The 72,089-nt window shown below is 38.1% G+C and overlaps 3 protein-coding genes across 3 annotated transcripts; all 3 read left to right on the top strand.

The window, feature by feature from the left end:
• The first annotated feature begins 15,004 nt into the window (after window positions 1–15,004).
• Window positions 15,005–36,042, top strand: LOC121369743 (gamma-aminobutyric acid type B receptor subunit 1-like). The gene is made up of 14 exons (XM_041494801.1): window positions 15,005–15,016; window positions 15,383–15,520; window positions 17,212–17,382; window positions 17,886–17,987; window positions 21,011–21,076; window positions 23,827–24,169; window positions 28,479–28,640; window positions 29,281–29,376; window positions 30,082–30,232; window positions 32,117–32,234; window positions 32,927–33,034; window positions 33,619–33,741; window positions 34,148–34,291; window positions 35,811–36,042. The coding sequence occupies exons 1-14, from the start codon at window positions 15,005–15,007 to the stop codon at window positions 36,033–36,035; spliced, it is 1,959 nt and encodes a 652-aa protein (XP_041350735.1). The 3' UTR covers window positions 36,036–36,042.
• Window positions 36,043–40,840: 4,798 nt separating this feature from the next.
• LOC121369674 lies at window positions 40,841–45,623 on the top strand. Its single transcript, XM_041494725.1, has 4 exons — window positions 40,841–40,967; window positions 42,630–42,703; window positions 43,743–43,912; window positions 45,338–45,623. Exons 3-4 carry the CDS (start codon window positions 43,842–43,844, stop codon window positions 45,585–45,587), a joined length of 321 nt encoding a protein of 106 aa, XP_041350659.1. The 5' UTR covers window positions 40,841–40,967; window positions 42,630–42,703; window positions 43,743–43,841; the 3' UTR covers window positions 45,588–45,623.
• A 3,803-nt stretch (window positions 45,624–49,426) lies between these two features.
• LOC121369673 lies at window positions 49,427–67,988 on the top strand. The gene is made up of 4 exons (XM_041494724.1): window positions 49,427–49,507; window positions 59,976–60,046; window positions 60,439–60,620; window positions 67,714–67,988. Exons 1-4 carry the CDS (start codon window positions 49,496–49,498, stop codon window positions 67,869–67,871), a joined length of 423 nt encoding a protein of 140 aa, XP_041350658.1. The 5' UTR covers window positions 49,427–49,495; the 3' UTR covers window positions 67,872–67,988.
• Window positions 67,989–72,089: the final 4,101 nt, after the last annotated feature.

Genomic DNA, 72,089 nt, shown 5'->3' with positions numbered 1-72,089 from the left:
CTAGTAGTTACGTAATATCTCCGGTAGTGCTGTTTATGGCCAGGGGATTGCTCGCGGTATGGCGACAGCCAGTCTGACGATCAGAGAAAAATATGACGGCATGGTGGCTGTGGAAAATCCACATGATACGTGAGGTACCGCCTTGTACCCCCAGGCGATATTCGCTGTCTCTGAGAGTTTTGAATAAATAGCTAGGATTTGAGATATATCGACGAGAAACATTTGGAGGTATCCAGGGGCACGGATGTCGTCCACTGAACGATCTATATTAGTTCAGACGGGACTTTGGTAAATATATATTTTCTGCTCTGTGTATAACTTTGATGTGATTGATGTGACTTTAAATATTTTAATACTGCATTATACCAATATTATTTAGACGGTGCTGCCAGTAATCTGAAGCAGTATTCTGTAGGCTCACCGTTCTGATATATATATATATATAGCTTAGCCAGTCACCCTAGAGGACCTAGGTAAACTGTAGGTTATTGTCTTTATTGTGATAGGTACCAGTATTAATTCTGTATTACAAGGTTATTGAATGAGTAGTTAGGGTGAATTAAAAATTAACCAGTTAGGAATAGTGTTGTAATTCCTTTATTAATTAAGTTCCCCTGGAAGCGTTTCTCCATTATCGCACGTGTGTGTGTTAGCGTTTCTCAATTATAACACGTGTGGGTGTTGTGTCACGGTGAAGTGATTTGCATATTGTGTAAACTAGACACCTAGAGATTAACTAATTAAGTGATCAGTTCTGGGTTGTTATTATTGTTGTTATTAATTAACTACTGCGGCAGTACATTTGTCAGCGTAGGTTAATACAGATTCCAAAGTGTATTGTGTTTTTCTTGTGTTTTCTAGTGAACTATACGTGCTACAATAATATATACTGTATATAAGATCGTATCTCTGATCATACCTAGACAAGCCACATTAGGGTATAACCGCCCGTTACAGAGAGATCTAATAGATATACAGTTAGGAGAGATATTTGGACAATCGTGTTTTATTCAGTTACGGGTATTATAGAATCCCCGTGACAATGTGTATAGTTAATGCGACATTTTCCCAGAAGCAAATGAATTGTCCACGGGAATAACCTGTGATAAACACATTTTAGTAAGGTGATATATATATTTTTTTAGGTTTACAACTGCAATAGTGGAATATTTATACCTAAGAAATCATAATTTACCAACTACTTTCAATGGCCTACCATAATTATAGGTTCTTAATTTAGTGTGTCACTGTGATCTTCACATATACAACCGTTATAATACTGACTATCTGTTTGGACATATAGATTATTCCCGTGGACCCTTCAAATAATCTGTCACATTAACAAGTGTATCACCTTTGGGCGCAATACCTATTAACACCATTTCTGGACTATACCAGACTACAACAATATTTAATGTAGAATATTAAAAAAAAAAACCATACAAAGTGTCAGTTGGCAAAATTTGAACTTACTGCACCGACTCGCATGTTATTTAACAGCAGATAATTAATAAATGAATGCATCCTAGCGGTGTCATTAAACAAAACATGTTTTGACTGTCCTTTACCGTAACCACTCGGTCACAAGGACTCGCACGAAATAAAAACATAAAAGGCTAATTAACACACGTTCTTAGCTTTGATTAATTTCACGTGCAAGAAATATAATGCACTATGCCTCTTATATACATGCTATTTTAATTTAATGAGTTCTGGAGCTGATGGAGTCTTTAATATAATGTAGTCGCGATGACAACAAATGGTGATGACGCAGACCTTAATAAAATTGAACATATTTTAATGGCTAAAGGGCCATTTATTTTGGCTACTTCCGTGTTCAAGACGCTAGGGGCCAGGCAAGGTGGAATAAACTCTCAGACACGTCGGTGACATACTGAGAGAAACAAATAGCGGTACAGTTGTGTTTTTGTAGACCAAGGGCGGTGTTCAAGCTCAGTCGGTTGAGCGCTCGGCTGATGTGCCTGCGTCGGAGGTTCGAACCACCTCAATGGATCCGTTCAACTAATTGGGTTTTTCTAGTTCCAACCAGTGCACCACAATCGGTCAAATGCTTTCCTGTATGTGTTTTCCTGTTTGTGGTAAAGTGCATATAAAAGATCCCTTGCTGCATTAGGAAAAATGTAGCGGATTTTCTCTGTTGACTACGAGTCACAATTACCAAATGTCTCACATCCAGTGGCCGATGATTAATTAATCGATGTGCTCTAGTGGTGTCGTGAAACACAACTAACTTTGTAGATCGAATTTCAGTCATTATTAGCGTCTAAATATATATGTAAAGTACCAATATGTGATGTGGGATTGAATGTCAGTAATTATGAGATTGAATGTCAGTAATTATGAGATTGAATGTCAGTAAGCCAGTTAACTTCCTGACACTAAGGGTGAGGGTTTTGGCTGCAAGCACTGTTTCCTGTTAGTGTTGGTGTAGATTGATCTCTTATTTCTTTCCATCAGTATATAGTAAGCAAACTTATACTTTATTAGCCGTAAACATACAGCTCAAAGGCGTACCAGTTATTTGTATAATAGTACACATGTACAATACACATTTCGTTAAAATTAAAGGGGGAAATGAAAGTTTCCATTGTATAGATAATGGTTAAAAGTATAATATATTGATGTATAATAACTCTACTTACATATCATAACGTATATGCGTGGTTCCTCCTAATACGTTTACAAAATTTTAATGGCTGCTTCACCTTATTAATGGTCAGTAGCTGTAGTAGTTTAGACGATAATGGACTGGGGTAATAATATGGTTTAACGCACCTACATCTGATAGTAGAAAGGTTTCGATCACACACGATTAACGTCACGACTATATTTAGTTAAACATATGATGACGTATCCGTAACTGTTTACACGGTTAGTGTAAGAGGTTTCGATGACATTAACAGTTACGTATAGTAGAGGGCGCAAATTAAAATGGCGGCGTCCAGCGAGCTGCTTCGTTTCGCAATTGAAAATGAAGACATTGACATGATATACATTACTTTCCCTAATGAACCCATTCCAAGGCAAGTTACTTATGATGTATTGTGGCCCAGGTTTGACATAACAAAACTTACAAACGACTAGTGTTTGAATAAGTTTAGATTTTTTAAAGAAGACATATATCGACTGTACAGTCTCCTTGAAATACCAGAAAAGTTGGTAATTGAGAAAAATGGGTCTGTCACCAATGGTTTTGATGCAATGTGTCTGGTTCTGCGTCGCTTTGCCTATCCAACCCGGCTTTCGACATTAATCAACGCTTACACTATTTATTAACCAGACATTGGAGTTGATCTATAGCACCCATCACCATTGCATTAAACACCCTTGCATGTTTAGACTTTCGCAAAAACCTAAAAGTCCTCCTTTCTCTAGTAGCGAAGTACTACTTAGTTGGTTGGATACTTAACAACTACCATACATGTATCTATGGAAATCAAACCAGCACATTTTTTTAAAACTAAACCCTCCCTCTTTGGAGACCTAGCTGGGTTAATTAAATTATGTGAAGTAAGACCTGAGAAAAATATGTAATGCCTCTAAATAAATGCATTATACTGGACAATCCTTTATTGAAAAACAACTTGGCTTCATTTCAAAGTGAGAACTGGCAATAATTGAGGAAGATGACTTTGTGATTTTATTAAGGAATTCGTGAACAAATAGGACATTTAATTCACTAGTATTCAAGTCTTAAATAAAAATTCGGAAATCGCTATATATGATTTCATAATGAAATGTCATAATGTTAAAATGAAGTTCCCTTTTCTTGAATTAAAAAAACAAACAAAAATAATTTCAGTTTTTCTTTTCAATGACCGCAAAACATCATTTCTCTGTCGTGCTCCATTTTGAGTTCTCGTTCTTTTGTTTCTACATCAAATTTCTGTTTATCAAAAGTTTTTCTTGTAGATATTTCACGTAAGCTTCGGAACTGTTTGATCTTCTTTTTTTAGACTTGTTCACCTCATTTAAAAAGAAACTTAATATTGGTTACTTATTAGAAGTGATGTCCATGCATTTTCTAGATAAAATTACTTTACGTGTTTTACACGCACACGCATACATACGCGCGCGCACGCACGCACATCATACGTACATGTTCTAAACTGGACATAAGTGTGTGTGCACGCGCGCGCACGCGTGTCAGTGAATAACTAGCACCTTCAAGTTCATTACTGGTGGGAATTTTCTTTGGCACTAAGGTTGCCATAGCTGCATTTCGGATATCCTTTCTTTGTTCTCCTTTAATTTCGTTCTGTTTCTGTTTTTCATTTTCCTCGGGCACTTTCTCTTCATCTTCATTGGCAAGGTCTGTTAGTAGCTTCATTATCTCGTCATTATCTTCGTCTGTGTCTGAACTGAAATAACATATTTATGAAGTAATGAGGCAACAGTCAGAACATATTTAAGGAGTCATTTACCATCAAACTTTTCACACGTTTTGCTTTTACAAATCTATACTTCCACAAGCACAGTTGATATAAATATTCTTCAAAACGTTTCTATCATTATGCAGATTTGTTACAGCATTGTTCACAATACTTACGCTCTCAGCCGATGATGATGATCATAACTAGTTTAACGTGCCCATATACCACTAGGGTTTCGAACACGCCCATCCCGAGTCCGACCTCCGATAAGATCGGTGCCCTGACTCGGGATGCGTGTGGGGGGGGGGGAGGGAGGAGGGGGTAGTGTCGAACATGGGCAGAATTTTGAAAATAACAATTAGTAAAAAGGTTAATAGAATAATTTTTAAAAAAGAAAACAATTACAAGCCAAAAATTAAAAAAATTGACTGCTCGGCCGAATATTTATATAATTTGGATCATTTTAGAAGGACAGTTCAAAAATAAATAAGAGAAAGAAGAGAGGATCGGACTATTTAATAATATTAAAAAAGAAGTAATTTCGACATAAAATTTTGAACGAAGGTCTAAATGTTTAAAGTCCGATCTATATGTCCACGTGAGTGGCCTCGTTAAGGCCGTTAGGGTGTGGAGGTTGGCCTACGGCGAACTGATGAGCGGAGAACCGGCAAAGGCGGGGATGAAGTGCTTCCATCTCTGGTCAGCGAGGATGGTTATGACACTCCGATAGTCGTTGCCGAAAAGGGCCTTGACGATCCTGTGGATGGTGTGGCTATCCATCTCTCCAACTAGGAACGCTTGTCGGTAGACTCCTTCTCGGCGCTGAGTTAGTACCAACCCCGTCTTGCCGGCTGTAGACTTGATGGTGTGTAGCTCGTAAGCGCTTCCATCAGGCAGTTGTTTCAGCTCTGGTTCCACTAGTCAACCCATCAGTGATGCCAGATCCGAGGTGTCCCCCTGCACGAACTTCAGGAAGCCGGACCTGATTTTCCCGATCTGAACTTTCCAGACGGCTTCCGAGTCGGAGGGGGGCGGTGCCTGTGAAGGTGAAGGCCTTGCCTTGTCAGGCTAGTCGCTCAGCTGAGCGACGGCCTTCCTCTTCGCAACGGCTCCTGACCGGACCGCCGCCTACCGAACTGGCAAGACTGGTGACAGTGGCCAGTTACGTGTAGGCTGTGGCGTAGAGGGAGATGGAGGTCCGTCTGCGGGCGTCTCGCACATCGGCGCGTTGAGAGCATCCCTCGGTGTTGACGGCGGGTCCGGATGAGCTGGTGCTTTCGTCTTGGGCCGAGTCGGGGGCGGCGACGCAGAAGGGACCGCCGCTGGCGGTTGAGCCGCCAGTTTTGTTCCCCCTGAGCCGCCCCTGGCGCACGTTTCTTCTTCCTCCGTCCTCTTCCCTTCCTCTTCTGCGAGTCCGAGTCGCCGTACACCAAAGTCACGGTTGCCCGTGACCCGGAGTACGCGACGCGAAACTCCAGCACCGATCCAAAGCTTGCAATCAAGTCCTCCTCCCCCACGGGGGCAAGTCGAGAGCACAGGCAACAGCATCCAGCTTCATCGAGAGTTAGCTTGGAAGTGTACGCTCTCAGAGAGGCCATTTCGTTTCTTCGGTGAGCTTCTTGTAAAGATTTAACAAACCCTGGTCGCATACTTTTTAATGCTGTGTTGACATTCCTGTGCACAATGTCCCAAGTGGCTTTAGTTGACGGTTTCACTGCTATTACTTCCCTCAGTAACAAATGTCTAGACCAGGGAAACATCCAACAGGTTTAACAGACTCCATCCTGAAAGTTAACGAAATACTACATATACATTATATTATAATTATGTTTAGTTATTGTTACTGTTTTTCTTTAGAGTTTAGTCATACCTTGTACCTAAAATATGATAGCCAAGCAAAATCTATAGCGACACACACACACTAAACTTAATACAGGAGCGTAGGCTGGGGGGTTCGAACGACCCCCTCCCCCTAAAGCTAATGGTCCGCTTGACACAACTGAACCAAATATATATATGAGAGAGAGAGAGAGAGAGAGAGAGAGAGAGAGAGAGAGAGAGAGAGAGAGAGGGAGACGGGGGGGGGGCCGTTCGGTTCATATGCGAAACTACCCCACCCCAGTTCGCTACGCCCCTGTAACAATGATGGTATTTACAAAATACATATTTTGTTTGTTCACTAGGCCTTTAAATATACAGAAGGGTATTTTAAAGTGCTGGATTTTATTGATGGAAACGAAAACACACACACACACACACACACACACACACACACACACACACACACACACACACACAAACGTCCCCCTCCCCATACACACACAACACAGGAACGAAGAATGGGGAATGAAACATTTCAAGCATGGTAACACAAAATTAAATAAAACTAAATTAAGTAATAAATTTATAAATAAATAAATAAATAAATAAATTTTTATTTATTTCTAAAGTAACAAGAACAGCTCCTTCACACCATCAAGTTGACACAAGAACACATTTAGTGTTCCAAGTTGAACGGCAAGTTTGGCTATCAAAACAATCAAACATATTAAATATTCACACCAAGAGAATAAACAGACCTTAAATTAACAAACGGAGCGGGATGTAGCTCAAGCGGTGGCGTGTCCGCCTGTGAAGTGGTCGGTCATCGGATCGATCCTTCTCAGTAGACAAATTTGCCGTTTGGGCTATTTTCCGTTCCAACCAGTGGTCCACAACTGGTTCATCAAAGGCCGTGGTATGTGCTGTCCTATCTGTGGGAAAGTGTATATAAAAGACCCCTTGTTGCTAATCGAAAAGAGTAGCCTATGTGCTCTAGTGGCTTCGTTAAATAAAACAAACTTTACTTTTTATATTAACAAGTTTCATGATCTGAGGTTTTCGAAATATTAAATACTTAACGTAATTATGTTGTTTTTTTAGGGACTGTCCATCCGTTTTTTACCTACGTTTAGCAAGCTCGATATCCGTGAAAATGACACGTGTACAGTTAGCGTTTGAGAGGAAAATGTCACAAAAGCGCAGAAAATAATGACGTCGTAGCTCCATTTCGTAGTCGTCAAACTAACCGTGTGCGATCGAAACCTCTCTAGTATTGTAGAATGAGCAGACAGAAATAAAATGATACTCATCTTCAACAATATAATAAGTCTATATAGTCTATCATTTCCGTCTGCATTGTTATATTTTTAAGTTGTTCACTTTAAGACTATTTGCAGATAGTCTGTACTACATATTATCTGTTGATATTTTTATGGATATTGCTTGTTGTAAGTAATTTTGTAGACACAAATCATCCAGTTATCGAATATACATATACATGTATAATATATGTAATAAATTTCGTAGATGTATGAATATATAGTGTACATGGATTGGGTAAACTGTCCATCATTCTTTGTTTACGTAAGATCAAAATATATTACTGTTTTATGGTGATATTTTGTTCCAGCCAGATGTAAATGTACCCAAACCACACTTAGATTTCGAACCTGGCTAACCGTTTGCATTGAGGGTAATATACAGTTGTCCGTATTTAATAGTTTTAGACAATACGTAATGGCGTATCGTCAAGCGTTTGGTAAACTATTTTAACATCACGGTTTGACGTATTTCAAACTATTTCATACCTCTGTTCTCCAAATCGTCATTATTTAATCTGATTAATTCATCGTCACCATAATTCAATTATTTTTTTATTAAATATCAATAATAGTAATACTAGGATATGGTGGTTATGCAGATGGTTGAATAAAAGTACTTTTAGGGACAAATCAAATGTATATATTTTCAGTTAATCTTTGATAGGGCATTAAATAATTCAAAAGTCTGTGACAGTGTTACTTTAATCCCAGAACGCGGTAGCATCCGCAGAGTTTGGAAGGTAGATGAGGAATCCCGCATGGTTCCTCCAAACATATCCTTGTCGGTTCCATTGATCCGCAGCGTCTAAGGAATGTGTGTTTGGCCTGCACTTTTACAAATAATGCCCTTGAAGGTTATTCATATTACAGTAAAACTTCGCCCAAGATCGCTTGAGCCTTGTTTCCATAAAATCTCTGAGACCAAAGAAACCATTTATGGGAAAACAGTGGCTGCATATCTTTGTTGGTTGACGTCATTCCCTACCCGATGTAGATCCTTTGTGAGATTGTTCCCATATTTTTTCCTTTGTACTCCTTACTTCTACGGTATTATGCCACAGGTCATGGTGTATTTGCAGATTTAGTGTATATGTTAACCATAATGAAATGTGTAAAATCTTGAACATCATTTTTATTATTTTGTGAACAAATTAACCAAGGCACCCCAACCATGGCATTTCAAATGATTTGGGGAGAATACAATTATTTAAAGAAGAAGACGAAGTCGTCGTCGTAGTAGTAATAGTAGTAGTACTTGTTGTAGTAGTAGTAGTAGTAGTGGTGTTGCTGGTGGTAGTAATAGTAATAGCGTTAGTAATAGTAGAGTAGTAGTGGCAGTAGTAGTAGTAGTATCCAAACAACAACATATCTATTCCATTATTATATTTGTCAATGTTGTTATCTTTGCGGATTAAGTAAGCTAAAAACACAATTATAAACACGACGGGTTGGATAGGGGCAAATTATCTTTCTGAAACAGGGCTGCATTTTTAGCCCGAAGCGAGGAACGGAAATATGTGTTTATCCCATCAGCGGCTATTAGCGTCCGTGTTGCTGCCTAAGACAGTCACTATGACACGACGTGGATGTTTACAGCCTGTTTGAAGATCTATCCCTACATGTTACAACTGACATTTTACTAAATATGGCGACGAGACGTAGCCCACTGGTTCAAAGCGCTCGCGTGATGGGCGATCGGCTTGGGATCGATCTCCGTCGATTGGCCCAAGGGGCCGTCCATAGTTTTCAAAATTTTCACAAGTGTACAAAGAGTACGCTTTTGACAACCCCCCTCCCCCCCCCCTAAAAGTGTACATCCCCAAAATGACAAATCTTGATCGACATTTTTCACTTTCAAAAGAAGTGTACCCCCCCCCCCCCCCCCCCCCCCCCCCGGTTTTGTACGCTCCGCGCCGTATTTCAGACAGTGGGACATATAAATTCTTGCTTAATGTAAAAATGTGGCGTGAGTATTTCATTTAAAATAATTAAGTGAGACGCCATTACTGGAATAAATCTGACAAGTGAATTGTTGCTCGTTTCAGACATTACATAATACTTCACCCCCTACTTCACCCCCTTCTCCTTTTTCTTCTTCTTCTTCTTCCTCTTCTTTTTCTGCTTATCACTTTCATGCGTGCAGAACTGACATTAATCGGAAAGAACCCTATTTTCCACTCATACCTTATAGCATCTCTGTTTTCACGGTGATTCACGGGTGCATACCATCACAACAATTGAGCTCTGACGTGTGTAGGTTTAGATTTGCCAAACCAGTCTTGGGAGTGACAGTCCTCCTACAGGCGAAGTAGGAAAAGTATAAAGTTATGGGGAGAGGTGCCTAACACTGGTTCATAGGGCCAGTCAATATTGTCAACATATCTAGTAGACTGTTTTGTGCAGTGATACGATATACTTTTTTAACAGAATGTTTTGGAATCATTTAAATAGCACCCAGAATTAATTTAGAATGCGATGTTGTTAAACATTCATTCATTCATACGAATTTGAACATGTTGATGGTCTTATCGGTCAAATTGTAGATTCTCATGGAGGCTAGATTTACAATAAACAACATGATCTACATACACGATACAGCACACACAATGCCTGAGCGGGACGTTTTGTGGAAATATTTGTTTTCTTATTTTTTTCCAATGTTTAAAAATATATTTACAGACATGACATTATATTATAAGACACTCCTTATAGACGGAATACGTTTAGTGTTCACAGACATTAACTCTCTGAACTTCAGTGTAATGGGTTGGGCTCAATTAGATGGTGCTACCGGTGTTTAAGGCGGTCTGTAAAGAGCAAACCTGGGAAATGCTAATGACCCTACTGATGTTGATGGTACCTAAAAGCTCCTTGGGCGGATTATTTGCCACTGAAGTCAATCCGGTCACTCCTCGGAGATAACCTGTCGCCGCGAGGCTGACAACGAAAGGATGAAGTCGACTTAAATTATCGACATAATAATTGCATCTGCTTCACTCACAGAATATTTCGTTTTAAGAACTCCTTGTATGTCGCAGTACGATTCACAGTTTTAATGTCAAGTTTGGGCTGTTCCAGAAATGATATTGGGGGAGGGGGTGCGGACCCAGGGGGAGGCTTCTGTGTGCGCACTTCACCCCCACCCCACCCCCACCCCCATATCGAAGTGCTCCCTCCAAAAATCCAATGTTTAGCAAATGCATACAATGCATATTTTTGTGTTTAGTGGTGGACGTAACATCCTCGTCTGTTTTGGTGCTTTTTGGGGAGTATTGCGCACTTTTTTTAAATAGTGTACCCCACCTTGAAAACAAATCCTGCGTCTGCCCCTGGTAGAAGAGGACATCTCGTTTTATTCAGCCAGGTTTGTCCACTATTTCATGCACGTAAGCGGGATCGACCGCGTGGCATGTAGGCCCCATGCATATGGATGGGTTAACGAGCATTCTTTTCGGAGGTGACTAGCATGGGCATACGACCCGGGGGGTGGGGGGGTGGGGGGGGGCCAATTGTCCCTCCGCCCCCCCCCCCCAAATTCGGGGGAAATTCGGGCAGTTTTTATCTGGGTAAAATTTCGGGCAAATCAACCCCTCCAGCCCCCCTAAATCAAAGAGTCCCCATACGCCCATGGTGACTCGGTAGTCCACAACGTATCGTGGCAAGTTGCAGCCGATTCGGTGCCATAGGTTTAGGTCCCATCAACCTCATGAGACAATATTTGAGGCTAGATAGGATTTAATTATCCCCTGCGTCAGTGCGTTAATATCTATGTATGTAATAGTCAACATCGACATACATACAATATATAGGTATTCATATATCAATACCAATCTAATTAAAATTAGCTCCACTATTATATGTGGATCTAACACCAGCCAGTTGGAGCTCATGTCCACCAATCAAAACCTTACTTGCAGAATCCTGCCAGTGATTTAAAACTAACAACACTGCGTAGTCCCCAATGTCCAGGTAACATTTCGTCTGTAAATAATAATTTAAATATTGACCAGTCACACTTCGCCTTTTATAACGTTATTTGGGAGCATAAAATTCTAAAAATATCGGGCGAGTCTATTTTAGTGGCCGCAGTACAGCGAACCATACCAATACGTACGGGGTGGGTTATTAGTCTTCAGTTTTACATTAAAAATTATTTATTTTATAAAATAAAACATGTTTTAAGGCATTCGTAATTCACACGAAACATGTCATATACCCTCAGGATAATTCGGAATGTTTTCAAATTATTTTTAAATCACTGGCAGGATTCTGCAAGTAAGGTTTTGATTGGTGGACATGAGCTCCAACTGGCTGGTGTTAGATCCACATGTAATAGTGGAGCTAATTTTAATTAGATTGATATCAATACATACTAGCCAGTGCCAGGTCTGCCTACTGTGTCATGCACATAAGCGGGATCGACCGCGTGTCAAGTAGGCCCCATGTATACTGGTGGCTTAACGAGCATTCTTTTTAAAGAATGACTCGGTAGCCTAAGATGTATTTTGGCAAGTCTGCATATTGCGGGCGAGACGGTGCCATAGGTTCGAGACCCAGCAATGGCATGAGACAATTTGTGGGGCCAAATAGCATTTAATTATCCCCATGCGCCAGTGCCTTAAAGGGACATTCCTGAGTTTGCTGCATTGTAAGATGTTTCCGACTAATAAAATATTTCTACAATTAAACTTACATATTAAATATATTTTCTCGTTTAGAATATTTTTAGTGTCTGTATATTCAATGTGTTTCTGGTCGTCTTAATATTTGTCAAAAGCTCAGACTGGATTTTGTCTTTAATAATTTCGTACGTAAGAAAAAAAAATATTTTAGGAAATAAAATGAAATTTAAGCTAATACAAATATTAGAACGATCAGAAACACGTTTAATATACAGCCACTAATATTTTATGCAGAAAAATATATTTGATATGTAATTACAATCGTAAAAAAGTCTTTGTTAGTCGATAACATCTTAAAAATTGCAGCAAACTCAGGAATGTCCCTTTAATATCTAGGTATGTAATAGTCAAATCCGACATACATACAATATATAGGTATTCATACATCAATAGGGGGCGGGATGTAGCAAAGTGGTAAAGTGCTCGCTCGATGCGCGGTCGGTCTGGGATCGATCCCTGTCGGTGGGCCCATAGGGCTATTTCTCGTTCCAGCCAGTGCACCACGACTGGCATATCAAAGGCCGTGGTATGTACTAACCTGTCTGTGGGATAGTACATAAAAAAGATCCCTTGCTGCTAATGGAAAACAGTAACCCATGAAGTGACTACAGCGGGTTTCCTCACTCAATATCTGTGTGGTCCGACGTCATATAACCGTAAATAAAATGTGTGTTGTTAAATAAAACATTTTCTTCCTTCATACATCAATAGATACTAGCCAGTGCCAGGTTTGTCCACTGTTTCATGCGTCGTTAAATAAAACATTTCCTTCCTTCATACATCAATAGATACTAGCCAGTGCCAGGTTTGTCCACTGTTTCATGCGTCGTTAAATAAAACATTTCCTTCCTTCATACATCAATAGATACTAGCCAGTGCCAGGTTTGTCCACTGTTTCATGCGTCGTTAAATAAAACATTTCCTTCCTTCATACATCAATAGCCCCTGCGTGTGCTGTAACCTCACCGTGGTGCAGGGGTGTAACATTCTCTTTGAGAATGGCCAATACAGCACAAAATTGAAGTTTTGAGTAAAATTCAGTATCCGTAAAATTCTGTGATATTTGTGTTTTTGCACAGTTCTTTACACTGTTCTTTACACTGTTTTTGTTTAAACCTTGAATTTTTATATTGATGTTGATCATCACTTTATTTATTTGCATTACTATAGTTTGACACCCAATAGCCGATGTATTTTTCGTGCTGGGGTGTCGTTAAGCATTCATTCATTCATTCATTCATTCATTCATACATCAATAGATACTAGCCAGTGCCAGGTTTGTCCACTGTTTCATGCACATAAGCGGAATAATATCTATGTATGTAATAGACGGTGTCATAGGTTCGAGACCCAGCAACGGCATGAGACAATTTGTGGGGCCAAATAGCATTTAATTATCCCCATGCGCCGGTGCGTTAATATATATGTATGTAATAGTCAACTGCGACATACATACAATATATAGATATTCATACATCAATACATACATACAGTCATGTATTTACATACCACATTTTATTCTACATTTTAATTTGTAATTTTGGCACGGCTCTTTACACTGTTTTTCGCAAACTCGTTATTTTTTATATTTATACCGGCGTGTTTGTGCTAGTGTGTCATTAAATATTCATTCTTTCATTTACATACATTTTACATACATGTAATTACACTTCACACACGCACGCACGTACACACATACATGAAATACGTGATGTTCAGTTTCTATTTCTGCTTAATACAAAAATAGAAACAGAATCAGATATGACATAAACGAGATAGATGGCGGAAAGTCGTAGCTAACTGATGACCGTGAAACTGGAGAAATATAAAAGCCAATAATTATAGGTGATAAGTACACGAACGTTTCTCCACGCGTAACCATGGCAACTCTTTGTACATAATCAATATATTTCCGGACATAGCTTAATCATGCTTTGAGAGTACATAAAAGTTAGTTAGTTCCAAACTTTTACTGAAAAGTATAGATTTATGTGAGGTTTTTTGTAAAATAGCATCGCTACCAATTACAAACATGCGAGATTTATCAAACTGAGTCATGTATGTGTGTATGTTTTCTAAGACAAAATGTTTAGCAAGTTGGTAAATGTGCTTAAATAAATGAACTCGCAAAAAATGTAATCAGACAGGATTTAATTCATACATCATTTATCAGTATAAGTAACGGAATTTTCAATACAAAATCAAAAGGGTAATTATCAAATCATTGAATATAAGTTGTAAACAGGATTAATATTGCGACGTGTTTTATTTTCGCGAATACGCATCTTAGCGTATGTTCACGACGTTTACATTTCGCGAATGACCATTGGCATCTGTAAAAACATAATGCGTGTGAAAATAATGCGAGCGTATAAATTTCGCACTTTGAGGTTGGGCGCGAACGACCCGAAATTAATACACATGTGATATTTCCCGAGTTTACAGTACTTGTATTTCAAAGTACAATATAGTAGTGCCAGTCTTATACACTTTTTTGTATTAATGTGTGCATGCATGCGTGCGCGCGTATGTGTGTGTATGAATAGATACGTTACGTCTAATATATGTACTTAAGATATATTCGATTGGCCTACCTGTACTTAAGATATAATCGATTGGCCTACCATTGTCTTCTACCACAGTCCGGCCTTTCTTTTTCTCACGGCTCAAGAGAAAGAGAGAGAGAGAGAGAGAGAGAGAGAGAGAGAGAGAGAGAGAGAGAGAGAGAGAGAGAGAGAGAGAGAGAGAGAGAAAGAACATATTTTTATTTACTACAAACATAACAATGACGTATGACGTAGGTCAGTGGTACAATACTCGCGTGATGCGCGATCGATCCTGGATCGATCCCCGTCGGTGGGTCCAATGCACTATTGCTCGTTCCATCCAGTGTTCCACAACTGGTGTAACAAAGGCCGTGGTATGTACTATCCTGTCTGTGGAATGGTGCATATAAAATATCCTTTGCTGCCAATCGAAAAGAGTACCCGGTAGTCCATAAAGTCGGGACAGTAGTTTCCTCTCTCAATGTCTGTGTGGTCCTTAACCATATATCTGACGTCATATAACCGTAAATACAATGTGTTGAGTGCGTTGTTACATAAACCATTTCCTTCCTTCCTATTTTACTGTAACTCTGACAACTGTATATTGCTCCCTTCAGTGCGATCCTGGGACGAGTCTTGATGCGTTGTATCACCACATCTACACTCCTCCCACCAAAATCATGGTCATAGGGGGATCCTGCTCGCCAGTGTCAGAGGCAACCGCACAGGTGTCTCACAGGTGGAATCTAGTTCAGGTAAGACGCCAGTTTGTCTGTGTGGGGCTTCTGTGCTTATATTGCGGGACAGTACGAAAAGGTGTCTAGCTGAAAATATCCCTCCCACCAAGATCATGGTCATAGGGGGATCCTGCTTGCCAGTGTCAAAGGCAACCGCACAGGTGTCTCACAGGTGGAATCTAGTTCAGGTAAGGGTTTGTCTGTGTGGGACTTCTGTGCTCGTATTGCGGGACAGTACGAAAACGTGTCTAGCTGAAAATATCCCACATTATTGTATCTTTATTATTTTTCACTTGCTCCTTGTTATTTTAGACAAAGTACGACACTAGTATGTTTGATTTTCAGTACTGATACCCGTTTGTCCGCTTCCATCCGTCCGTGGGGGTTGGGGGGTTATGGTGGTGTAAACATGCATAAACGTACGTATAGAGAGGCAGATAAATACACACACATGCGTACGTACATGCATAGATTTATAGATACATCAATACATACATACATACATACACACATACATACATGCATGTATGCATACATGCATAGATACTTATAGGCCCCATGCCCCACGCCCATGCCCATGGTTTGCTTAAAGGGACATTCCCGAGTTTGCTGCTTTGTAAGATATTTCCGACTAATAAAATATTTCTACGATTAAACTTACATATTAAATTTATTCACGTGTTTAGAATATCAGTGTCTGTATATTCAATGTGTTTCTGGTCGTCTTAATATTTGTAATATTTCTGGGTGCAGAAGCTAGGAGTATGTTCATGGGAAGTCGAACCTTAGCTATGTTTGTTAAACTCATTACTTCCTAGCATCTGTCGCGTAATATTATACAAGGCAATTAACTGCTAAGCCCTTCCTCTGAAACTGATGTTTAACTGAATAAAGATGATTGCACGTAACTGTTTTACTTTGTTGTATTTTTAAAGCGACATTCCTGAGTTTGCTGCATTATAAGATATTTCCGACTAATAAAATATTTCTACGATTAAACTTACATATTAAATATATTTTCTTGTTTTGAATATCAGTGTCTGTATATACAATGTGTTTCTGTTCTTAATATTTGTAAGAAGCCCAAACTGGATTTTGTCTTCAAATAATTTCGAACGTACGAAAAAATATATTTTAGGAAATAAAATGAAATTTAACGTAGTACAACTATCAGAACGACCAGAAACACGTTTAATATACAGCCACTAATATTTTATATGATATGTAATTACAATCGTTAAAAAGTCTCTGTTAGTTGATAACATCTTAAAAAATTGCAGCAAACTCAGGAATGTCCCTTTAAAGAACATTCTTTTTAAGAATAACTCAATAGCCGAGAGCGTATCGTGGTAAGTCTGCTAGGTTCGAGTTTCAGCAACGACATGAGACACTTTGTGAGGCCAGAAAGGATTTAATTATCCCCTGCGCCAGTGCATTAATATCTATATATGTAATAGTCAAACCTGACACATATATAATATATATAGATAGTCATACATCAATACATACATATATAGACACACGCACGAACGTACGCATGCATACACGCATCCATTCATCCATCTATCCATACATACATGCATACAATATAGAGATAGATAGATAGATAGATATATAGATAGATAGATAGAAACAGTCGGATAATATATAGCATTTAAAACAACTTAAGACAAATTAATCATAATTTGTAATACACATTTCTGTCACAGATTTCCCCCGTGTCGGTGTCGCCCGCCCTGTCAAACAGGTTCCGATTCAAGCGCTTCTTTCGCCTCAACTCGCCTGATAACGACGTCAATCCGGCGAGGATTGAGATCTTCAAGCAGTTCGGCTGGACGAAAATCGCAACGCTTCACCAAGCCTTAGAGCTCTTCTCAGAGGTATATTTACCTTTGGTACCCACGCTGAGTTCCTTGTGTGTGCGTGCGTGAGTGTGTGTTTTGGAGTATTTTACAACACTGAATGGTCTCTGTACGACTACCAGTATTTTATGGATTAAAGGCGCAGACCCTAGTTTCAGTTCGTAAAAATGGACACTAAGTTTAGGTAATCTACAAACCTGCAACACATATTTGGATATGATTATAACAGAGATGTTTAATCAGGGAAATACCGTCAAAAATAACTAAAGCTTGTCTCATTAATTATTACTTCTTAGACGAACGTGCGTATTTAAAAACTAGGGTATGTCGCTTTAAATATTTTGGCTTTATGGGGTGGAGGGTTGTTTGTTTTATTTGTTTTTGTTAGTTTTATTTGTTTCTTTCTGGGTTTTTTGCTGTTGTATTCTTGTTTATTATTATTATTATTATTATTATTATTATTATTGTTGTTATTATTGTATTTTTTATGTGTCGAATATTTCTTCTCTTTTTTTCCATAGCCGACCTACAACTTATTTAGCATAATGAAGAACGCTTCAATGACAGTCTTTAGGTCAGAAATCATAACAAATGGATTGTCTCATCAGGTTCAGCAGCTGAAGGTACGATGATATCGAAGCTAACTTAGTCGAGTAAAACAATGGGGTCCTCGTGCATGTTCCCATCACGACATATTGTCTCAATAGGTCCGTTTGGCAGCCATCCTGGAAGCGATGTTGGATTTCGGACTTGTGTACCCCCTCCACACACACACACACACACACACACACACACACACACACACCGGACCTCGTGAAGGTCTGAAATTTCGTCATCCCTGGTGATATAGACGTGGAAGAAGTGGCCGTTATCCTCGTGGACAAATATTTATATGAAAATAGAAACTGTACGCTTTGTAATAGCAATATTGTTGGAGATGAATTTCATTATCTATTTATATGCAAAACATTTAGACAAGAAAGATTAATATATCTTAACAAATACTATGTAAATAGACCAAATATATACAAATTCCAGCAACTCTTCAGCTCAAAACGTATTAGTGTTCTTAAAAAATTGTGTAAGTTTATATCAATTATTAACAAACAATTTTGTGCTTCTTGACTTAGTGTAATTTTAACTGTTTTTAATATTTAGCTGCTCATCTGTTTGTATCGTGGTATATATGTTTCTGAAATCATCTTGACAATTTGTATGTTTATTATTATTTATGTTCCTCTGATGCCACCGAATGGGGGCCATGAGAGTGAATAAAGTTCTGTTCTGTTCTATAATCGGTTGGGCCCAGATTTCCTGAGCGAGCTGTGTTCACTTCCCCCACTATAACCTATACTTGAAGTGCTTCCAGCAGTATAATGTTTGCTAACTTGAACCTGTGTTGGGAAGCAGCGGAGAGGAAAAAACTTGCCCCAGAGTTGTGGAACCTTCAACTCAGCTACTGGCGTTAAGCCCTCCTAAAAATCATCCATCAACTATGTGGCCCCTATCGATGGTCCTCTCACCGAGTATTCGGTCATCAAAAAAAGAAAGAAATGGTTTATTTAACGATGCACTCAACACATTTTATTTACGGTTATATGGTGTCAGACATATGGTGAAAGACCATAGATATATTGAGAGGAAACCCGCTGTCGCCACTTCATGGGCTACTCTTTTCGATTAGCAGCAAGGGATCTTTTATATGCACCATGCCACAGACAGGGTAGTACATGCCACGGCCTTTTATATACCAGTCGTGGTGCACTGGCTGGAACGAGAAATAGCGCAATGGGGCCACCGACGGGGATCGATCTCACACCGACCGCGCATCGAGCGAGCGCTGTACCACTGGGCTACGTCCCGCCCCTAAAACATAACATTTCGGTCATCAAAGAGCTGCTGAAGAGATCCGATGATGCCACCATGGAGACGACTAGTATGTCTTTGACACCGTGTTTGGTGCCTGCATAAAAGATATCCGTGTTACAGCACGCGCAGGGGATACCCGTCTCACTTGGAAAGCCCCTGCGCGTGCTGTAACCTCACCGTGGTGCAGGGGCGTAACATTCTCTTTGAGAATGGCCAATACAGCACAAAATTGAAATTTTGAGTAAAAGTCAGTATCTATCTGTGATATTTGTGTTTTTTAACGGTTCTTTACACTGTGTTTTTGTTTAAATCTTGAATTTTTATATTGATGTTGATCATCACTTTATTTGTTTGCATTACCATAGTTTGACACCCAATAGCCGATGTATTTTTCGTGCTTGGGTGTCGTTAAACATTCATTCATTCATTCATTCATTCATTCACTTGGAAATACCCAGACGTGTATATGGTCACCCCATGGCTATTCCACACCGTATTGTGACAGGCCACAAATGCAGAGTAATCTAAAATCCGCATTGAAGCTGAACACGTACTCAGTTGTTGCCTTGGTACTGTGTTGAGAGTTACGGCACATGGTAATGGCCAGCACTATTTCAAAACAGTCATTGAAGCCATGGAGCATTTGGTATTTGAGATATCCATTGAGAAGGAGAAAAAAATAGTTTTTGTTTAACAACACCACTAGAGCACATTGATTTATTGATCATCGGCTATTGGATATCAAACATTTGGTAATTCTAACATATAGTCTTAGAGAGGAAATCCACAACAGTTTTCGGTTAGTGTCAAGAGATCTTTTAAATATGTACCATCCCACAGACAGGATAGGGAGAAGAAAGTTGAGGTTACCAACAGCGACACCCTGCTCAATCTCGTGCAGACTGGTAGTCAAGAGACCCTCACCTTGCGTTGCAGGACCCCTCCACGCTCACCATCCTCGAGATATATGTGGCCTTCGAAGAAAAGCCCCTGCGCGTGCTGTAACCTCACCGTGGTGCAGGGGTGTAATATTCTCTTTGAGAATGGCCAATACAGCACAAATTGAAGTTTAGAGTAAAATTCGGTGTCCGTAAAATTCTGTGATATTTGTATTTGTATTTTTGGCACAGTTCTTTACACTGTTTTTGTTTAAACCTTGAATTTTTATATTCATGTTGATCATCACTTTATTTGCATTACCATAGTTTGACACCCAATAGCCGATGTATTTTTCGTGCTGGGGTGTCGTTAAACATTCATTCATTCATTCATTCATTCGAAGAAAAGATGCACACAGGCCGCCTCTGTAAGATTGCCACACTTTGGCAGTATCATGCAGATGACTGACGTTATTCAGATTGAATGTGTCACGACAGGATTTGTGGGCATTTGCCTCAGTTGTAACTATAAATGACAAAATATGAATACGTGATCAGGTCCGTATTTATGCACATTAGAGTCCAATGGGTACTTGGCAAAATAATGCTTGATTTCATGAATCTTATCTTAGTGCCTCATCTATAATAGGACGATAGCCACTTCCGGGAAAATTCTTGACTGGTGAGTTCATCCTTCTTGTACTTTCACAAAGAAGGAAGGAAGCGAGAAATAGTTCCACAAAGAGGTCCTGCAGTCTGTTATGGAGATAATTATTGGTAATTTGTGTAACTGATAGCTGCCACTTAGCTGTTCGTGAATAAGATTACATTACTTTCGAAACTGAAAAGGAAGCATACGTTTTCTTTATTATTACATGATTATTTCATTTTCGTTGCAGGATAATGAAGCGAGAATCATAGTTGGAAGCTTTTTTGAAGATATTGCACAGAAAGTATTTTGTGAGGTACACATGTCATGCTATTAAGTAGTTTTACAATTTCGTGTGTCTCTTGTTTTTGGTTAATCAAATAACCGTCGAAACAGATCAATAATAGTTTGCATGATCACAATGAGTGCACAGTATGCCTCGTATGCAGATTATTGTATTATTAGGCAGCTGTTTTGTTCATCTCAGGAAATCCAAAGTATTTTTTATAAATATTGCCTTTGGTATCGTTGTTTTGGTGCTCTTGGTAATGAATAGTACCAGTAACAGCAACAACACCCGTAAGAGTGGCAGTAGTGGTTATGGTTGAGGTAGTAATAGTAGCACCAGTAGTGTTTGTGGTGGTACTAGTAGTAGTAATAGTACTTGTGGTGATGTTGCAATAGTGGTTGTGGTGGTAGTAGTAGTGGTGGAGGTAGCAGTAGTGGTTGAGGTAATAGTAGTAGCAGTAGTGGTTGTGGTGGTAGTAGTAGTAGTGGTAGATATAGTAGTTGTGATGTTGGTAGTAGTAACAATAGGGTTGTGGTGGCAGTAGTAGTAGTGGTGGAGGTAGCAGTAGTGGTACTAGTAACAACAACAGCAATAACAGTGTTAAAATCACTAATATTACCAAAAATAACAAATTTGTTAATTTCGCTACCATCCCCGTCAGAACAATTAGTTGAAAAGTTAAATAAGCGATTTTTCAAATTCATTTGGCAAAATAAACCTGACAAAATTAAAAGAGATGTTATAATTCAGGACCATAAAAACGGGGGGTTAAAAATGATTAAATTATCTACGTTTATAACATCATTAAAGTCAACGTGGATAAGAAGGTTATTTTTAAACAACACAAAACTGGCATGTCTCTTCTCGTCTGTTACAGGTATATCGACCAAAGAACTAATTATATATGGTGATCATTTTATTAATTTAAAAAAAAAAAATATGACTAACCCTTTTTGGGAAGATGTTCTAGATAGCTGGCGAAACATCCAGTGTAAACAACCAATAGAAAATGAAAACGATATAGCTGGTATAAACATTTGGTTTAACAGTAAAATATTAATAAATAAGAAGCCTATTTTTTATAAAAAATATGCAGAAAATGGAGTTTGTTTCATTAGTGACTTAGTTAATACTGATGGAGGATTTCTAAATCTATGCGATTTTATTGCAAAATTTAATATAAAAACAAATTTTCTAGAGTATGCTTCTTTAATTAATGCAGTGAAATGTTTCTTAGGAATATATGGAAAACATAATGATGAAATAAACGAGTCAATTATAAACGAAAAACCAGTCTACCCCCACAAGCTAAAACAACTTCTTAAAGACAAAACGGGATGTAGAGAAATATATAAATTGTTATGCTACACAAAAACCATTCCAAAGTCTCAATTAAAATATAAAAATAAAGGTTTTTGTTATTCACCAGCAGAATGGAATATATTTTACAATATACCATTTAAATGCGTTAGAGATACAACTTTACGTTGGTTTCAATATAAAATTCTACACAGATTTCTCGCTACTAACACATTTCTATATACAATACATTATATTAATTCAAATAAATGTACTTTTTGTAATCGTATGCCAGAGACAATTGAACATTTATTTTATGAGTGTTGCTATGTTAAAGAATTTTGGAAAGATATTACAAACTGGATATTCAATACTATAGAAGAGTGCATAATTATAGATAAACATATTGCCATTTTGGGTCTGCTTAAAAAAACAAATACATATGCAATAAATTGGTTAATTATTAACATAAAATATTATATTTATTCCATGAAAATACAAAAACAAAAATTAAACTTCTCTGCCTTAAAAACTATAATTAAAGAAAAGTTGGAAACTGAAAAATGTATCTTATATAAAAATGGTAATTATGAAGATTTCAAGACAATATGGGAGCAGTGGTATAATTTATTTCAAACATCATAAAAATTTATTAAATCTATCAAATATTGAGATATATTTATTTCTAAAATACCTTCTTCCCACTTTATACTCCTTCACACATCTTTTTATAATACTTTCTTGTATCAATACTAATTCCGTACATAACATCTCCTTTTTCTTCTTTTTTTCCTTCTTGGACCCAGAAAATAATAATTTTAAAAAAAAAATATCAACAACAACAATATACATGGATTTTATCTATTCGTGTGTATATATTTTGCCATTTATATGTATGTATATAAAACTGTGTATATCATATGAAATTTAAAAAATATTATGAGACAGTGAGCTCAGGGCACCCCAACCCTGACACTGCCTTTTTATATTCTGGGGACAATAAAATAAAAAAAATTAAATTAAAAAAATAACAGTGGATGTAGTGGTAGTAGTAATGGCAGTGATAGTAGTTGTAGTGATGTTGGTAATAGTAGCAATAGTATGAGTTGTAGTAGAAGTAGAGGTATTAGCAGTAGCAGTAGCTGCAGCGCAATCATAAACAGCAGTAATAATTGTAGTAGTGATGGCAGTAGTAGCAGTGGTGGTAGTAGTAGTAGTAGCAGTAGTTGTAGTGGTGGTGGTGGTGGTGGTGGTGGTGGTGGTGGTAGTAGTAGTAGTAGTAGTAGTAGTAGTAGTAGTAGTAGTAGTAGTAGTAGTAGTAGTAGTAGTAGTAGTAGTAGTAGTAGTAGTAGTAGTAGTAGTAGTAGTAGTAGTAGCAGCAGCAGCAGCAGCAGCAGCAGCAGCAGCAACAACAACAACAGAAAGAAAACGTCTTACATCCATTATATTCAAAATTCCTTGTCAACTTTATTTTACAGGCTTACAAAATAGGATTTTATGGACCTAAAATCGTGTGGATTTTGATCGGATGGTACTCTGTAGACTGGTGGCGGAATGTTCCCTCGACACTGGGCTGTACCCCCGAGCAGCTTCTGGTCGCCTTTGACGGATACTTCAGTGTGGGTCGGGTCTGGTTCAATCCTAAGAACGACCTGGCCATATCCGGGTACACTCCGACAGATATCCAGTCAATGTACTACAATATAACTGGGAAGAAGCACGAGCCGGTGTATGGACTGCGCCAAGGGCTGATCGGGTATGACTCGGTGTGGACGGCAACACTGGCCATAAACAAAACCATTGGAGATCTCGAAGAAAGAGGTTTGCGTTGAAGTGTTTTTGTCAATTAGTTCCGTTTGTCTTGATTATAGAAGAGGCGGGACGTAGCCCAGTGGTACAGTGCATGTCTGATGCTATATCTTTGTATATCAAAGGCTATGGTATGTGCTCTCCTGTCTGTGGGGTGGTGTATATAACCGATATCTTGCTTCTAATTGAAAAATATAGCGGGTTTCCTCGTGAAGACTGTATGTCGGAATTACCAAACGTTTGACATCCTGTAGCTGATGATTAATAAATCGGTATGATCTAGTTGTGTCGTTAAACAAAACAAACGTTTTGATGTGGAAAGAATAGAAAAAGTGTTTTGGAGATAAAACAAATATTATATTTGTATGTTCAATTTGTAAAACCAATAGACAGTATATAAAATAATAATGAAAATATGAGAAAATAGAAATTTATATATAAGCAATGAAATAAACTTTTTTAATTTAAAAAAAAAAAATGTTAAATACATTATTACACTTTGACTTAGTCCTTTTTATATGACAAAACGCCACAATCATGTGACGTAAATGAAAGAATGAATTGATGTTTAATGAAGGAAGGAAATGTTTTATTTAACGACGCACTCAACACATTTTATTTCTGGTTATATGGCGTCGGACATATGGTTACGGACCACATAGATATTGAGAGAGGAAATCCGCTGTCGCCACTTCATGGGCTACTCTTTTCGATTAGCAGCAAGGGGTCTTTTATATACACCATCCCACAGACAGGATAACACATACCACGGCCTTTGACATACCAGTTGTGGAGCACTGGCTGGAGCGAGAAATAACCCAATGGGCCCACCGACGGGGATCGATCCCAGATCGACCGCGCATCAAGCGAACGCTTTATCACTGGGCTACGTCCCGCCCCTGATGTTTAATGATACCCTAGCACTAAAATACCTATCGGCTACTGGTTGTCTAATAATGTAACAGAAGACAAAGTCATGATCTACGATATCTAATATATATATATATATATATATATATATATATATATATATATATATATATATATATATATAACTATGAGATAAATCCTGACATTGGAGAGTTTTGTTTTTGCCATTCGGTAGTAGACTACTTGACAGAATTCCGCTGTCGGTATAGAACATGCAAACCGCCGGTTATGTACAATCCATTTGAAGGTCATACATTCCTGAGACAAACTGACACATTTGCAATGCCGTAATTTATTTATTTACTTAAAAGTTTGTTTTGTTTAACAAAAGGACCAAGTCAGGAATGATAGAAAACATCAATTCAGATTTATTTACTGCAGCAGATAAGCAGCCAAAATAACACAGCTGAGTTTAAATACTTTAAACTGCCTGTAAACAGTGTCAATCTCCATTCCAAATGTCAGGCCTAAATAGTTAATTATTTGTCATAAAGGTAATCTTCCATTTACTTTTTATTATTATTTTAGATGTGCAAAGTGATAAACAAACGTTCCTTCGCGCTTTTTATACTTTTCATGTGACGTCATCTAACCAATCGCGTTAGCTAATTTACGTAAATCACGGGCCCTGATCGGATCTATTTCACAAAGAAAATGCTATGTAATCTTATAAATAACGTGGGGCAGGTTCTACTATTATACAGTATTCATGTGCACTTTACTGCCCCAAAATCAAGTAAGTATTAGGTGTACAATTTATAAGACAAACATCGAGTCGGCCGTTCGACGTGCTTCGAACATTTAGGTTTATTGCTACTTGTTTTCTTAGTTTTCATACAGTTAATACGATGGGGCAAACTCTGCCCCAAACGAAATTAGTGGGGCACAGCAATATTTAATATTATACAACAATTCGTTTTACGATATGACGTAAAACAATGCCCCATTATTTTGTGGTAAAGTATCCAAAAGCCGTGCTATAATAAATAGACTATCATGTCCTATAAAAATCACATTACACATTATCATTTTACACGATTTTAAAGTTAACAAATTAATTTATTTTTAACACGTGTTGTATTTTCGTCCCCTGTGGCAATAACACCGGTGAAATCAATATGGCGGACATCGATGAATTCGTCTGAGAATACGCACATAAATAGGAATAGTTTAAACTCCAAAATAACATTAACTAAGTGAAACAACATAATTCTAAGCTATTTAGAGTACAGTGAAATCAGTACCAACATGTACAGAGTAACAAATTCATCGAAATATCGTCTTATTAAGTAAAATAAATTTACTTTCAGATAAAGTGTCAAAATCAGCTGTTTGCCATTAACGTGTTAATCACGTGATTTCGTATATTACTATAAATACTCATAATAATTAAAGGGCACACTAGTAGGGTCCAAAATAAGAAACTTCCGCTAACTTTGCTTGAACATAACTTGATGAAAACAAACCGGGGGAATAATTGTTATATATGCGTTTAAAGAGTGTTCCATGATGCATCGTTTGGTGCAAAAATCATGGCCATAGGTTAACAGAAACTGGGAGAAATTTTGACCAAGTGTGGTAGGGGTTTAAAAAAACAAAAACCCACTTAATAACGGGTATGACCACCTCTTGAACTGACCACTGCAGTGCATCGCAGGCGCATAGAATTGACTAAAGTGTTGATTTCTGCCTGTGGAATATTGTTCCATTCCTGAATGAGCGCTTGACGAAGTTCGTTGACGTTAGCGGGTGGGTTGAGACGACGCCTCGACTATTCCAGACATGCTCGATGGGGTTGAGATCAGGACTTTTAGCGGGCCAGTCATCAATGAAATCAATGTTATTTGTCCTAATTATCATACTGAAAAATCGAGATGTTGGCATTGTTATCGAACAGAGGAATGACGTGATGAGTGAGAATGTCATCGCGGTAACGTTGAGCATTTAAACTGCCATTAATGACGACTAGTGGTGAACGATAACCATGGGCAATGGCTGCCCAGACCATGACACAACCCCCAACCCTGAAACGATCTCGTTCAAGAACACAACAGTTAGCATAGCGTTCATTTCTCCTATGGTAGACGCGCACCCTGCCATCACCACGTTGTAAAGAAAATCTGGATTCATCCGAAAAAAGAACGGTATTCCAGCGTCGCCGTATCCAACGAGTGTGTACACGTGCCCAATTAAGACGATTTAGACGATGACGTTGCGTTAAAACGCATCCGACGTAAGGACGTCGTGCATGTAAACCGTTCTCCCGCAGACGATTACGAACAGTTTGCCCACTAATTCAGTTATTATGAAGCCCAGGTGTGTTAGCAGCAGTAGCAGTGGCAGTTTGGAATCGATTGCGCAAATGCGTGTTCATGATATAGCGGTCTTGACCACGCGTTGTAACACGCGGACGTCCACGACGTGGCAAGTCGTTGGTGCTTCCTATCGTTCGAAATCTTACGCGAAGATTTCGTATCGCTCGACTAGAACTCCCAACATGCCTTGCAACGTCTTCTGTCGACATGCCAGCATCAAGCATGCCAATCGCCCGTTCGCGTAAATTATTGGGTATTCTTGGCATACTAAAAATGCTACAATGTAAAAAACGTTAATTTTTTTACAAATTTTGAAGCGTTTTCGTTCACTTGACAACAATGTCAGTAGGACAAGTAAAACAAATTGATCGAATACTACACGGGACATGTCGAACCATGCATGTACGTGCAAACTGAATTTCACGTTGTCGACGATTAAGAGTGCAAAAATAATCGATAACATTCATGAATCCTGATAATACAGCTCAACGCTAATACTACCTATATAATTTCATTACACAATGAATTCTTTAACACAACAAATACTATATCTACAAATCGGAAGTTTCTTTTTTTTGTTCAGTATATATATATATATATATATATATATATATATATATACACACACACACACTTTTAAGTTGAATTTTATTTACTCTCATATCATGATTAAGCTATGTTTGGGAATATATTGATTATGTCAAAGAGTTGCCATGGTTACGCGAAGAGAAACGTTCAAGTTCGTGTACTTATTACCTATAATTTTTGGCTTTTATAGTTCTTCAGTTTCACGGTCACCAGTTAGCTACGACATTCCGCTATCTACCTACTTTATGTTATATCTGATTCTGTTTCTATTTTTGTATTAAGCAGAAATAGAAACTGGACATCACGTATTTCATGTGTGTGTGTATGTGTGTGTGTGTGTGTGTGTGTGTGTGTTACATGATCGAGATATTGATACCCCCTCAATAACATAGCTATAGTTTTGTTTGTAGTTATCTTTGTTGGGGTCCCTTTTTTACATCTTTATTCATTCGTTTTATACAGACCTTTACTTTGTTGTAATTTTGCAGGTGGCAGTCAAACTATTGACGATTTTACCTACTGGGATGACTCTATAGGACAAATGCTGTTTGACAACATGAAGAAAACAGACTTTTATGCAACAAAGGGAAGAATCACATTCAATGAAAAGGGCGATCCAATCACAATCTTCCAAATTGAGAGATTTCAAAGTAATTCAAATTGAGAGATTTCAAAGTAATTCAAATTAAGAGATTTCAAAGTAATTCAAATTGAAGCTGTTGCGAAGCACACGGTTTATTAAACCCAACAATATATCTTGTTATTAAATATTGAAATTTAAAGGGACATTCCTGAGACGATTGTAATTACATATCAAATATATTTTTCTGCATAAAATATTAGTGGCTGTATATTAAACGTGTTTCTGATCGTTCTAATATTTTTACTAGGTCAAATTTAATTTTATTTCCTAAAATATGTTGTTGTTTTTTCGTACGTAAGAAATTACTGTAAGACAAAATCCAGTTTGGGCTTCTTACAAATATTAAGACGACCAGAAACACATTAACTATACAGACACTGATATTCTACACCAGAAAATATATTTAATATGTAAGTTTAATCGTAGAAATATTTTATTATCAGAAACATCTTACAATGCAGCAAACGCAGGAATGTCCCTTTAAAAAACCCCATATTACCTGCAATGTTAAGTCGGTTATAAGATAGATGAAACACTTGGTCACTTTTTTAAGTTAAGAAATTGTATTTTTCTATATTTAAGAGTTGTTGTAATTGTTGAAAATGTCTTATTATTCATACTAATATGCTCATATTTTAATTTTCAAGATGGAAAGAAAGAGGTTGTGGGTCTGTATGATCCAAATCTGCAAACGGATATTAAAATACAATGGCTTACAAATACCACACCAATTTTATGGAAAGGTAAATGTTTAATATGTTTTTATACATAAATTATATGTATGTATGTATGTATGTATGTATGTATGTATGAACATGTATGTATGTATGAACATGTATGTATGTACATTGTGTGTATGTGCGTGAGTGCGCGCGTGCGCGCGCGTGCGTGCGTGTGTGTGTGTGTGTGTGTGTGTGTGTGTGTGTGTGTGTGTGTGTGTGTGAACTGAACTGAACTGAACTGAATGCATAATGTAGAAAACTGCATATTTTCCAATAAAAAGTTTTATATACAAAAAAATGTAATTCACTAAAGTTTCTATAGATGGCAACATTATCAATATAGGACTAATAAATAATAAAATAACTGTTTTTATAATATAAAAAGTCAAGTTAGCAAAATTAAATCCACTAATCCATCTCTTATTAATCTATAATCCATCCATTCAACTTATCTTTATTTATATAATTCTATTTAGCTGCCCATCTATTTATAGTGGACAGGTAGCGAGTTTAATATCCTATTTATTACCCATAATCGATCTTAATTTATATTACTAAACTCGTTTGGGTGACGTTCGTGTAAGGTTGTAGTTCGCCAATCGATGACGCCATCGTGTGACGTCGAAGTGTTACGTCCCACTTGGCGTTCTAGTGGGACGTATCACTTTGATATGTGCCAAGATAGTTTAACCATATGGGTAATAAAATACGTATTTGCCCTTGCAGGTGGGAGAATTCCCAAAGACTCGGTGACAGTGATTCCTCGAACGGAGACCTTGTCGCCTGCCATCTACATATCCATGTCGTGTTTAGCCGGTCTAGGGGCTATAGTCACGTGTGGATTTTTGGCTTTCAACATTGTTTTCAGAAAAATCAAGTGAGAAGAAAATAAAAATATTTTATTTCACAATGTACAATACATTTCCATGTATTCATACGGCGTCACACAGATAATAACAGATAATAAAATCCATGAACTACTCTTTTGTTCAATTAGCAGCAAGGAAGCTTTTATATGCACCATCCCACTTACATGATAGTACATACCACGGCATTTGTTACGCCATTTGTGAAGCATTGTCTGGGCTGTTAAATAGCCCAGTGAAACCCATCAACGGGGTATCGATCCTAGGTAACTCGCGGAAAGATCAAGCGCAATACACCCAATGGTTATTAATAATCGGTGGCGCTAACCAATACTATCCTGAACATTGCAGGGTTACAATTATAGTTGTTTCTTGAGTTGCTAGAATTTTTCCTTTGATGTCAATAAACGAGTTCCAAATTATAGGGCGAAGTCACTTATCTCTCAAACTTTACCAGGACGAAGTATTTAACAGGAGGAAAGAAAGGAAATGTTTTATTTAATGACACACTCAACACATTTTATCCACGGTTATATGGCGTCAGACATATGGTTAAGGACCACACATATATTGAGAGAGGAAACCCGCTGTCGCCACTTCATGGGCTACTCCTTTCGATTAGCAGCAAGGGATCTTTTATATGCAACATCCCACAGACAAGATAGTACATACCACGGCCTTTGTTACACCAGTTGTGGAGCACTGACTGGAATGAGAAATAGACCAATGGGTCTACCGACGGGGATCGATCCTAGACCGACCGCGCATCAAGCGAACGCTTTACCACTGGGCTACGTCCCGCCCCTTAACAGGAGGAAGACATAATTTAAAATATAATAATAATTTTTAAAATACGCAAATAGAAGTTATATTAACCCAATTTTATTTTTATAACTCCGACATCTTTATTTGTATGTTGAATTTATCCAGTATTAGAAAGTCCACAGGTTTGAAACTTGTCTCCGACAAATAACGTGTCTGGACTAGACCACCCCATTGCTAAGCCTGTCGCATGACTTTGTGACATCAGTGTCGCTTCGGACTCTCAGATTCTTAACACCTATAATATGTGGGATGCTCTTCACGTTATTCACCTTTCATCTGCGACTGTATTCAATGCAAGCGGTCACTCATTTTACAAGGCGACATCATCAATTTCGCATTACTGTCATCTCCCGCTCGCTTGAACCCTGGATCATAAAGTATATGGTATAAACAGAACCCCGTGGGCAGTGTTGTTAATGGGAATTAAATATATTCTTTAGATCCATGTCCTAGCATGTGCCAAATTAGCGTGGGCTTTCGTCTATGGCTGGAAAATTTGTGAGGACGCGTTACCACGGTGGTTTGGGGAGGGGATGCAAATGACCATCATTTCCGTTGCGTTCCCCCTCTCCAGTTGTTTGGTATAATATAAATCTTTACTTGTTCATCAAAACGAAACGAACCACTTCCTAAAATTCATGGTGAGGCACATTTACCGTATTTCCGTTTACCATAATATCTATTTGACAAGTTAAACAGGAAGAATTTTTGTGTTGAGTTCTTTGGTTTCTTTGTTGATTTTTATTTTGTTTAAATTCCTGTTTCTTAACATATATCATTTTAAAAATTATCATATTTATTTATTTATTTTAGTTCATGTGTAGGCTTTAAATATAGTAGCAATGGAATACGTTGGAATCTGGAGTGCTCATCTCTGCTTAGAATGATGGAAGTGGGGATGGGGATTCTATCAAACGTTGATCATTGAATATTATATTTATGTTTTGTATGTTATAAAGTAATTGAGATGTATGTTTTCAAGGATAGAAGGCCAAGACAAATCATTCCCGCGGACCTCCATTAACCCCACACAATATAAAAACTGACAGAAGTATTTGCCTAATTTACAGAATAGTGAAGAGATCTTCTCCTAATCTGAACAACTTGACTCTAGCTGGTTGTCTTCTTTTGTTCTGTACTGTCTTCTTGGAGACTGCAGAGGACCAGTCTGTTGTGACTGTGTGTAAGGTTGGTAGGTTTTATTAATAATATAATGCGTTGTGTTGGAAGAACATTACTTTTAAAGCGTGTGTGTTGCACCATTGGTAATACCTCAGTTGATTTCAAAAGAATCCACCGCTTTAAAGGTGTGTTGTTACTTTTTAAGTTGTAACAGCACAAAATAATCTGTCATTGGGAAAAGTGTTATGTATCTTTTTGAAGTTTTTACAGAAAATGGTAATTTACCATTCGAAAAGATTTTTCTGCTACCTTTTAAGTTTTTACCAAACATAAAAATCTACCATTCTAAAAGAGTGTTTCGTTATTTTTTTAACTGTTTACAACACACAGTAATCTACCATTCAAAAGAGTGTTTAGGTACTTTTTAACCTTTTTACAAAACACAACAATCTACCATTCGAAAAGAGTGTTTTGTTCCTTTTGCAGTTTATAATTTGTTAAAGTTTTTACAGCAGATAGCAATCTCCCATTTGGAAAAGTGTGTTGTTACTTTTTTAAAGTTCTAATAGCAAATAAAGTATCTCACTCTGTACGCAGTTTATATACTTCAGTTTAAAACAATGTAAATACAATTACTAATTCAAGTCTCTTCTTGGTTTAATTTAATGAATTCCACTATATTATATTTGATTTCGTCTTCATTGATGTATGTCCTAACGAGATATAATAATGCTAATAATTTGACATATACTTTTCAGTCGAAAATTGTTCTCTTGACAGTGGGTTTTAGCTTGGCCTTTGGAGCCCTGTTTGCAAAAACATGGCGTGTATATTTAATATTCACACACGGAACAAAACAGAGAAAGGTGAGGAACATATAGGAATATTTAGACGGTGAACATTATCCTGTCTTGGTCAAAGAAATGTGATGGAATCCTTTTGTATTTTTACACAGTTCTTTACACTGTTTTTATTTAACTCTTGAATTTCTATCTTGATGATGTTCATCACAAGTTACTGTTTACATTTACCAGTTTGACACCCAGTGTCAGGATTATTGTATTACTCGAGAACGAAGGTAATACATGAATCCTGACACGAGTTTCATCAAATCAGTACGATTCACACGTGACTGTAATAATTTCTTTATTATCCACATTAACCAAAATATTATTTTAAAACGCTTCAAACATAACTAAAACAAGTCCATGAAATGACGTTATTTTCAGAAATGACGTAATTTTCATAAGCGTGTACCGTGAAAGTCGCATTAAGTTATGACGTCGCTTCACAAAATCACGTTATTCGTTGTGCACGTGAAATCATTATGACACACGTGGGTCATACTGGTTATATTTCCATGAATATCTAGAACTATGTGGATACTAATAATAATTATGATTATCATCATCATCATTACACCTTGTCGGTTCTCTGGGTTTTGTTACAGGTTGTCAAGGATTTCAAGCTGATATCTACAGTGTTTTCTCTCGTGGCTGTTAACGTTGTCGTCATTGGAATCTGGTTTGTGGTGGATCCTCAATCACTGGTCCTTGTTCACCTTCCGTCACAGGTAACCCCACAGTATTTGAAAACACGTAATTTATATTGAGACCTTGTCAAAGTCAAAGAAAAGCTATCATTAATTGTTATAACCCAATGATGCTAACATTTTCATTGGTTGGCAGGACTCATATCATAGACATTCTTGTGTTTTAACTATGGGTTGTAATGCTGTTTGTTGATTTTGAGGGGTTTTTTATTGTGTGTGTTTTGGGGGGTTTTAGTTTTGGGATGCGTTGGGGTTGTGTGGGTTTTTTGTTGTTTTATTTATTTTTTAGTATTATAATTTTTTGATTTGGGACAGAATGATGAAAATTATAAATATTTCACATCTTTGAAATCAAAACATAGTAGTGTGACATTCTATATTTAGGCAATGGTATTAAAATATGATGCATGTTTTTGTGTTTTTAAAGGTAAATCACGAAGAAGATATCGAAATAAAGAGGAAGATTGAGAAGTGCGAGTCTCCAAATCAGATATACTTCGTCACATCTCTACTTGCCTTGCAAGGGATTCTCTTACTGTTTGGGACATTTCTCGCCATACAAACCAGAAAGGTACATATATGTCTACAACAAACGGTTACAAATGGTCTACAACAAACGGTTACATAAATATCGTATTTTCCAACGCTATCTTTACGGCATGGATTAAAATAATACATTGTAAACTGTTGTGGTACACTTCTGACGTCACTATAGTTGTTATAGTAGCTGTAATCGTGCAGTTATCGTAGCTATGGTACTGACATCATTCAACGTCACTGTCGTCACTAGTACTGTAATTGACATCGATGAATGTTACAAACATCGATCATTGTGAAGCTATTAAAATTATGTTTAACGTTTGTTATAAATCACGGTTTGTGGATAATAAATACGAAATGTATAAAACTCGTTTCATAAATTCCGTATGACACTCCCACTCATGCAATAATATATACTCTTCAAAAAAGTAGTGGAACTCTAATCAGAATTTACATATGCCAAAATTGTAAGGTATATTAGCTGTGGGGAATGGTTATATCATAATAGTTAATTAATTGGGCAAAAATTACAACCGGTAGTTCAGTATTACAGTAGGTTTTATGACCACCAAAGATCTTGAAGGACGATTGGGGTCAGAAGTGAAATTTGAAAGTTAACGTTTTTTTATCAGTAAATCACAAATTCAAACAATAAAAATGACTAAAACCAAAACAATAGCAACTGTATGATCAACAGAATGAAAACGATTGACAGAAATAATGTTCCACAGTGATTAATGGACCTTCCTGGGAAAATGTCAAAATCGAGAATGACACCCCACGCACGTGTACGGGACAACTGCGTGATGCATGTGCAAACTATAGAATGTGTTTCGGTGTGTTGATAAACAGATCTGAACGTTCTTTACTAGGATGCCTGTGGTCAAAACGAATGTTCGATCTAATAGTTGATATTAACATTAATATTTTAGGTTCCCCTACTTTTTTTAAAGAGTATATATGAAGTTCATTCAAAATTGTAAAATGTGCTTATGGATCATAGTAGAGAATACATTAATGCCTATCGACAGCTAAGCACCCATAAAAATCGATTTGTTGTTGGGTGTCAAAGATGTATAAAAGGAGAGAAATATTAATGTTAACAAGACCATCTATTCTAAATGCTTAAAGTCACAATTCCTAGTTTCATCCCATAAAAATTAACAACACGTTTAGTTAATGTACAAACCTGTTAAAGGTACGACAGAGTGAAACAACAATCTGTGACGTTGAAACGGTGAAATACCCTTAAAAACAGACTAAAACTCGACTCCATAACAGTTACGTCTTAGACGCAAGTGCGCTTTTAATTTTTTTTTTTTTTTTTTTTGATGCATTTTGATATATTGAAAGAACCAGGATAACCAAACACACTTCGGATTTACGAAAACGGAAAATCTAAACAATAAAATCTAGTAAAATATGATTTCAAAAACGGCTCTAATAGTGAAAAATATGCCTTAGTGCTTACAAACTAGGGTCTATCACATGAAATAGTAAAAATATTCTAGGGACTGCAGCTTTAAAAACATGTAATATTTTCATCTCAGGTGAATGTGGAAGGTCTGAACGACTCGAGAATGATTGGCTTGTGCATCTACAACGTCGTGGTTCTCAGCTTCCTCGGAGTCACCATAGAGTTCGCGCTCAAACACGACGTCAACCTCCACTACGGCATGACGACGGTGATCACCATACTCGCCACTACCATCACACAGTGCCTCATCTTCGTGCCTAAGGTACGACGTCACAATCGCGCATCAAATTACTTTTAGGGGCGGATCGAGGCTGTTGTAAATGGGGTCCAAGAATTAAAAAAAAGGCATATCTGAGTTTCCTGAAATAAATGAGTCAATCTGTCGAAGGGAATGAGACTTGTACCGATAATGGGGGAGGGGGGGGGGGGGGGTTGCTCTCTCATAATTTTGCTTTTAAATAAAGATTTTCAAAGATGCGTTTTTATCATAATTTAGTGCTGTTTTGCTACTTGTGTGATTAATATGTGTGAATTTAAAAAGGGCACTTAGCCAAGTAGTAAAGCACTCGCTTGATGCGCGTTCAGTTTTGGATCAATCCCTGTCGGTGGGCCAGTTGGACTATTTCTCGTCCCACTAATTGAAAAATGTAGCGGGTTTCCTCTCTAAGACTGTACATCAAAATGACCAAAATGTTTGACATCCAATAGCCAATGATTAGTAAATAAATGTGCTCTAGTTGTTTCGTTAAATAAAACAAACTTTAACTTCAAAACCGAAATATAGTACTATATATGTTTCTTTTGTTTGGTTTTAGATAACCGCTTACTGGAACGACAGAAACAAAACGGGACAGGACACGTCTTTGAGAACGGAAGGGACAGTGTCTCAAGCTTTATCAATGAATCCCATACGCAACGATCTAAATGACTCAGTTCTACCATCGTGAATTCTGCGTCATATTCTACTCAACTCGAAGTGTCATATGTACCCAGATCAGACAACTTAAACTTGTGGATTGCTTAGTAGAGCTCACACTGGAAAGAAAGAACTTTACTTTAGCCAATTTTCAGATATTCCTTGAAAATTACCAAACATTTTAAACAAAATTTTATTAGCCAAATTCTAAATATTGAAGACACTTTGTATTAAAATTAGTGGTTGGCTAATTTGGCAGTGGGGAAGGTGAGTCCTGGCTTGGACTGTACGAATACCACAAAGCCTGTTCGAATTCATTAGTTGATGAATATTCTACATGGTCATGCCTAGCTTAAAATAAGTGAGCTGGCAGCATAAAAAGAATCAATGCGCAATAATGGAGGATCTTCTTCATATTAAAAAAAGGATCTTCTTAATCTAAAAAGGCACTTCTTAACCTAAATATTGGCACTAATTAACCAGAAAAAGGCACTTCATAATCTAAAACGACACTTCTTAATCTAAAAATTGGCACTTATTAACCAGAAAAAAAGGCACTTCTTAATCTAAAAAGGCACTTCTTAATCTAAAAAGGCACTTCTTGACCTAAACATTGGCACTTATTAACCAGAAAAGGGCACTTCTTAATCTAAAAAGGCACTTCTTAACCTGAAAAGTGGCACTTATTAACCAATAGAAAATGACACGTTTTCGTATTTTTCTGGGATTGTGACTGTCCCCAACTATCTACGACCCTACTCTACAGTTTGTGTTGAACTTGGATGCCTATTAAAAGTGTCCAAACCATACCGACAGTTCGAGCGGAAATCATGTGACAAATATATTCTAGACAATAACGTTGATTTGAACTTGAATGGTATCATAAATATCATATTTCTGACATATGGATGTATAACTAGTGGGCGTTCAATGATTTGAAATGAGATTGTGTAGTACATATAACTGTATTAGAGGTCTGTCGTATAATATATATATAAGGAAAGGACTATTCTAACAACACCTCAGCACATTTTTAGCTAGGGCTATTTATTGTCTAACATACGGGTACTTTGACAAATGGTCCTGAGATAGAGAGAGAAGAGGGGGGAGTCTGCTTCAGCCGCATAGATTACTTGCATTGAATAGTAAGGAATCTTTATATATACGTTTCCCCCATAAACAGGACAACACATACCACACGTAGATCTTAAAATATCTTTAATAGGGTACTGGTTGTGATGGCGTAGACAGACAGCAATCAGTCGTACTAGCCATCTGCCTGGAAAAGTTAAAGTTTGTTTTGTTTAACGACTCCACTAGAGCACATTGATTTATTAAACATGGGCTATTGGATATCAAACATTTGGTCATTGTGACATATACTCCTACAGAGGAAATCCGCTATATATTTTTTCCATTTGTAGCAAGGGATCTTTTATATGCACATCCCACAAACAGGATAACACACACCACTGCCTTTGATATACTAGTCGTGGTGCACTGGCTGGAACGAAAAATGGGCTCATCGATGAAGATCGATCAACAATTATATGTTTAATCATTGTTTTGCTATTTGCATATTTGATATGTTTAACATGTCACTGGTTGACATGAAAACCTTGCCCACCGACGGGAATCGATCTTAGACCGACCGCGCATCAAGCAAGCGCTTTACCACTGGGCTGGAATAGGAAAACATATGTAGTACATGGGTCAAACACTTGACACAGTAGTTTTTGAAAGTCAAATGTTATATTGACTAAACATTCCTGACTATTACTGGTGTTTAAACATTGTTCTATCTTCATTTGGCAGTGTTAATATTTGTTTAATTGTTTTAATCTATTATCGGCATGTTGATTACCATATGTTCTTGTCGATTTTGACCGGCCTAGGTGGCGTCGTGGTTAGGCCATCGGTCTACAGGCTGGTAGGTACTGGGATCCCAGTCGAGGCATGGGATTTTTAATCCAGATACCGACTCCAAACCCTGAGTGAGTGCTCCGCAAGGCTCAATGGGTAGGTGTAAACCACTTGCACCAACCAGTGATCCATAACTGGTTCAACAAAGGCCATGATTTGTGCTATCCTGCCTGTGGGAAGCGCAAATAAAAGATCCCTTGCTGCTAATCGGAAAGAGTAGCCCATGTAGTGGCGACAGCGGGTTTCCTCTCAAAATCTGTGTGGTCCTTAACCATATGTCTGACGCCATATAACCGTAAATGAAATGTGTTGAGTGCGTCGTTAAATAAAACATTTCTTTCTTTCTTTCTTTGTCGATTTTATTTTGTTTATTGACAAAACGCCTTTAACCTGAAGAATTTGTTTTTGTTGGTATATATTGTTTGTGAATTGAGAAATAAATTAAAATACTGCATTCTTTCAGTGTAACACTAATGCATGATATTAACACCAAAACAACCCACCCCACAATGATAATTATTGGTTTGTATGAACAAAAGAATGTGCATTAATATTCAAATATATAATGTTCATAGAGTGCTTCATCTTGTTTTTTTCATACTGGTAATTATCTGACTATAGTGGTCAGAAGGATTTTATACTGAGGAGAAGGGGAACCCATATTGACTTTTACACGTTTACTGGGGACAAACATTATATAAAAGGTGGTGGGTGGGTGGGGAAGAAGTGTGACTAGTGGGCATGGATACCAAACTCCCCTCCATCAACCCCTCGCCCCGGCAACCATGTTCATATATCGATTCTTTTCCAGCTCTACTTGATCTGTAACAACTTGTGGGAGTCAAATCTGTGGTTTTAAAGTGGTTCGTTTTTAAAAAGAACTGCGTCCTTTCCCCTTACTCTGACGCAAAGATGGCCAGAATATGCGTCGACCCCCCAACCTATGATTTACTGCTAGTAGGCCACTGGTTGGCACTGATACAGTTATTTGTGGGCGATCGATCCTACTACCCATCGCTCTTCAGGTGATCTACAATCCTGCTGAGCTGCAGTCCACAGAGGTGGAGAGAGAGAGAGAGAGAGAGAGAGAGAGAGAGAGAGAGAGAGAGAGAGAGAGAGACAGAGACACACAGACACAGACACAGAGAGAGAGAGACAGAGAGAGAGAGAGACAGAGAGAAACAAAGACAGACAGAGACAGAGAGATGTAGGATTTAGGCTTTATCGTGTGATGATAAAGCTAAACCTGCAATGCACCGACAATGGGGATCGATCCTACGACCGATCATACTTGAGCAGGTAGCTACAGTGCACGTCATGGGGATTGGTACACCAAAATACTTTTACAGAATCATATATTGTAAATTACACACATAAAATATTATTTAAAATAGCATGTATAAATGGGTTTATGGGGGAAGGGTGTATTATTTGGTTTCTCAATTGTCTAGTGTTTGGTAGGTATTCAAGCTGAAATAATAATTTAAAAAATATATTAAAACGTGCCAAATCCGACTTTCCCTCCTACTACGTATGCAGTTTATCAAGTTGAGAAGTACAGGTATCATCGCGTATTTCACAGCAGCTGGTGGTATACCATCTGATTATTAGCGGAATCACATTTTCACACTTCGACCACGCAGTATCGTTCATAGTGATCACACAACTACAGCAGAGAGTGATAAACAAGGATCTCAGTTATCAAACAATCGAATACATACTTAAAAGTTAAAAAATGAGTTTTGTCTAACAACACCACTAGAGCACATTGATTATTAATCCTCGGCTATTGGATGCAAATAATTGATCAGTTTGACATATGGTCCTAGACAGGGAAACCGCTAAATGGTTCCACTAATAGCGAGGGATCTTTTATATGCACCATCTCAAAGACATGAGACCACATACCATGGCCTTTGGTATGCCAGTCGTGGTGCACTGGCTGGGACGAGAAATAGCCCAATATGTCAAACTAAGTTAAGCTAAGCTACGTTAAACTAAACTAAGCTAAACCAAACTAAACTAATCTGTACAATGTTTTTCGAAGGGAAAATACGAGAATACAACGATATCTATATTTATGTCCGTTTGTATGTGTGTCTGTAAATAAAGAAACGTTTATTTATGATCCATCATTCTGTTTCTATGTTGTTTTCTCTCTGTGTGGGGCTTGGCAAACTTCAATCAGTTTGTGAATGTTGGCACCTCTTCCGCCACAGGTTCAGACGTGCTATTTTATCACCTCTAACACCACTGACGTTTGATATGTCCACAATATTTCGTTTCGTGCAGCTGACACTTACACAAAACAAATAAAAGCACGACTGAATGTTCCGTTACTACGAATATCCAGTCGAATAGAAAATACAAGTGATTGTCATTCAGTACAAGGTAAGTGGTATATAGAGATTATTATCCGAGCTTGTGTGTCGTACTGATTTTACGAAACGAATGTCAGGATGTTTGTATTGCCCGAGCGAGAGCGAAGGAATGCATAAATCCTGACACGAGTTTCGTAAAATCAGTACGACACACACGCGAGTGTAATCATTTCTTTATTATCCATAAATATTATTATTATTGTAATTTTCTATGAATAACAAGGCCCATGGGCCGTCTCAAAATGGTTCAACCACAACTAGAAGGAAACGACCAAAATACGTCATATTTCACATGCACAGTCTGGACTAGGACTTGGGAAGCAACGTCATGTTATGACGTCCCTTCCCAATATTACGTCATTAAACTTGTTATTGCACGTGTGCTTCCTATGATTATTATTAACCCGGTTATATTGAACCATGTGGATAATAATCATTGGTACAGATTTGACTTCAAAGGGCCGGATGTAGCCTAAGGTGCCTACGTCGCAGGATCGAACCACATCGGTGGAACCATTCAACTGATTGGGGAATTCTCGTTTCAACGAATGCACGATGACTGGTCAAAGATTGGCTAGCTTAATGACACCACTAGAGCACATTGATTATTTGATCGGCTATTGGATGTCAAAGATTTGGTCATTCTGACACGTAGTCATCAGAGGAAGCCCGCTACATTTATATGCACCATCCAAGATACAGGATAGCACATGCCATGGCCTTTGATTCCAAACCGACCGCGCATCACTCGAGTGCTATACCAATGGCCTACGTCTACATGCTAGTAGTAGCATATCTTAATATTTCACAGGCTAATAACAATATAGCGGTGTTGTCCAAAATGTTCAACATTGTGTCTATATATTTCACATGGTTGTTGAAATATGTCTACATAATATTCTGCATGCTGTTAAATAAGTCTATAATATTATGTTTCACACGAGAGAACCAGAATATCTGTAGACTCAATATATTATATCAATATGTCTGAAGTTTCCACATACTTTTGTATGTATACACATGGCTATAGAAATGTTTATATATTCCAAGAAAGTGTCAATATTCAACATGTTAGTAACGGAATATCTATTCTGTTTCATATGTTGGTAACAATATGTCTATAATATTCCACAATTTAGTAATGTTTATATATTCCACGTTAGTAATAATATGTCTATATATTACTCTTTTTGGAGACTTGTGTTACATTTCGCATGCTATTCATGTGAATCCCTCGCATCCTGAGCGATCTACACATATATCCAATTCCAAAACGAAAACATTGCATGACTATTTATTACTGAATTTAACTTACAGTGAAAATACAGAAACGGTATTTACATTTTTGTATTATTAAAAGTTTTCTTGGAACAATGAATGAATGAATGAATGAATGTTTAACGACATCCCACCACGAAAAATTCATCAGTTATTGGGTGTCAAACTATGGTAAGTGCAAACATGAAGTGTTTCTTGGAACAAGTCCATGATTTCAGTTGCCTCTCGTGTAAATATGGTCTCATTATTGAGGTAAATAGTATCATATTTTTAATTCGATGATTACTAGTGCGTCTGATCATTGATATAAAAATCGTATGCGTAAAAAACCCACCATGAAATAACCTTAATGTATTCCACATTAATATTATGTAATACGTCTACTATACTACAGATGCTGTCCCTGAGGTGCCTAGCTTTGGTGCTGTTCCTGGCAACATTTGCAAAGTGTTACATTTGCCCGGATTGGTGAGTTGCTACTACATGTTTTCCTTTATGCTAAAGTTATTTCACTAAAACGTGAAAAGAAAGGACTGTTTGTTAATGACACATCGGCACCTTTTAATATATGTCTATTTTTGTGTCTAACATTTAGTGGTATATCGACACTTATGTAAGTTAAGAGGAAACCTGCTGTCGCCACATAGGCTTCTCCAACCGAAAAAACAGCAGGGAGATCTTGTATATGCTCATTCCCATGGACAGGACTACGTGCCACAACCTATGACCAATCCAATAATTGCTTTGGTGTTACTGTCCGTTATTTTCAAGTGCGTGCGTGCGTCTGCGTGTGCGTGCGTGTATGCCTGTGTGTGTGATTTAATGTACAAGGAGTTAAGGATCATACATTCCTTGTCTTGTCAGTCAATAATGATATGTAATCGTATGTTTCTGTAGGTCAGAATATGTTTGGTATTGACGGAAGGTCAGTGATGACTGCTTGTTATTATGTGGTGAAGGAGGGGGGGGGGGGGGGGGGGGGGTTGGGAGGTACTGCCACCTTACTTATTTTAGGTTAAATACGGCCCTACAGTTTTGGCTGTCAGCACTCGATTTTATGGAATTTTTACTGAACACTTTTTAATTACGGTTACCGCTATATGGCTTCGGAAATATGCTTAAGGATTTGGGCCCCGTTCCACAAAGCGACCTTAACGCTGAGATCACCTTCAGTGCATAAGGTAGTTAACTGCTTACGATGATCTTAGAGCTAAGATCGCTTCGTGGAACGGATCACAGATGCTTAAGCATATTTCCGACGCACTTGAAAATAACGCACAATAACACCCAAGCAATTATTTGATTGGTCATAGGTTGTGGCACGTAGTCCTGTCTATGGAAATGAGCATATAAAAGATAATGAGAGATAAAACCCACAACCGCTACGCAATGGGCTGCTTTTTTCCATTATCAGCAAGGGATATTTTACATGCAGCATCCCACAGACAGGATGGTACATGCCACATCCTTTGTTACAGCCTCGATTTTATGAATGTTGTTTTTGCAGGATGCCGGCTTTTTCCTGGTCTCGGTGGATGGTGCACGGCGACTGCTCCCTGTTGTGTGGTGGGGAAGGTTTTGTAGAACAGTATCGTCGACGTCGTGTATGTTCTCCTCACGACATTGTCTTCGAATCGCAGTTAAGAAATGGCACATGCCACACCAGCTCGTGTGGAAGTATGTAAACAATCATATAGATTGGATGCGGCGCGTTCGTGTGGACCGACCATTGCGTCTGATGCTTCTGCGGCTTGCGTTTTGGGCATATACACCATATATGATTATTTCAGTAGGTTGGCCACATGCGGTTTCTAGACGCACGTATTCAGTCTAGAAACTAATGTATTTCATGGTGGGGTTTTTTTTTTTAGATGGACCGCACGCACGCGCCGCATCCAGTCTATATTAGCCTAAACAAAGACAACCAATGTTCTGTGATGGGAGTTAATATTCTTTAGAATATTCTACTTTACCTTTTCATGAGTAGCATAGCCCCTTAGAAATATCTTTCATCCAGGGTTTTTTTTGTGGGGTTTTTTTTTTTTTTCTGAGATCCTGGTCATTTGTTTACAGAAGGTGCAGAATGGTCTTTGGCGCCTCCACTGGCGGTCATCCTACAGGCGGAGTTGGAACCATATATCTAAGTCGAGATAAGCTCTCCTCTATAAGCAAAATACCTAACAGTGAATCATGGCTGCATTGCATACTATCATGATGCTATCGTAACTTCTTTTGGAATCAGTCTTGTGCAAAGATACGGTATTGAAAATCCTAATGGCAGATTTGTACTCTACTTGTATACAGGGGTCGAAATACTGCCGGGTTTTGCCGGTCAACATCACCACGGGCCGAGATATATTTTTGCCTGCCGTCCCGGTAATTATTTGACGTTGATACTTTATGATCATGTTTGGTGCGGCAGGTTTTGATTCGGTCCGGTAGAATTTACATCTTAATGGACCGAATGCCCGGCAGGAATGTCAGCAAATTTTGACCTCAGCTATATGTTACAGCATCTATTAAACACGTTTAATATTCTATATTATTTTGGTGTATTATTGGTGAGTAGATTAAATCATATTATTGTAAATTTTCACAACAATTTTCTGGTAGACGTGGGTACCTGTGGGAATATATGTACATGTATAATATATATGTGTATGCATTTATGTATGTGGGTATCTCTATGAATATACTGTCATATATGCGCAATTATGCACGAAGTAACTCTGTTTCTTCTTTCGTTCCTTATTTCTTTTCTTTTCTTCTCTATCTTTTTTTTTTCAATTTAAGTCAGTGCCCTAGAGAAGTTTAAAGAATATTTCTTCATACTAGATATGTCTGTGTAATTACCTGTATATGTTGCTACTAATATATATGCTATGTGTTGTAGTGATTTAGGGCCCCAACCCTAACACTACGTATTCTTCTGGGACAAAATGTTTGGGTTTTTTAAATTAAAAATTAAAAAATCACAACCACCACCAAAGGCCCAAAAAACGTTTAAAAATAAAACAAAATAAAACAAAACAAAAACATAAACACCCCACTTTCTTTATAAGGACGAAGGCATTTTTGACATGTATTACATTTTGTTTTCAGATTGGTGCCCGCTAGGTGTGAACAGATTTCTGCCACACTCATCGAACCCAAGTCGATTTTACCAGTGTTCAGGTGGGAAAGCGTTTCTTCACCGGTGTCCACCCACGACCGTCTGGGGACAAGCTCTAGGGAGATGCGCATGGCCATCGGAAGTCAAGTAAAGCGAATGATATTGACCTTCATGATTTCCTTGACGTCATTGTTATTTTGCCGTAATATTCCAGTAATATTAACTATCGTAAAATTGTAAACGTATTAATGCAAGTTGAATAAATTTAATGCAATAGATTGTTTTTTATTATTATTATTATTATTATTATTATTATCATCATCATCATCATCATCATTATCATCATCATCATCACTACTACTACTGCTGCTGCAGCTACTACTACTGCTACTACTGCTACTATTCCTGCTGCTGCTGCTGCTGCTTCTACTTCTGCTACTACTACTACTACTGCTGCTGCTGCTGCTGCTGCTGCTGCTGCTGCTGCAACTACTATTACTATTCGGTATACAGGCTGGTAGGTACTGGGTTCGGATCCCAGTCGAGGCATGGAATTTTTAATCCAGATACCGACTCCAAACCCTGAGTGAGTGCTCCGCAAGGCTCAATGGGTAGGTGTAAACCACTTGCACCGACCAGTGTTCCATAACTGGTTCAACAAAGGCCATGGTTTGTGCTATCCTGCCTGTGGGAAGCGCAAATAAAAGATCCCTTGCTGCTAATTGGAAAGAGTGGCCCATGTAGTGGCGATAGCGGGTTTCCTCTCAAAATATGTGTGGTCCTTAACCATATGTCTGACGCCATATAACCGTAAATAAAATGTGTTGAGTGCGTTGTTAAGTAAAACATTTCATTCTTTCTTTCTACTACTGCTGCTGCTGCTGCTAGGTTTAGTGTTGTTGTGTGATAATGTGTTTATACGAGTTTAGTGTATGGGGAGTTTTGCAGCATGGTTAACAATGGATTAATTGAGAGTAATTCGTGTGTGCATGCCATCACAGCTGTCAATACAGGCGCAGATAATTGGAGATAAGGAGAAATGGCCTCGATGATATGCGCACGATCACCCTCCGCGGCCACTCTCCTTCGATTGCAAAACTTACCAAAACCGGCCTCGGTCGTGTCGTGGTTAAACCATCGGACATAAGGCTGGCAGGTACTGGGTTCGCAGCCCAGTACCGACTCCCACCCAGACCACTACACCCTCAACTTTCTCACTAACCACTAACCCACTGTCCTAGACATACAGCCCAGATAGTTGAGGTGTGTGCCCAGGACAGCGTGTTTGAACCTTAATTTGATACAAGCACCAAAATAAGTTGAAATAAAATGAAAACTTACTTTAACTAATGTCCATTAATGTACTATGCTTCAAAACCTGGAAACCCACGATGGCCATATCCCAGATTCCGGCTATAAGCAATGAAATAAATGTATTAAATACTGCAACACCTTCATACTCCACCACAGCGAATAGAATACAATAAAACATTGGGGGGTTTTCACCTATGTTAAGCGCTTACATCGTTAACTTGTGTATCTGTATCTGTATACATCCCAACCTTCTGTAAACCATCATGTCATATTTAGTATGGTATTATGCATGTTCCTTTAATGCCTGGGTGTAAATAGAGTTTTGTTCTGTGGTGTTAATTCCATTGGACACTTTGTAACTGACAAGGTCATCACCTTAGAACAGCCAGTCACATGTCTTTAAATAGATCTTCAACATGTATTGGATATCAGAAATCCCACACTGTATTTTCCCAGATGGGATGACTTATTTTCTAAGATATATATGTATGTTACGTATGGATGGATGTTTGGATGTATGTAAACACAAACCACACAGACTTGCGCCAAGTGCATCTCTTCACTGTATAAAAGGTAATGGAGCTTTTAGATGCACCTTATCGAAGACATGATAACACATACCAAGCCTGTTACATACAGAAAGTACAGTTGATCTCATAGACAGTACAATACACACACCACAACCTTTGATATACCAGTCAAAGCGCACTTGCTAGGACGTTTGATCTCACGACCCATCGCGCTTCAGGCGAGCATTCTACCACTGAGCTTATTCCCGCCCCAAAGGTAGTGAGAGAGGAAACCTGCTACCGCCGCACACGCTGCATTTGCGGAACACGAGGGCCGGGACGTAGCACTGAGAAAAAGCGCTCGCCTGATGCGCGGTCGTGTAGGATCGATCCCCGTCGGTGGTCCCATTGGGATATTTCTCTTTCCAGCCAGTGCATCACGACTGGTATATCAAAGGCCGCGGTATGTGCTATCATGTTTGTTGGGTAGTGCATACGAACGATACCATGGTACTAATGGAAAGCGCCCGCCTGATGCGCGGTAGGTCTGGGATCAATCCCCGTCGGTGGAGCCATTGGGCTATTTCTCGTCCCATCCAGTGCACAACGACTGGTATATCAAAGGCCGTGGTATGTGCTATCCTGTCTGTGGGATGGTGTATATAAAACATCCGCTGCTACTAACAGAAAAATGTAGCTGGTTTCCTCTGTAAGACTATATGTCAAAATTACCAAATGCTTGACATCCAATAGTCGATGATTAATAAATCAATGTACTCTAGTGGTGTCGTTAAAAAATAAACTTTTAACCTTTTGTGGAACACGTTTCACATATTCAAAAAAGGAAACACTATACTTCTAAAAATACAACTTTAGACATTTTCGTAAAGAAAAGGCAAACCATATCCTTAGGTAATAATCGATGTAGAAGTAAGAACATGTTTAAATCCACATCAAAAGAACATCTGAATTATTTTCATCTGCGTACACAAAGACAAAAAAAAAAATAGAAAGAAAGAAAAAAAAAAAAAAAAAAAAGAAAAAAGGAAGGAAATGTTTTATTTAACGACGCACTCAACACATTTTATTTACGATTATATGACGTCGGACATATGGTTAAGGACCACACATATATTGAGAGGAAACCCGCTGTCGCCACTTCATGGGCTACTCTAATTGATTAGCAGCAAGGGATCTTTTATATGCACCATCCCACAGACAGGATATACCAGGCGTGGTGCACTGGCTGGAACGAGACATAGCCCAATGACCCCACCGATGGGGATCGATCCCAGACCGACCGCGCATCAAGCGAACGCTGTATCACTGAGCTACGTCCCGCCCCAGAAAGAAAGAAAGAAAGAAAGAACGAAAGAAAAGAAAAGAAAAGAAAAGAAAAGAAAAGAAAAGAAAAGAAAAGAAAAGAAAAATAAATATTAGCATTACTACCAAAAAGTTATATAGGCTTGCAAACGAAATGCCACGCATTTTTATATGGATTACAACTAAATTTAACGGTAGAATGATGGAAATATATTTTACAATTTCTCAGTTTAGCACATTTTGCCGAAATATCGGGGGGGGGGGGGGGGGGGGGGGGGGAGAGGGCGATTGCCTCATGCGCTTATGCCCGTTGTAAATAAATATTGTCATGAAAATAAATTTTGAGAATTGTTACTAGCTGCGGTCACCAGGGTCATTCCATCCGACAAAATAAGGACGTCCGATGTGTGCAAAAAACAAAGAGAAGACTTTCTCAGATGTTCCAAATTACATATCCAAATTTTTTAAACAAAACATATTGATACCCCACTTGTTTACGTTTCGTGTGCGGTTCAGCTTATGTATCTACATGCTGTTGAAGTACTAAAAATTGTGAATAAAGAAACTAAATATAAAACTTGAATTAAATAATATTTCGGCATTGCGTCCTAGACCCCATTCCACGAAGCGATCTTAGCACTAAGATCACCTTAAGCGAATAACTACCGTGGAACGGGGCCTTGGACAATGTGTTTGAATCTTAAATAGATAAAAGCAAAAACAAAAAATGAAAAGTAAGTTTTTGAAAATCCACTACCATCAACATGGTGAAACCTATTATACTTTTGGCACGTCAACATATGCCACTGACGCCTGTTTCGTCATAGATACGACGACGCGTTCGTTATGTTTCCTCTATATTTAACACCTATACCACTTTACGACCGATGCTCGTTGATTCTCTTTCGCACCTGACGCTTATGGAAACGGAAAAAAAAACATATAAAAAGCGTATATCTGAATGTTACAGGTATTGAAACTTTTATTCATCATTACAGGTGAATGTCCATGAAGGTAAATATATTATTTCAATGGGGTTTTAAAAATCATTGTACAGTACAGGGTGCTCGACTTTTTTCGCCTATTGAGACCTATGAAATTAAAGGGACATTCCTGAGTTTGCTGAATTGTAAGATGTTTCTGACTAATAAAATATTTCTACGATTAAACTTACATATTAAATATATTTTCTTGTTTAGAATATCAGTGTCTGTATATTCAATGTGTTTCTGGTCGTCTTAATATTTGTAAGAAGCCCAAACTAGATTTTGTCTTCTAATAATTTCGTACGTACGAAAAAAACATATGTTAGGAAATAAAATGGAATTTAATTTAGTACAAATATTAGAACGATCAGAAACACGTTTAGCCACTAATATGTTATGCAGAAAAATATAATTGATATGTAATTACAATCATTAAAAAGTCTCTGTTAGTCGATAACATCTTAATAATTGCACCAAACTCAGGAATGTCCCTTTAAAGGTTCATTACAATAGTAACATTAAACAAGAGTCATGTTTTGCTACTTTTACATTTCTATGTGATAATTAACGATACATTAATCTACCCTGTGCATACTATTTCCATAATTAACAGGTATATCGAAATCATTATTTCAATATACTGTCACTGGGCGTACATTGTGGTTTCCTTCGGAATTCTGGGTAAAATTAAAAGTAACAGAGTAATCTATTTCGTACATCTATCAAAATATCCTCATACAACTAGATGTGGAAAAGACACTTTTTACTATAAATATAAAATTATTTGAAATAAACATTTTCTGGGCATGTTGTGCAAGGTATAATAATACTTTCAAAACAAAAATGATCTATTATGCAACTTTGATACAACCCCTTTGAAGGTATTTTGTGAAAAGTATAAAGAAAACATGTAGATATATATATATATATATATATAGAGAGAGAGAGAGAGAGAGAGAGAGAGAGAGAGAGAGAGAGAGAGAGAGAGAGAGAGAGAGAGGGGGAGAGAGAGAAAGGGAGATAGATAGATAGATAGATAGATAGATTCATATATAGATAGATAGATAGATAGACAGATAGACAGACAGACAGATAGATAGACAGACAGACAGAGAGACAGATAGATAGATGTACACTGAGATCTGTTAAGAATGTTTCTATCAATTGCCAACAGTATTCTATATTTTATTAATTATTTACCATTTTACTTACTTCTAACTCTAACCAGGTTATTTCAGCTTACCTTTCTTAGAATAAAAATGTTTCTGTCATCTACATTTACAAAATGACATGTCAGAGTTTTAATCTAGAAAGGGGATGTAGTCAAGGTGATCCGCTATCCCTTATATCTTTATGATATGTTCCGCAATATTAGCAATATTAATTAGAAACTCTAAATACGTTAAAGGTATAAATATAGATGAGGAAAGTTATATTATATATCAATATGCACATACAGGCTTTATTTTAGATGGCCCCTGCGCGTGCTGTAACCTCACCGTGGTGCAGGGGTGTAACATTCTCTTTGAGAATGGCCAATACAGCACAAATTGAAGTTTAGAGTAAAATTCGGTGTCCGTAAAATTCTGTGATATTTGTATTTGTATTTTTGCACAGTTCTTTACACTGTTTTTGTTTAAACCTTGAATTTTTATATTGATGTTGAACATCACTTTATTTATTTACATTACCATAGTTTGACACCCAATAGCCGATGTATGTTTCGTGCTGGTGTGTCGTTAAACATTCATTCATTCATTCATTCATTAGTTTAGATGGTTCACCTAAATCTCTGGACAGTACATTAAGAATATTAGATATACATATGCAGATGTTTCTGGCTTGAAAATAAACTACTCTAAGTCACAAATTATATGGATAGGAAGTAAAACAATTTCAAAGGAGATTTTTCATCCAGCAAAATGGAAGTTACAATGAGGGGAATAACACTTCCCTTATTAGGTGTAAAAAATGTTTCGCTTAACTTGTACGAAATTATTTAGCAAAATATTGAACCAAAAATACTTGAAATGAAAAATACGATAAAACGGTAAAATAAATAAATAAAATCATTTTCAATTTTATATGAAAAAATACACCAGATAAAATTAAACGTGACGTTTTAGTGCAATATTTTATAAACACTATGTTGAAAAAGGCACATTACTTATACAAGATTTATTACATGACGAAGGACGATACATGAACTTTGATACCTTTAAAGCAAAATATAACATAAATATGTATTTAGAATATACTTCATTATTAACGGCTGTCAAATCCTTTATGCGTGATAAAATAAATACAATAACCAAACATTCAATTTAGGTAAAAATTCAATATTTCCATCAAAAATTAAATTAATCTTGAAGGACTAATTGGGAAGTAAAACTTTTTATAAAGTACTAAGTAAATCGCCTGTTCTTCATACATCACAAATGAAATATTCAGTGGAAGGATGTGATTTTACCTCTTCAGTGTGGGCGACATATTATAGTTTACCATTTTGCTTTATGAAAGATCCAATACTGGTGTGGTTTAAGTACCAGATTTTACATAGAATTATACTAACAAATACCTTTTTACATCAAATAAAATTTATTTATTCTAATATGTGTAACTTTTGTTCACATGAGCCAGAAACACTGCAGCATCTATTTTATTATCTAAAGATGATTATATCCGGTTGAATAGGTGCAGTTTTATTTGGAATTATAAATAGTAAAAATACATTTGTAAATTGGTTCGTAAAATATTGCATATACAAATCAAAATTATAAAAGAGTACACTAAATGAAACTTCAACGTTATTACCTTAATTTAGGTTACTTCCCGCCCAATTTCAATGAAATAAATTGATTTGGAATAGGTACATTTTTCATTTTATTTTTACCCAGTATTTTAAGTTATATATTCCGATTTTTTTATTTTTTTAAAGCGATATATTCCGATTTAATTTTTTAAAAATAATTCTACAGATCCCATACATGAATGTAATACTAATTAGTGAGAGATATGAAATTTACCGAACTATAACATTTCGCACCAATGTTTTTCAATTTCTGTTACATATTGCACTGTATTCAGATTCCTGTATCCACTATGGAGTAATTTCATATTTTGTTGGTGTCGTACTGTCGAACGATATCGTTTCATTCTTCGGTTGGTAGTGGGCATGTTGTAACCTGGTACTTGGCATGGGCGGATCCAGGAAATATTTTTAGGGGGGGACCAAAAAAGAAGGGCACATTGACTCGTCAAAAGGGCACCTTACTACAAGTTTTGATATTTACAATTAATATGAATTCCTACAGTTCTACGTCATAATATACTAGCAATAATGAAGTAAATTGGCGTCACTCGCGTTAGAACCTCAATGGGCCCCATTGAGACTCAATAACACAGACACATATCTGCAAGCTTGCGCATGTACACGAAAATCTTGATTTCATTTATCTACAATATAATTATTGTTTACTTAAAAAAAAAAAAATTCTACAAACAAAAAGGGCACTTGGACATTTTGAGGGCACTTGAACAATTTTTTTGGTGGGGGACGCGTCCCCTTGGTCCCCCCCCCCCCCCTTGGATCCGCCCATGCTTGGGGCGGACAAAGGGTTGAATGGTTTTATATTTAGTTTTGTTTGTTGTGACAAGTGTTCTCGCTGCACCATTTAAGCGGAGCGGCCGGCCTGCAGTTGCATTTTGCCGCCCCGCTTTCGTGTTTTGCTGCCCCTCTTTATTTTTCTCCATCCCTCTTTATTTTTCTCCATCCTCCATCCCTCTTTATTTTTCTCCATCCCTCTTTATTTTTCCACATCCTACTATATTTTACAGAACCCAGCTCCGCTATTTCATATTGGACACTTTTTTTCACACTGAAAGAAAAAAATCGATCAGTTGGCACACTCGACATCACAAAAACAAAAAAACGCGGTGTGGAAAAACTTCAGTAGCTTACGATAGTTACCGTAACGTAATTTAACACTATTTTAACAGCCTCGGTCAATCAGTATTTTGTGTTCACTAATTTTCGTCTGATATTTTGTTCTCAATTGCAGATGTAGTTGGTCATAACTGATAATTTTTAATTACTGTCATTTGTTTATTCGACAATTCTTTATAAAATATTAGAAACTTTTCATTTTGAGGGTATCATCGCTTATAAAAATAACGGAATTGGCAGTGTTCATCATTAAAAGTATTTTTCTTGGACGCCAAATTATATGTACACCGCCTTTACAAAAACGAAACTACTTTTTATCACCTGGCGATATCAGTGCGATCGATTCATTCGATGAAGAAATAAAAAGAACACAGACATGTTATCCCAATTTAGGGGATGACCTTTATTTGTTTTAGATATCTTGAAATTTTTGTTAAAATAATATTAAAACAAGGGGTATGTCTTTTCGCAGTCGACCAACACCCAACGATAGGCCTACACGTAGCCCAAGTACACGGGCTAGCCATACGGTAACTATATTTCCCAGCCTTTTTTTTCTTTTTCAATTCTGGTTTCTTTTTTAGGGGGGTGGGGTGGGGGTGGAGGGGGGCTTCCGCCCTCCTTTAATTTTTACCCAGCGAGAATATTATGTAGGCTTACATTTCCTTCTGCTCTTTTTCCATTTCCCTCAACTTCAAAATATGGTCATAAATTTGATTTTCAGATTATTGTCTAAAAGACAATCCACTGCATCCTTTCTGTAACTTGTGCTAATTGGATCAGGTTCAGTGTCATTCTGCTTACTGGTGTTATCATCAGATAAGTGTTTGATTCTATGTTCAGTATTATTGTCAACATCTACTGGACTGTATTTATCATATTCATCCAATACAGTTAAAGTTAAAGTTAGAGAACATTGATTTATTAATCATCGGCTATTGGATGTCAAACATTTGGTAATATTGACCTATAGTCTTACAGAGGAAGACCCGCTACATTTTTCTATTAGTAGCAACGGATGTTTTATATGCACCATCCCACAGACAGGATAGCACATACCACGGCCTTTGATATGCCAGTCGTTGTGCACTGGATGGGACGAGAAATAGCCCAGTTGCTTCACTGACGGGGATCGATCCCAGACCTACCGCGCATGAGGCGGGCGCTTTACCACTGGACTATGTCCAGCTCATCATCTAATACAGATACTGTTTATTCCGTTTCCACTGTTCTTAGTCTTGGTCTTCTATTTTTTAAAAAGAGAGTAAAGTTTGTTTTATTTAAAGACCATTCCTAGCTATGACTCCGCTGCGAGTAGACGTCGCCGAAGTTGCTCTGCAATTAACCACACACACACACACACACACACACACACACACACACACACACCAACATATGCAGTCCTATGGAATGTTGCTAGAGTATCGCGTCACGCTGCAGGCAAGAGGAAGGCTACTTCGCCGACCCACCAGCCCGACAAGGCACCGCCGCAACATCCGTCTACCCCCCCCCCCCCCCCCCCCCCCCAGCAGAACCGGCAGGAGACTGGCACTTGGCGTGGATAAGATCAAGCCACAGTACCGGAAACTTCTGCAGGGGGACACTATTGATCCGAAGAAGCTGAGAGGGAAGTTCCTCAACGTGGCATAGACCAAGCTGCCCGACGACACGCATTTTGAATTTCACAGCATTTTGTTGGAAGGAGAACCAGGACTTGTGGTCACATTTAGCGCCGTCAGGACGTCTACAGCGATACTCATCCCGGAAATGGATAGCCACACCGTACAACCGGATGGTCAGGCAGTCTGCGGCGACGCTGTAGTACTTGGACCTGATACGGACCCTGCTTCACAAGAAACATCTGCTCCTTACCTGGATAAAGCAGCCCTTCGTAGTCACCAACCTTCCAAGGGCTTAGTTGACTTTAAAATTTGTGGCCCCCATATCAAAATGTATGTTTATTTTTTTGTAAACAGTCCGACGCAGTTTATTTGGAAGCCCGTCTTTTTGCTCAAATCACTTTAAAACAGTTTTCGGTCGAGCAGTCTAATTTTTTTGTTTCGACTTAAATGTTAGCTCAATTTGGTTTCGGTCGTTTCGACCTAACTACTAAATTCGTATTCAAATTCCGCCCACCTCAAACTTACCCCCCTCCCCTCCGGCCGGACCATATAGATGACTTTAAACTTTTAGACCTACGTTCAAAAATTTTAATGTCGAAGATTACTTCTTTTAAAAAAAAAAATATTCAAAATAGTCTCTTCTTTCTCTTATTTAAACTTTTACTGTCCTTCTAAAATGCTCCAAATTATTTAAATATTCGGCCGAGCAGTCAATTCTTTTATTTTTGGCTTGCGTTTACTATTTTTTCTGACGTCTTTGCTAGTAATTGGTTTTCGCGTGTCTGCCCACGGCTCAATATAGTATATATATTGCAAACGATAGTAAAATAAATATCTAAAAATATAGTATTGTTATATATAGATATATATATATAGTAATATAGATTGATATCAGTATTATTTAGATATAGATATAGTATAGAAGGAAATAGTGGTGTTGATATAGTCCACAGATATAGATAGTTAGTAACCGAGTGGTAGACACATTATACCTGATACGATCCTAATTTGAGTTTGGTCCTCGCTTATGGATATAGATTAGTGATATAGATGCTGACTTTATGTTGTAGACGTTATAAAAATCTGTGATTTTTCATATCATATCGACATATCAGGACTTCTTCCTATTTTTTGCAAATGTGTAAAAGGTACAGATGGTATCAGTCTCGATATCGAGTTCTCAGGTTTTATTTTTCTAAAAAAATACAAAACATAACTAAAAATTTTTTGTACATAAAGATGTATGTTTACTTCAAACTGTTGTAAAGAAGATGATACTCTTCTCAAATTCTTAATACAAACAATTTATGAAACTTTTACTTCCGCGTTTACGTGTGACGTTCCACTTTGTCCGCGTTTACTGCGGTTTCTGACGTCATGCTACGTTGATAGAATTTGTGGCGCGGTGACGGCTCATATATTCCCAATGGATATGATAGGCGGATATTTTTATATAATTGGATATAGATATATGTATTTTAATAATAGTTAGATATCTATAGATAATATCATAGCGTCTATATATTGAAAGATTTAGTGTTGTTATAGTATGTTATAGACCTCTATATTGATATATATATAGATATAGATATAGATAAGATAGATATAGAGGTTATAATCGAGTGTTCTGACAGTATCGTCAATGTCATAAATTAGAATGAAATTGTATTTGCGAGTCTCGGTATACTTCCTTAGGGATTTCCTAGTATTTGACATTGACGTTACCGAAATTCATGTTGGGGGCGAACACTCTTTTCATATTGTCTGCAAGCTTAATACAACACGTGTTTTTGATGCTGGATCGGTTGAGCTCTGGGTGATTACTCGTGTTCAAATGACATAATCGGTGCTCGGCGAATTTTTTCATGGAAAGCTGTAGCTGGGGACGTCAGTTTGGATGTTCTTGTTGAACAATGTGTGGTATGAAGGCTGATATACGTTCCTCGTATTCAGCCTTGATACAATTCGATGAAATCGAACACGCTTAATTTCGTTTGTGCTTCACATCTTTTGCTGAACGCTCCTGGTAGATTCCCTTGTTGACTTTTGGCGGTCTTTTCCTTTTCTTTGCTGTCAAGATTCTCTATGTTTAGGCGGGTTGTCATGGATGTTCACTGTGTAGCCACATTGCCCTTAGCGCTTTGTTGTACCCTAGTGCAGATTTTTCCGCGCGCTAAGTAATCTTACATCTAAAGCACAGAGCCTTGAAATTGAAGTTAAAGTATGCCTGATTTGGTATTTGCTTCGTGATTGCTGGAACTGGTGTTTGAAATTGCATTGAAACGTTTTGATGATAAACGAATGTTCATACGTCAATTGGGTGTCCTGTAGTACGTTTGTGGGGAGTCATAAACAAGGTGCCGAGGGTTGACTAATTTGTCTAATTTGCATAGTATCAAATTTTCAGGTATAATCTGAAAATGGTCATATACTTTATTGCACAAGATGTTTTATAATATATATTTGATTAGCATGTTTTTCCTAATAATTCTGTCATATGCTCAAGCTTAATACAACTTCTTCATATAACTGTACAAGCAACCGTAATTCGCGGTCAGCCAGTACCCTTTTATTCAAATAACTTAAGAATATGTGACGCAAACGCGAGAATGACGTCATTTTCGGATATTCTTACATAAAAATAATCTAGTGCTTATTAATGGGTTTTTTTTTTTCTTCTGAACGCTGGACAGCTTTCAGTGTAAAGTTGCTATTGAAATCTTTTTGTTTGATGACTATGAATGCATACGTCAGTGTCACGGGGATCCTATAATACCCGTAACTGAATGAAATACGATTATCCAAATATCTCTCCTAACTGTATATCTATTAGATCTCTCTGTATCGGGCAGTTTAAAACCCGAGTGGCTCGTCTAGGTATGATCAGAGATAAGATCTATATATAAAGTATATGTAGTATAGCACGTTAGTTCACTAGAAAACACAACAAAACACAATACACTTTGGAATCTGTATTAATACTACGCTGACAAATGTACTGCCGCAGTAGTTAATTAACAACAACAAATAATAACAACCCAGAAATGATCACTTAATTAGTTAATCTCTGGGTGTCTAGTTTACACAATATTCTACACGTGTGATAATTGAGAAACGCTTCCAGGGGAACTTAATTAATAAAGGAATTACAACTCTATTCCTAACTGGTTAATTTTTAATTAACCCTTAACTACTCATTCAGTAACCTTGTAATACAGAATTAATACTGGTACCTATCACAATAAAGACAATAGCCTACAGTTTACCTAGGTCCTCTAGGATGACTGGTTAAGCTTTAATAATATTAGAACAGTGAAACCTACAGTTTACTTCGTCAGTTTACCGGAAACACTGTCTAAATAATATTGGTATAATACAGTATTAAAATATTTAAAGTCACATCAATCACATCAAGGTTATACACAGAGCAGAAAATTATATTTACCACGTCCGGACTGAACTTATATATTTCGTTCAGTGGACGACGTCCGTTTCCCCTGCAGCCTTCCTATCTTTCTCCCCGATAACTCTAAATCCTATCTATTTATTACAAAACCCGAATATCGCCTGGGGGCACAAGGCGGCACCGAATACCTACAAGTTCCTATTTCCACAGCGACCAAGCCGGCATATTTTTCTTAGAAGCCTAGACTGGTCGTCGCCTAGTTCGCCAGCAATACCCCGATCGTGCCGAACTAGCGGAGGTTACGTAACTACTGGCCACATGGCCTCCGCACCTGGTCTGGGTGTGTAATAGGCACATCTCGACCACCGTCGCGCAGAGGTATTACGTAACAAAGTGCCCACCTGGGCTTAAGTGCATATTGGGACTGCACACGGCCCTCTAAAACCATTAATATCGCCACAGGCGAAAAAAAATAAGAGCATGTTCCGTCACAGTCAGTTATGGAGTGTTACCGTAGTTTGCTTAAATGTCAATAAACGTAGTGCCGTGACCTAGATTAATTTACATCTAATTTGCAAAGTTATCAAATTCTGAAAGTATGTGATCTAAAAAATATCACATACTTTGATTACACTGGATATGCCAGATAACATATAATAAATATATATATATTTAATTATGACGGCAGTTTGGAAGTATATCTATCGTTTCATTTTTACTTTTCTCCTTTTTATTTCCACTTTTCTTCTTTTTATTTCATCTTTTGTCGCTGCTCCTCTTTTTTGTATAGCACTATGTACATTATTTGTAGATTAACATTTTGTAATGATTGTTTACTATGTACTTTATAAGGTAGTGAATTCAGGGCCCCAAGCCTTGTACTACCATAACATATGTCTGGGGCAGTAAACTATTTAAAAAGAATTTTAAAAAAGAAAATACATTTCTGTTTGTAAAATTCAGTGATAAGCCTCAATAAACAACATGCCATGCCATGGCGTGACGTGTCATTCAGTTAAACACACATAATAAATTAGGCTATATGATTTTGTATTGTTCTGATTTATGATAATAAACATAAATAAAAACGAGTTACCCTGTTCAAAGTCACAATGCAATCCCCCCCCCCACCCCCCCAAAAAGGGGGGGGGGAAGAAAGTAGAAAACATATTTTATGTTGCTCCCCCACCCCAGTTGCTGTCATCTCCCAATGCTGATAAAGGGATACCAAGACTACAAAACTATATAAAAGATGCTATATTATATATACTGACGTCCAAAAGAAACTTTACAAGGGATGAAATTGTATTATAGAAAATAAATGACACGGTTGAACATCTAAACGTCACAATGCACTTCGTGATAATGCAAAATACTTGTAAGGTGGTTTCTAAACTGGTTCTTTTGGAATAGCAATATTATTTATCAAATTATTCACATTTTATGTGTGTAAAGTTTCTACTGGACGCCAGTATATAATATTATACGATAATCCGACTAATAATGTCGCTGTACATTGTAGATGCTGCTCTTGTATGTGGTTCTGGTGATGATGTTGCCGACGTCTGCGACAGCAGAAGGTTGTAAAGAAGTGTGAGTTGCTGTCGTTATTATGTTCAAATTATTACGTAGTTACTACAAATTAAGAGGTGGGACGTAGCTCAGTGGCAAAGCGCTCACCTGGTGCGCAGTCGTTCTGGGATCAATCCCCGTTGGTGGACCCATTTGGTATTTCCCATTCCAGCCAGTGCACCACGACTGGTATATCAAAGGCAGTGGTATGTGCTATCCTGTCTACGGTATGGTGCGTATAAAACAATCCCTTGCTACAAATTGGGAAAATCTGGCGGGTTTCCTCTCTAAGACTATATGTCAAAATTACCAAATATTTGCTATCCCCAGTAGCCGATGATTAATAAATCAATGTGCTCTAGTGGTGGCGTTAAACAAAATAAACTTTAACTTTTCAATTACTTTTTCCACAGGGGGCCGGCGTTTTCGTGGTCTAACTGGTATAGGACGGCAACTACCCAGTGTTCACTGCTCTGTGGCGGAGAGGGATACGAAGAACAGCTAAGAGTGCGCTCTAGATGTGCGGGTGGTGTCGGCAACCCGCGTTACGATATTCAATACAGAAATGGCACGTGCGTCACATCACCATGTGGAGGTAATGGATTCAACTATAGTCCGTTCCATCTTAACATAAACAAGATTTTTTGTAAATAATTTCAGTTTGGTAAGAACGTAAGGGGACGTAAGAAGAAAAGTAAAAGTTTTTTGGAAATGTTGAAAAAAAACAACTATTTTTGTGTGCAATTTACAAATAAATCAGCTCAGAAATAAATAACTTCATAGTATAACTAAATAACTTCATAGTAAGAAGAAATGCGTTTTTACTTAACCTTTACGTATTACAGACGCAACAGTGTACTCTAGATTTCAGGCAACACACCACCATTTGTCGTGTCGTTACTTGCTGTAGCAGCTTAATATAGTCCGGTTTAGGAAATAGTTCCTCATAAAACAAGTACTACAAAATGATGATATGATTTTTTAAATATTTCTTTGACGATTACACGTACGTTGACCTCTGTAGTATTTAAACAGCCTATTGGTTTAAATGATAACAAATGTTCAAGTGTTATGGTGTCATTTGTATAACAGCAACACGAGGCGGTGGTTATGCATAGGGGCCATTAACTGGAACATTTCGTAGTCGACCTATGTTGACTTTTTACACGGTACTCCCTAAAATTAGCAGTCACATGACCTTCTCGATAGTGTTGTATTTTATACGAAATAAATTCTGACAAATAAATTGTATGGAACTGCATGGAGTAATTAATGGTGATGTGTAACCTTTATGAATTTTAATCATTTGTCTTTATTTTAATAGAAAATAACTTAACTTGTATTATGTCATTTACTCCAGATGAAACTCGTGCTACGCACGGCGAAGTCTAGACAGTGTGTCGTAGCCTTTCACTGGTTAGGGCCCAATTTCACAAGACATCGTAAGCCTAGTTTAGCACGTAAACGTAAATCTACGACTAAATCAGAATTCTTATTACTATTATAGTACAACAAATATAGTTTGAAGAACACATATTTCATTTTCTTTTGTCTTTACAATACTCTAGCTTCTATAATGACGTACTTTTCTGCGTGAAATAGACGCTAAACACATGTAAACGCATGACCGGTATAACTGCAAGTAGCAGACGTAAACTTACGATGTTTAGTGAAATGGGCCCCAGTCCCCTAAAATACGACCGCCGTGTAGATAGCTATCCCCCATTAGCAAATGCTAAATTAGCTCGAGTGTCCTTTAGCCCTCCTCATTGTTTATATGTTGTCGGGGATCGCCAATAAAACTAAATTTGCGACAGTAAAACCACTGATATACGTCCGAAAATCGGAAAACACAGTAGGGTTATCCTCTAAATATACAACATCTACCACATACAGCGCCGTATCAAAAGTGTTCGCGAAAATGACGTCAGTAACACGGAAGCGCTTTTCTACCTTCCGCAAAATGCATGTTTTTCCCAAGTTACGTAAAACCAAGCCTTTTGATACAATCTTTATTTATATATTTTTTACGTAGCTACACTGGTGACGTCATGAATTAGTTGTCTGCTCCCTTGATTTTGAAGCAGACGGTTTTTGCAAAAATGGGTAACAAATCCACAGATCTCACTACCGAGAAAAAACAACTGATTGTTGACTTAAAATCGCATGGCCACAGAAACTCAGAAATTGTAAAATTATTGACGGTGCCCGAGTCTACCATTCGATCAGTGTGGAAAAAATATTGTATAAGCGGAAGTGTTGAGAACGCCAAAAGAACTGGTCGACCACGAAAGATCACAATTAGAGGAGAATTATGTTTACTTCGGAGTGTCGCGGGAAAGTTCTTAGAGATATAACTGCTGATTTTAATCAAGGTAGGAGAGTGAAAGTTCATCCTGTGACAATTCAAAGAATTTTACACAAAAATAAGATTTTGAGGCGAGTTATTCGAAAAAAAAATTAGTATCTGTGAAGTGAACAAAAATAAAGCGTCTGTCGTGGTGCCTGGACAGGAGATGGTGGGATGTTAATAACCAGTGGAGTCAAGTGATATTTAGTGATGAATCTCAGATAGTAATTGGCAAAAACCAACGTGTTTTTGTTTGGCGAGCTGGACATGAAGCATACCGTCCTGAATGAATGTCTGTTCCAAGTCAACGAAGGGTGTCGATTATGATTTGGGGCTGCATTACATGGCATGGTAAAGTAAAGTTTGTTTTATTTAACGACGCCACTGGAGCACATTGATTTTTTATCTTATCATCGGCTATTGGACGTCAAACATATGGTCATTCTGACAGTGTTTTTTTAGAGGAAACCCGCTGTCGCCACATAGGCTACTCTTTTTACGACAGGCAGCAAGGGATCTTTTATTTGCGCTTCCCACAGACAGGATAGCACAAACCATAGCCTTTGTTGAACCAGTTATGGATCACTGGTCGGTGCAAGTGGTTTACACCTACCCATTGAGCCTTGCGGAGCACTCACTCAGGGTTTGGAGTCGGTATCTGGATTAAAAATCCCATGCCTCGACTGGGATCCGAACCCAGTACCTACCAGCCTGTAGACCGATGGCCTGCCACGACGCCACCGAGGCCGGTACATGGCATGGTGTCTGAACTTTATGTATGGTTAATGGAAACATTAATGCTGAAAAGTATCGTGAAATACTCGACAATCATCTCTGGCCTGTTTTAGCACGACATTTTATCGATAAACCATATCGTTTTCAGGATGGACAATGCACCTTGTCATAGAGCTCGATGAATCGAGGCATATAAACGTGAAAATAATATTCGTGGTATGACACGGCCTGCTCAGTCACCAGACTTGAACATAATAGAAAATATTTGGTTAAGAATGAAAAAAAAACTGCAAAAGAAGGCCCTAACCATAAAAACGTCTGAAGAGTTGTTCGCTGCAGTTCTTGACATATGGGAAAGAAAGAAATGTTTTATTTAATGACGCACTCAACACATTTTATTTACGGTTATATGGCGTCAGACATATGGTTAAGGACCACACAGATTTGGAGAGGAAACCCGCTGTCGCAACATAGGCTACTCTTTTACGACAGGCAGCAAGGGATCTTTTATTTGCGCTTCCCACAGGCAGGATAACACAAACCATGGCCTTTGTTGAACCAGTTATGGATCACTGGTCGGTGCAAGTGGTTTACACCTATCCAATGAGCCTTGTGGAGCACTCACTCAGGGTTTGGAGTCGGTATCTGGATTTTTTTTAAAAACATGCCTCGACTGGGATCCGAACCCAGTACCTACCAGCCTGTAGACCAATGGCTAACCACGACGCCACCGAGGCCGGTTGACATATGGGAAAATTTGAATGTGGAATACATTCAAACTTTATATTTTTCACTTCCACGTAGCATTATGGCTTGCATTCGTAACAAGGGACACTTAACCAAATATTGAGGTATGGTTATTAATTCTACTAGCCGAATTTTGTTTTTAAAATTTACATACTGACCCGTGTAAAACTTACGTCGGCCATTTTGGATTATCGCGAAAACTTTTGATACGGCGCTGTACATGTACCCTGCCGGACCATAATAACGTCACCCGCGGACAGCAGTTCGACTTCTCAAGGGACCGTACACTGGGTGCTCTCATCTCCTGATCACATAACTCTAGATCGCCGACAATTTAATCCCACACGGTCCGCCACACTTGGTGTTTTCATCTCCCCATCACATATCCCAACCGCTACCTCAGTGACGTCACATAAACTTTCAAACAGCTGATTCATTGACGTAACTAACTTTGTTAACATTCGGTTAATAAGGGGAAATGATACTATTCGGTCAAAATTTAAAAGTCATTACACCTTGAAATTTTCATATATTATAGATATATCCTTGTATTACTGGAATGTCAATAAAAAATCATAGGTCAACAGAAAAAAAATTGATACACGGGCCATAAAGTGAATAGGTGTTCGAATCACTATGACGATATTTAATTTTAAACTTTTTTGTAATACAACTGCTGCTTAAAATGACATCCAGCAGGCACACAAGTACTTATCTTCGCTACTAAAACGGAGTTTTAAATACATTGGAACTAAAGGAAAAAGTGACTTTTTAAAACATTTACTGACTATTTATTTTATAATATTGTATACAGAATCTAAAAGTCATTACACCTTTTTTTCATTTTTGCACATATAGTAATGCTGGATGAGTAAGTCAATATAACATAATAAAAATGTATTGTCACCGATGAAACGTTTTTACAGTCAGAGCTTGAAATACCCCATACATAGATACAAATTCATAAAAAAAAAGTCCACCATAAATCGTTTGAGCACATTAGTTTTAAACACAGTTTCATTTGAGTGATCAACTATGTTCTTAAAAACACAAACAGTACAAATAACATTATTTTTCTTTTTAAAAATGCCATTGTGCGGTTGGGTGGGACTGGGGTCGGAGTGGAGGTGGCGGGGGATTATTCCCACATATCTGTTAAACGTCACGAACTAGTCAAATAAATTACACTAAGATATGTGATATTTTATTGAATAAGAGTCGTGTGATTGCCGTCCATTTTAAGACTAACATGGAAGTACTCCACAGTATGCTTAAATCATACAATTTTTTATAGAATTTTATTTATTTTCACAGAATATCATCTGTTTTTGTCAAAACTGTTTACTTTTTTTCGCTACGTTGACAAAAACAAAAATGATATATGAGAAAACATGTTTTGAAAACTAAAAGCAGATTATGGCTATAGACGGGCGGTATTCTGTTACGTCATTGTGTATATTTTAATGCTAAACCTATACCACGAAGGTTTCGCGCACGCCTGTCACGGGCTTAACCTCTGACATCGCCAGTGACTAAGTCCGTGCCAGGAGGGGGGTGTAAGTTTGAGGTGAGCGGAATTTGCAAAACGAATTTAGTAGTTAAGTCAGAGACCTAAGGCCAAAATGAGCTGATTCATCCTATTCATTATGGACAAAAAAGTTAATAACCCCAAAACCAAAATAAGATTGCTCGTCTAGGTTTTAAGATGATTTGAGCAATTTAGACGGGCTGCCAAATTGAAGTGCGTCAGGTTGCCCGTGACCCGGTGTACGTGACTCGGTACTCCAACAGTTCGCCGTATGTAGCTATCAAGCCCCCCAGGTGGAGGGGGGAAGGTCGAGAGCGCAAGGTTGCATGTCTTGTTTCATCGTGTCGTGAAATCGGAGTGGCGTGCGATGGTATCAGGTCAGGTCAGGCCAGAGTGTTTAACGTGCTCATTCAGAACAAGCTGTTGCAGCGGACGCCTGTCCTTGGCACAGGAAAGGGCTGGAAGGGGGAGCACCAGCAGTCCGACCGGGGCCGGGTGGTATGGTGCTATGGAACAGGCGGAGGGTGGTATGGTGCTATGGAATTTAGAAGTCCCGTAGGATTAAGTCGAAGATAATGGGTGCGCATTTTTGTGATGGAAATTAGGCGCAATTTTAAACAATCCGCCACAAATTAAAGATAGGGAGCTACATATAGATTTGGAAGATTAGTATGCCGAGAGTAGTTCGTTAAGGGGACCTAGATGGCGTTGTCTCCTTAGGTTGCCCATAGGGGCCCTAAAAAGGGCCTGATCTGTTCAGATCGTGGCATGACAACCCAAGGGAGACTCGTAGCAATTGTGTATGGGGAGTAAGGCCGACATGTTCTTGTTGATGTCCCTTCGTCCTTCCGTTCCTTCGTCTATCCTTCCTCCTGCTGTTGTCTTCCATCTCTCCCATCTGATGTTATCCGTCAAGTACACCAGCAGCAAGTATTTGGGGTTTGGGTAAAGGGCCAGTATTCTGTTGTTCGACCCCCTCTGGGTGCAAAGCAATTGTGTACTTGGAGCCGGTTTGCTTTTGCCCGACTCCTTATTAAGTACGTGAGATAGTATCATTTCCGCTAAAGCTATATAAATCCCTGAAGAGGACGTGGCGGAAAGCACCTTCAAATAATGATGGCTCACAACGTTTTAAGCGCTAATTGTCTGAAGTTGTTTGTTTAATTAACGTATCCCTGGTGTTAGATACGGTTATGATACATCAAATTAAACTTTGAGCCGCGGCGAATACAGCTATCTAAACAGTAATTATTAGCAACTAAAGGTAAACATGTATTTAAAGGATAAACCTTGTGCAAAGCCCAACTAAGCAATAATTTACCCGATTAACTAATTACTACAACTTAACTACAACTTCCAACTAATTTCCTTTTGCCAATTTACTCTACAGTGGGGAATGGCATAAAATACATATCATGATATATTAAGAAAATAAACTAGGAAGTTATAAAATTTAGCCAATATCAAATATCGGTATTCATCAACTCAGAAAGATTCCCTTTCATGTATAACACATACCACACTTGATTCTAAAATTGACCCCATCAGTTCTAGACGTTTAATGTGATCTATTCTAAATGGCTAAATAATCTAAACCATTTCCGAGATTGAGCTTTAAACCATGTAATTCTTTTCTTTGTTTGGACGCGGGTTCGATATCAGTCGGTAGAACGCTCTCCTGGGGTGCCTGAAATCGTAGGATCCAACAGCCTTGGTGGACCCAATCTCTGATTAGGTTTTCTCCATCCCAATCAGTGTCCCACGATTAGAATATCAAAGGCCGTGGTATGTGTTGTCTTATCTGTGAGAAAGTACATATGGAAAAATATAAAGGCTGTCCGCTTTAACTACAAGTCAAACGTATTTAATATCTGATATCCATATCCGGTGAGTAATAAATCAACATGTTCTTGTGATGCTGTTAAAGAAAACAAACTTGAATTTTTTCCTTTGTTTTAGCTTTTCTTAGAATATGCAGCTAGAAAGTTCGCAATCTTCACAATCGTCACTTTTATCTTTTGTGGGGCGAAATGTTTAGCTTGTGTCGTAGAATCGAACCACCTCGATGCATCCATTCAACTGATTGTGTTTTTCTCATTCCAACCAGTGCAACACAACTGGTCAAAGGCCGTGGTATGTGCTTTCCTGTCTGTGGAAAAGTGCATATAAACGATCCGTTTCTGCTAATGAAAAATATTTAACGGGTTTCTTCGAATACCAAATGTTGGACATTCAATAGCCGATGATTAATTAATGTGTTCTAGTGGTGTCGTTGAACAAAACATTTTTTGTTGTTGTTGTTATCTTTGGTTTTTGATTTGTTTTCAGATTTGTGTCCGCCTGGCGTGTATAGGTTTCTTCCACACAGCTGGAACCAAGGTCTCTTCTACCAGTGTGCGAATGAGAAGGCGTACCTCCATCGCTGTCCGCCTAACACTGTCTGGGGACAGAACCTACGCAGATGCGCATGGCCTTGGGAAGTCTAGAATTAACTCAGTGATCACAGTGGCTGAAATATTATTTCATTAAAACTTTAAATTTAATCATTACAAATAATCTTAAATTTGTTGTATAATTCTGAATACAATAATGTTTGCAGTAAATTGTTTGACTTTGTTGTTTATTTAGTTTTACGTGTATCGTGGGTTTTTAATATTGTTTTATAAATCCGATTTTATTCATAAAGAAAACAACCAACAATAATATGGATAATAAAGAAATTATTACACTCGCGTGTGAGTCGTACTGATTTTACGAAACTCGTGTCAGGATTCACTGATTACCCTCGTGCTCGATCGGGCAATATGAACATCCTGACACTCGTTTCGTAAAATCAGTATGACGGACAAACTCGTGTAATAATATCTATGTACTACGCATGTGAGATTTTGAATCAAATATGTTAAATAAAATTTAAAAAGTATTGCACTATGCGGAGTCGTACAGTGTGTACATCGGTGGGGTTTTTTTCGGTTCATACTTGCATGAGCCAAAACATAATTGCGGTCAACTCTTTAATAAACAGATCGCGCATTATGAGATCAAATAAAACATTACAAGAATGATCCGTTTTAGGCATTTGTAACCAAGTACATAACCAAGTAATTTGCTAATAAATAAGATAACCAAGTATTTTGCAAAACTAACCGAGAATTGACTGAAAGTCTCACCTACTTTTGGCTTTTCTGTCCTAAATTTGACTCTAAAACCATCTTTTGAACACTCTGAAAACCTTCATTTCCCTTAGCACCTAACTGCTTGTCTTTGTAATAATTCGGGGCAAGACGTAGCTTGATGCGCGGTCGGTTTGGGATCGATCCCCGTCAGTGGGCACATCGCTCCAGTCAGGGCACCACGACTGGTACATCAAAGGCCGTGGTATGTGCTATCCTATCTATGAGATGGTGCATATAAAATATTCCTCGCTGCTAATGGAAAAGAGTAGCCCCTGAAGTGGCGACAATATCCCTCAATATATGTGTGGTTCGTAGCTATATGTCCGACGCCATATAACTGTAAATAAAATGTGTTGAGTGCGTCGTTAAATAAACCATTTCCTTCCTTTTAATAATTCCAACTTATGCCCATGATCAATTTGTTTAGGTTTTTAGTTCTAACGCTACCCTTTCCTTTTCTATAGATGATTTATCCAAAACTAACTTGTGCTCACGTTCTTCCTTTTTGAAAGCCAATTTCTTCTCAAGCTCCTCTTATTCTGTTTTGTCTCTGAGCTGCCAGTTCCTTTCGCTGCCGTGCTTCAAAAATGTCCCTTCATATTCATGTACTTCCTACTGATCCATCAACTCCCTAAGTGACCCCATTTTAAACTAACCTATATATAACAAAGCCTATTGTATAACTTTCCTACAGAGTATAAAGTGCCAGAGTTTAAACCAAAATACAACACTATTATATTGTTAAACTGTACGATCAAGCCTCGTAGTTTTAGCACAGTATCCCTCTCACACAAATAACATTGTCGTAACATTTGGAGAATTGATTTAATTATTGAATGGTGAGTCCGATAATTACCAAATGTTGCAGGATTGTTCACAATTCACTCTAGTCCATTGTGAGTAAGTGATAGGACACACCACCAAGGTCAAGGTCATCTGGAGTCAATACCGGGTGTGGCCTCCGCGTGTGTTGACAACTGCCTGGCACCGCCTGCCCATTGAAGCAACCAGAGTACGGATGATGTCCCGGGGGATGGTGGCCCACTCGGCCTGCAAGGCTGCTGCCAGCTCGGGCAGGGTCTGGGGCTGTGGTTGTCGCTGTCGGAGGCGTCGGTCCAACTCGTCCCATAAATTCTCAATTGGGTTCAAATCCGGTGATATCGATGGCCAAGGAAGGACATTCATGTTGTTGTTCTGTAGGAAAGCCGTTGTGAGACGTGCTGTGTGAGGCCTGGCGTTGTCATGTTGGAACACTGCGTTGGCGTTGGCCATAACTGGAACGATGTGTGGCCGGAGGATCTGGTCAATGTAGCCCTGTGCATTCAGATTGCCCTGCACGTGGACCAGGTCAGTTCTGCCAGTGTGTGAGATGGCTGCCCACACCATGACACTACCCTCGCCGAATCTGTCCACTTCCTGCACGCAGTTTGCCGCTTAACGTTCACCACGACGCCTATACACGCGACATCTTCCATCATGACGTCGGAGCAGAAATCGGGACTCGTCACTGAACTACACCTGTCTCCATCGCAGTTGAGGCCATTGTCGATGAATCTGGCACCACTGCAGTCGGAGTCGACGGTGTTGTGGTGTTAAGATGACACCTCGAACTGGACGTCTGGCACGAATTCCTACCTCACGTAGGCGGTTCCGTACGGTCTGGTCGGATATCCTGCGCAAACCTGGTATTGCTGCGGCTGTGGAGGTGGCAGTAGTCAATCGTTCCCGAAGGTGGCGTACCCGGATGTAGCGGTCCTGCCCGGGGGTAGTGACCCGTGGTCGACCGGATCTAGGGAGGTCACGTGTTGATCCATGTTGCTGGTAACGGTCCCACAGTCTGGAGATGGTGCTTGGGGACACATGGAATGCCCTTGCAACGGCCGTTCTGGATTCGCCTGCGTCTAGTCGGCCGATGGCATTGTTTCTCTGCGGTTCACTGAGACGTGGCATGTCCTGGATTGTCAACTGTCGGCCACATACAGAGGCCAGGCAAGCGAACACCCTGCACTTTTATACTGTCGGTGTTCATGTTGCACGTGCAGACAACGCACGTGCAGTGGTGACATGGTTTGCACGTGGCTGCGTTTTTGCGAATATTCACATTTTGGAACTTTATTGTACAGTAGCTGCGTTTTATCGAATGTAACCGTGGGAATGTGTTTGGGACATGCAATGACCTTATATTCACAAAGCATGAACCGGTAGGAAACATAAAATCGGAGTTATAACCCATTTGTACCCTTTTGCGTTTCTTTTTTTGAAGAGTATATATATTGTTAAATCAGACAAAAGTGGTAACATTATTGCAAAGGTCTTTGCAAATATGTCTTATAATGCCTTGAAACAGTCTAGTTTGATTATATGACTTCAGATAGGTTGCTCGCTATATATTCAAAATAGCGGCCCATTGGTGATCTGAGAATGTTATCAAAGTGTCTTCAGTATGCTATTTATTTCGTTTATGGGAGAATAAATAACATCAGTTGCTTTCATCACTGAATTTTCATGGGCAAATACTTGTTCCATGCGTACTTAAGACAGATTTTCAATCGGTTCGTCATGACTGTAACTCAGTATATAAAAGTTTGTTTTGCTTAACGATACCACTAGAACACATTGATATATTAATCATCGGCTATTCGATGTCAAACATTTGGTAATTTTGACATTTAGTCTTACAGAGGTAACCCGCTACATTTCTTTCGTTAGTAGCAAAATATCTTTTACATGCACCATCCCAGACAGGATAGCACATACTACGGCCTTTGATATACCAGTCGTGGTGCACTGGCTGGAACGAGAAATAGCCCATGGAACCACCAACGGGGATCGATCCCAGACCGACCACGCATCAAGCGAACGCTTTAGCACTGAGCGACGCCCCGCCCCTCTCAATACATAAGTCAGTGCTTGGTTGAAATCGATGGACAATGTTCAGCTGATGTTTAAGTAAGTTTGACTAAAACATAAGAAAGGATTTATTAATATTCTTGTGTTGAATGTTAATCTGAAGAATGGTAATTATTAAATAAACGTGTACTCGAATGAGTTTTGATCAGTCCTGACTTATTCCGTTTGTTCGTTCATCAGGTGGCTTACACAGTCATTGCTAGGCAACACAATTACTGTTGCATTTACTGGGTGGACGTTTCTGCTGGTGGACTGTTAGTCCCGGAGTACCTCATTAGCTATATTGCCATTTCAAAATTGCTGTATAAAACTTAAAACGATTACATTAGTTTCGAAACGAGTTTCTGCCAGAACGCTTTCTTAAGGGTGTATACGATCAAATCAAATCCCACCCCTCACCCTTAAAGTAAATCAGAAAACAATTGGTGGTAAAGCTGATCATTTCTGAGATAACGGATAGCGTATAAGACTACCCTTGTTCTGCTTAAAATTTGAGTACTTTTCTTTACAGGTACCCCATACATGTTTCAAGCACAAGGCTACTTGGCACAGCGGTACTAGGTGAAATAAAATTGCATACATTTTTTGCCCAGATGAAACGTTTTTGTTTTACAACCA

Source organism: Gigantopelta aegis, chromosome 4 (assembly GCF_016097555.1).
Source record: "Gigantopelta aegis isolate Gae_Host chromosome 4, Gae_host_genome, whole genome shotgun sequence".
NCBI lineage: Eukaryota > Metazoa > Mollusca > Gastropoda > Neomphalida > Peltospiridae > Gigantopelta > Gigantopelta aegis.
The sequence above is the reverse complement of the archived record's forward strand: the minus strand, read 5'-3'. Positions and strand labels throughout refer to the sequence as shown.

What these genes read in the sequence shown, in the direction of transcription:
- LOC121369673 (XM_041494724.1), top strand. An exon ending in GCAGAAGGTTGTAAAGAAGT is followed by an intron (nt 60,047 to 60,438) that starts GTGAGTTGCTGT and finishes CTTTTTCCACAG; the next exon opens with GGGGCCGGCGTTTTCGTGGT. An exon ending in CGTCACATCACCATGTGGAG is followed by an intron (nt 60,621 to 67,713) that starts GTAATGGATTCA and finishes ATTTGTTTTCAG; the next exon opens with ATTTGTGTCCGCCTGGCGTG.
- LOC121369674 (XM_041494725.1), top strand. Translation starts at nt 43,842, where the DNA reads ATGTTCTCCTCACGACATTGTCTTCGAATCGCAGTTAAGAAATGGCAC. An exon ending in CCACACCAGCTCGTGTGGAA is followed by an intron (nt 43,913 to 45,337) that starts GTATGTAAACAA and finishes TTTTGTTTTCAG; the next exon opens with ATTGGTGCCCGCTAGGTGTG.
- LOC121369743 (XM_041494801.1), top strand. An exon ending in CACAGAAAGTATTTTGTGAG is followed by an intron (nt 21,077 to 23,826) that starts GTACACATGTCA and finishes TTTATTTTACAG; the next exon opens with GCTTACAAAATAGGATTTTA. An exon ending in CTGTTGTGACTGTGTGTAAG is followed by an intron (nt 32,235 to 32,926) that starts GTTGGTAGGTTT and finishes TATACTTTTCAG; the next exon opens with TCGAAAATTGTTCTCTTGAC.